The 72,089-nt window shown below is 35.4% G+C and overlaps 1 protein-coding gene across 1 annotated transcript; it reads left to right on the plus strand.

Moving 5' to 3' along the window:
* The first annotated feature begins 13,361 nt into the window (after positions 1–13,361).
* LOC145633069 (cytochrome P450 81Q32-like) lies at positions 13,362–57,211 on the plus strand. Its single transcript, XM_081685364.1, has 5 exons — positions 13,362–14,225; positions 16,039–16,653; positions 55,258–55,467; positions 56,489–56,798; positions 56,871–57,211. The coding sequence occupies exons 1-5, from the start codon at positions 13,362–13,364 to the stop codon at positions 57,209–57,211; spliced, it is 2,340 nt and encodes a 779-aa protein (XP_081541490.1).
* The last annotated feature ends 14,878 nt before the right edge of the window (positions 57,212–72,089 follow it).

The following is a 72,089-nucleotide window of genomic DNA, read 5'->3' on the forward strand; positions in this document are numbered from 1 at the left end:
AATTAATATAATACTTTAAACATGTTAAAACCCATAAATTTATAATCTTTTGTAATTTACACATAATATCAAAGCCTAATATCAAAACGAATAAAAATTGAAGCTTTAATTAAAAATAACAAGAATAAGAGAAGGAGAAATAAGGGGAAGGAGAAAGGGAGGAGTCGAACTGCTGGCTGCTGGCGGCGCGCGGTGGCTGCTGGGCGGCAGGGGCGATGGCTGCTGGGCGGCAGCGGTTAGCAGGTTTGTTTTTTTTTTTTTTTTTTTTTTCCTTCTCTTCGTGAAAACAGTAGGAAAGGAGGAGAAAAAAAAATATGAAAGCTTTTCTTTTTTTTTTTTACGTGAGAAGGAGGAGGAAAGTGAGGGTTTTTGAGGGTTTTATTTGGGCTTTGGGTTTCTTAATTAGATTAGGAGTAGTATTTGGGTTTTGGGCTATGTTAGAATTACTTGTAAATTAATAAAAATACACTAGTTTATTTTAAATCCTTTCATAAAAATAATTTATTTAATGAAATTGCCATAAATATAATTGTAAGAATAATATATAAATAAATTATAATTAAATTAAAATATGGGGGATTACAATCTACCCCTCTTAAAAGAAGTTTCGCCCTCGAAACTTAACCCAAAAACCATAATTTTCCAAAATCATTCAAACTTTTTGTGTTTTGTATTGCTGTAAATTGCTTGCTTCTCAACAAACATACTTAACAAATCGGACTTTGTACTCAATGAACTCATATTTGGCTTAAGTTTACATACTTTTATTATATGTAAACGCAATAATAACGCATAATGATAACCAAAAACATGCAAAAACGTGCAAAATCAAGCAATAAATGGTATAATTGAGGTAAAAGCGCGAAATTACATCGCATTCTTCTCCCCTCAAAAGAAAAGAGTTACGCCCTCGTAACTCACCTCGTCAAATAACTCGGGATACTTGTTCCTCATCTCTTCCTCGGCCTCCCAAGTAGCTTCTTCATATTCCTGATTAGACCAAAGGACCTTCACTATCTTCACATCCTTGTTTCTAGTACTACGCACTTTGTGATCTAGTATCTTTACTGGTCTTTCTATATAAGTTAGAGACTCATCTAATTGAATAGTCTCCGGTTGCAAAACATGGGTTTCACTAGGCACATACTTTTTCAGTTGGGAAATGTGGAATACATCATGCATTTTCTCGAACTCCATTGGCAAAGCCAATTTGTAAGCCACTTTCCCCACACGTTGGAGAATTTCATACGGACCTACATATTTTGCACTAAGTTTCCCTTTCTTGCCGAATCGCATCACACCTTTTGTTGGAGAAACCTTTAGGAATACTTTGTCCCCAACATTAAACTCATCATCTCTCCTTTTCAGGTCAGCATAACTCTTCTGTCTATCTTGTGCTGCCTTGATACGCGACTGGATTAGTCTCACCTTGCCCACCATATCCTCAATGAAATCTGTACCCAAAGTAACCCGTTCACTGTAATCACTCCAGCAAACTGGACTTCTGCACTTCCTTCCATACAATGCTTCAAAAGGTTCCATCTTGATGCTTGCATGGTAACTGTTGTTGTAGGAGAATTCGATCAAAGGTAGGTGATCCTCCCAATTTCCTTGGAAATCTAAAGCACAAGCTCGTAACATATCCTCCATGGTTTGGTTTGTTCTCTCAGTCTGACCATCTGTTGCAGGGTGAAAAGCAGTACTCATCTTCAATGTTGTCCCAAGGTTCTCTTGCACTTTTTGCCAAAACTTGGATAGAAACCTCGAGTCTCTATCTGACACTATGTCCTTGGGAACCCCATGCAACCGAACTATATTCTTCACATAAACACTTGCTAGTTGCTTCTTTTTCCAGGTCTCTTTGATAGGAATGAACATCGCTGACTTAGTAAGTCTGTCCACAATCACCCAAATCGTGTCATTCCCAGAACGAGTCTTGGGTAGGCCTGTCACAAAGTCCATGGATATAGAATCCCACTTCCATTCTGGTATCTCCAAGGGTTGTACTTTTCCCATGGGTCTCTTGTGATCTATCTTCACCTTCTGGCACGTTAGACACTTGGATACAAACTCAGCTACCTCTCTCTTCATATTCGGCCACCAATAGAACTCTTTCAAGTCCTTATACAACTTATCTCCCCCAAGGTGAACTGAATAAGGTGTATTATGGCACTCCTCCATGATTTTTCTTTTAACATCCTCACACTTTTGTGGTATACACCATCTCTCCTTATATCTCAAGCTCCCATCCTCATGAATCTTGAATTCAGTCTCCGCACCACTAGTCACACGATCCCTAATCTTCTGAAACGACTCATCCTCCAGTTGCCTTTCTCTAATCTCCTCAAATATTGTAGGTTGGATGGTTAAAGCACTCAGTAATCCCTCTAACTCTCCTTGATTGATAACCTCAAGGTTCAGTCTCCTCATATCTTCACACAACTCATTGGCCACATTTAAAGCATTGACATTATGACTCGACTTTCTGCTAAGGGCATCAACAACTACATTCGCCTTTCCCTCATGATACTGAATGTGGACATGGTAGTCTGTAAGATATTCCAACCATCGACGTTGCCGCATGTTCAAGTGATCTTGGGTAAAGATGTACTTTAGACTTTTATGGTCCGTGAAGATCTTACAAGAAACCCCGTACAGGTAGTGCCTCCAAATCTTCAAAGCGAATACAACAGCTGCAAGTTCCAAGTCATGGGTAGGGTAGTTGACTTCATGCTTCTTCAATTGTCTCGATGCGTATGCGATCACCCTTCCATTCTGCTGTAGGACACATCCAAGACCATGCTTCGAGGCATCACTATACACTTCGAATCCTTCTATCCCATCAGGTAATATCAGCACTGGTGCAGTGGTTAATCGCTCTTTGAGGGTTTGAAAAGCTGACTCACAACTCTCGTTCCACTCAAACTTGCTCTGCTTCTTCATAAGAGTAGTCATGGGTCTGGCTATCCTCGAAAAATCCTTGACAAACCTCCTATAATATCCAGCTAATCCCAAGAAACTACGAACATCAGTCACATTCTTAGGTGTAGGCCACTCACTCACCGCCTTGATCTTCGCAGGATCTACGGATACACCCTCCTTAGAAATGTAATGCCCCAAAAATGCAACCTTCTCCAACAAAAAATCACACTTAGAAAACTTAGCATACAACTTGTTCTTTCTAAGAGTTTCAAGGGTAGTTCTCAAGTGCTCAGCATGTTCTTCCTCATTCTTCGAATACACCAAAATGTCATCAATAAACACAACTACAAACTTATCCAAATACTCATGAAACACTCGGTTCATCAAATCCATAAATATGGCTGGTGCATTGGTTAACCCAAAAGGCATGACTGTAAACTCGTAATGTCCATACCGAGTTCTAAAGGCTGTTTTTGGAATGTCTTTATCTGCAACCTTCAACTGATGGTACCCCGACCTCAAGTCAATCTTCGAAAACACACTTGCCCCCTTTAGCTGGTCAAACAAGTCATCTATCCTAGGTCAAGGGTACTTATTCTTCACAGTCACATTATTCAACTCTCTGTAATCAATACACAGCCTTAAACTTCCATCCTTCTTTTTCACAAATAACACAGGTGCTCCCCAAGGTGATGCACTGGGCCTAATGAACCCCTTGTCTAACAACTCCTGCAATTGAGCCTTTAGTTCACTCATCTCAGCCGGTGCCATTCTATACGGTGCTTTGGAGATAGGTGCAGCTCCCGGAACTAAGTCAATGGTAAACTCAATTTCCCTCTTAGGTGGCATTCCCGAAATATCTTCTGGAAAGACATCTAAAAACTCATTCACAATGGGCACATCCTCCATCCGCCTATTCTCACTCATACTCAAATCTTGAACACAGCAAAAGTACAATGGACATCCCTTATTCACTAGCTTCTTCACCTTCATCGCAGAAATGATCCCAAAACCTTTAGGCTTCCCTAACCGTCTATAGGACACTTTCTTACCCAAAGGATCACTCAGTTGTACCCTCTGCATCTCACAGTCTATCTTAGCCTTGTATAAGCTCAGCCAATCCATCCCCAGAATTACATCCAAGTCCCCTAGGTTAAACTCAATAAGATCTGATAGAAAGATAGCTTCTCATATTTTCAAAGGCAAGCCTTTGAATATTTTATTACAATGAACAAGTTTGCCCGTAGGCAGACTGACTGACACATCAACATGACTCGATTCAGTTAAGTTTAACTTGCGCACAAGAGAAGTAGAAATGAAAGAATAAGCTGCTCCAGAGTCAAATAGAGTGTTGACAGAGATAGATTGGATAGAAAAAGTACCGGTAACCACATCGGAGGACCTCTCAGCTTCTCCCTTGCTCATCACAGACAAGCGGCCAGGAGTGTTATTTCTTGCCTGATACCCATTGTTGTTGTTGCCTGAGTTGTTGTTGTTGCCATTGCCAGACCTGTTGTTATTGTTGCTACCATTTCCAAACTTCCCATTTTGACCATTTCCCTTGTTCCCCTGGTTATTGTAATTGTTAGGCCTCTGCTGGGTGTTCCCGCCATTCCCACTGTTTCCCTGTTGTCTCTGTTTGGTGTAACACTCATACTCCCTGTGTCCCTTCTTGTTGCAGAACCTGCAGGTCACCAAATTTCCATCACAGTCTCTCCCAGGGTGGTTCCTTCTACACTTCTTACAGTGGTAGGTTCTCTCCCCATTGTTAGCATTGGAAGAACTACTAACATTCTGGTTACCCCTATCAAATGAGTGTCCATTCCTAGACCTCTTGAAACTACCCTGGTTCTCAGATTTCCCAAAATCCTTCCTTTTTTTCCCCAGCTCTAGCACTTGCACTAGCAGTCCTAGTATTCAGATGGTATAGATGGGAAGCTCTCTCATACACCTTGTCAAGGGTTTTGAAAACTTTTTCGGCTAGGTCTTTCTGTAACTCGTCAGTCAACCCCTGCTCAAACCTCTGAGCCTTCAGCTCTTCAGTTGGTACTACCTCGGGAGCAAACCTAGAAAGGGTCATAAACTTATTATAGTATTTAGAGATTGACATGTTTCCCATTGCCAGGCTTATGAACTCCTGAGCCTTCTGTTTCTTCAGGAATGGGGGGTAAAACTTGTCCCTCAAGGAGGTCTTAAACACTTCCCACCCAAAGTCAGGTTTGGCCCTAACGGTCACAGCATTGTCTCTCCACCATATATCAGCCTCGTCCTTAAGGTACATAGCAGCCTGATCCACTTTCATACCCTCAGGACAGTTGAGTGCCACGAACAACTTATCAAACTCCCGAATCCAGTTTTCTAGGAAAGTAGGGTCAGCACCTCCCCTAAAAACTGGTGGTCTAACCTGGGCCAGCTTTTTAAACATTTCAGCTTGGGGGTCGACTTGGTCTCCCCGGTTTTGGATCACATTTTCGGCCAACAAACGAATAGCATCAGCTAAGGCAGCGTTCTCAACCATTCTAGCTCTACGCCTGAAATAAAATAAATGTGCTTTCCATTTTAAATGAAATCCAAATTCTATTCACATATATTAATTGAATCACAATATCGTATTTATCACATAAATTGGTTCAAAAGGGTACCTTGAGATTGCACCCCCTTGTCCCAAGCAAAATATCACACAATATAAGCACGATTCATACGCAGGATTAAATGATAAAAAAAAAAAAAAAAAAATTCCCATCCCGCGATACTCTTATTAAGTTCGATTATAAACAAAGAGATTTTCCCAGAAAGTATATGATTACAAAAATTAAACTTGCTCTTGCTCCCAAATAAAAGTGAAATGAAGTTCTTGAAAATAAAATATCAACTTCTTATTATAACTTATATAAAGGTCTCAATCCCAAATAAAAACTATGTAGCACTAGCTACTTATTAAAATACCATCCAGATCAGATTATAATGAGGTTCTAATAACTATTATCAATGGCAAATGCCTTATTCATGCTAACTCCATCCTAACAAAAATAATCCTCAAGGTAACACATTACTGTTCTTATCTCTCTTCTCATTGTAATTATTAACATCAAAATCAAGGTCATTTTCGTCATCTGAGTCTTCAATAATAATTGACTTGTAGAGAGGATTTGGGTTTCTAGTAGCTCTCTTCCCAGCATTTGGATCGTCAGGTGGTGGTTGTAACCATTCTAGCTCATCCTCATCTGGAAATTCAATAAGAGTATAATCATGGAACATTCTTTGGTAGGTTTTAATTTTATGCTTCTTATTCTTTGCTGTTTTAAACTCATGTAAGTACTGGTAGTCTTCCTCATCTGGATTAGTTGGCGTCATAATCTTTTCAAACCTTTCTACAGTACCGTCACTTCGAGTATCACTCTCATCTTCAGACATAGCAATGGGGTTGTTCCTAATATCATTACTCACGCTTTCAGACGTGATCACTGAGTCGCTCATCCTTTTTCTACGTTAACCCAATGCAAAGAACATTCAAAAGCATAAAACAAGCACATCATAGAAGTAAATCAATTAGAACATAATTATAACATGCTAAATAAATAAGAAAATAATACTTCATGTGATAATTAAATGCAAAAGAGAGGAAAAAAAAATATGCGTATGATGTATGCATGCATTCCCTTCTTAAGTCTACCCAAAACTCACCAAGTAGAGAAAAAAAAAAAATTTCAAATTTGTTATAAATAAAATGGTTTAAAACATACTTAGTTTCAAATGGATAAAAAAAAAAAATTTGTCATTAAAATTTTAAATCATTGAATAGGCGCCTAAGTCATACTAAGCTAATTGGCTTTAGTGGTAATTAAATCTAACCTAAGCTCCCAGATACCACTTTGTAACACCCCAATAATTCTCTCTTAAAAACCTGTGAGAACCTGTATATAACCTGAACAATTTTCAAGAGAATTACTGGTGTGCTACCGCCACGTGTTCAAACGTTAAGGCTATCTCAGAAATTAGCAGCGGAAAACCAAAACAGTTTTAAATAAACCTCAAAACAAAGGAATTAAATCAAAATAAGTATTACAAGATGGAACCATTAAGGCCCTTATTCAAAACCCAATAAAAGTAGTAAGTGTTTAAATTCAGAGTCCTAATAACTTCAAACTCAAAAGAATTAGCGTCAACTAAAAACAAATTAAATTAAATTCAAACTTTGCAAAATAAATAATATGGAAACCACCAACTCTCTACTCAAGATCCCACAACCTTGATGAATGCTGCATGTGTGAGAACCTGTGGTTATTCTGCTCCCCAATATTACAAGTGTAAAAATTGGATTGTCACAGGGTCATTGAAAGGCGAAGGCCATGACCAAAGAAAGACACACACAAAAGCACGCAGTCAGCAAAGCTGAGTACATACAAGCTGCGAAAACGAATTGAGAAAATACCTAACATGCTACCAATATTCAAGCACAAGCATCATTAAATATAGACTCAATTCACGACTCTATTCACAAATTTATTAAGACCTCACTATTTAATATTAACTGACTCGTTTATTTATTTCATTGGATTTAGCAATAGACAAGGTTGTCCAACCCATGTCCCATTTGGAACATCAATAAAGAAAATCCCCATGCCTCATTTCGGAAACATCAATAAACATCCAATGACCACGGGCGCGACTCCGTGACCGTAGTTAGTATGAGATCTCACCTAACTCCTAGTTTTAGAAAAATAATATTTGAAAGAAGAGACTCGTAGATCAGACGGCCTCGAGAAAAGTACACGGCTAATACCCCATGTACCCCAACCCCTGATTGTCATTACTCCAGAAGTGCACCAATCTAGAGTTTTATTGCTCATCCATCTTGCACTTTACGTGATTTACAGGTTTAAACTTGGTGATGACTCATATGCATAACAATACAATTAATCCAATATCAATTCAATCAAGCAAAACAACTTTCCAATTTCAATTCTTGATTTATTAGTGGTAAGCAACATTTACTATTTATTCCATTACTACCTCGGTGTATAAACACCTTGAGTGCATAAGGCACCCCAAAACCTTAACCTCGTCTTACAAGACTTGCATTTCTCCTTTACTCATCCTGTTTACATAATCCTGAACGAGTAATTATTTGATCTTTACACCAATCACATACCTTTGCCTTTCAGCGCACCTTGCATAAATAAAGCACACATAATACTTGCATTATAAACTAGTGCACATCATTTGAAATTCACAATGTATAACCAGACAATTTAACCCAGTCAATCCTATACATGATACTAAGTTCTCGATCCGTCCTTAAACATGCACCTACAAGCAAGGTTTCGTATCTTGTACGTACCTTGTGTAAACAATCCGGTTGGCCACTTTAAAACTAGAAGTCGCCTTCTACAAAGTCCTCTCCTAAACCAAACAATTAGGAATAAATCAATACCAAAGCAATTAAAATCACAGCAATACTAAACTACTTTAAAACCTCTTAAATTACCAAAACAAAGTCTTTAGATTGTCCCCAAAAATCAAGGTTAGTAATATAACATCCCAATTTTAAGTTTACATGTTAGAATTATGAAAACATAGTGTTTTATATCAAATTACAGCAACTTTAAAGTAGGTAATTAAATCTGAAATTTTGTTTTAAATATATAAAATAACCCCATAAGCATAATTACTTGAAATAGTCATTATATAGCAAGTTAGTGTGTTAAAAACCCAAGAATATATCAATTCAATGCAATTAGAGGCTTCAAAATAAAAGGTATAAAATCTGAAAATTTTTATTAAGATTAGAATATAAAGTTCAAAGCTTTTTCAATCACAAAATACCCACAATAAATATTTTATAGGTTTAGAAGCATAAAAACATGAAATTAACACTACTAATCCATAAAAATTGAAACTTTATTAAATCTGAAAATTTATATACAACCAAAATAATCATATTTTGACATACTTTGAACATAGAATAATTAAGTAATTTGTTTAGTACGTTATTAAGCCTTAAAACATGAAAAATCAACACTTTAAACCCTAAATTTATACATACTCAAATCTAAAAATTAATATAATACTTTAAACATGTTAAAACCCATAAATTTATAATCTTTTGTAATTTACACATAATATCAAAGCCTAATATCAAAACGAATAAAAATTAAAGCTTTAATTAAAAATAACAAGAATAAGAGAAGGAGAAATAAGGGGAAGGAGAAAGGGAGGAGTCGAACTGCTGGCTGCTGGCGGCGCGCGGTGGCTGCTGGGCGGCAGGGGCGGTGGCTGCTGGGCGGCAGGGGCGGCAGCAGTTAGCAGGTTTGTTTTTTTTTTTTTCCTTCTCTTTGTGAAAACAGTAGGAAAGGAGGAGAAAAAAAATATGAAAGCTTTTCTTTTTTTTTTTTTACGTGAGAAGGAGGAGGAAAGTGAGGGTTTTTGAGGGTTTTATTTGGGCTTTGGGTTTCTTAATTAGATTAGGAGTAGTATTTGGGTTTTGGGCTATGTTAGAATTACTTGTAAATTAATAAAAATACACTAGTTTATTTTAAATCCTTTCATAAAAATAATTTATTTGATGAAATTGCCATAAATATAATTGTAAGAATAATATATAAATAAATTATAATTAAATTAAAATATGGGGGATTACAATTTTAACATTATTTTACGATTTTAACAATATTTTTTAGCTTATATGTGTGTAATAGGTATGTAGTACAAATAATTTAAGCAAAATCTAATCAATTGAGAAATTAATAAAGCGTGAAAACCCTAATTCATATAATCTGTATAAAATATACTGAGTAGGAGAAAAGGATAATGTTTGTAAGAAAATAAAATTGTCCGACCTTCCTTTAATTTCTCCAATGAAAATTGCATAATTAGTCAATTTAAATATAGAATCTGTTAAGAAAATGTATTTATAATTTACCATTTTCCATTTTTTTATGTTGAAAAAAATAATGATGTCATTATTAGTTTTGGTGGGAAATTTTTTTATAAAAGGTTGATATATGAAAAGTAATGATATCAACTGTAATTTCTTTAGTTATATTTATAGATAAATAGATTAACATTCATACATGAATTGTAACTTTTTATTAAGGATTCTAAAAGTTTTTAAGCGTTATATACAATTCCCTAGTTCAGTGTGAAACAAAAACTATTGCATCTCTCTTTTTTATCCCCGACTAACTTTATCATTTTTATTTTTTTTATTTAAATTTAAGATATTGATTCCAACATATGTAGTATTATTTAAACTCAGAATAAATTTTTCATTTTGTATTTAAACATAATTCGGACATTACCCGGTCCCCAAACTAGTTATATATTAAAACTCAAGGGACAACATGCTACCACCATGTGCCACCGTTCCTTCCATATGAGTTGTCACCACATGTCACGTGAGCCCAATGTGTCACGTGATGTCATCATTCATTACTGTAAAACTCTTCATATGTGTAACTTTTGTACTTACTATTTCCATAATATGTAACATCTAAATAATTGCACATTAAGACATTAATCACACACTAATGGTTCTTGATTTCTTGGATGCTAATTTTCTAGATTTAATACAAAGTAATCCATAATAATTACATAAGTTATTATAATATTTTTTTTACAAAAAGTTCTTATGAAATTATGTAAAGTAAAATGATTAAAACTAGCACTCATTAATCGTAAATGTTTTCCTTATATTTTTATTCACTTATAATATAGTTGAACACTAACCTTTTAAATTCAGTTTTTATCAAACTTACAACTTTATAGTGACCCGGGGCATCGTTTGGGTCAATAACTAGTTTCTAAGTAAAAATTTAACATGTTTACATCCTAGTGTACTGCAGGTGTCGTTTGATGAAGTGTGCCTATCTTAAAATGTGTGAATAATGCTTGAAAATTATTGAAAGTGGGAAATGAATGTTATACAATACGGACATATAAGTAGGGAGTCGTTGGCAAGTTTTTTAGGAACAAATTTGTAAAAAATAATCCGCGAGATAATTTTTAATCACGTGATGACATGTGTCATTTGATATTCGCCTTTAGTATAAATTTATTAATTTATTAATTATATAAAAAAATGAACTAAATGCAAACACCATTATCAACTTTTTCTTACTATTAACAATTTTTTCACCATATACCCTTGAGTTTTTTTTTTGTTTATTTACCATTTACCCATGAAGTTTTTCAAATTCATTATATACCCCTGAGTTGTTACAAAAATTCACCATGTACTTCTAATGATAACAAGATGAGTGGAATTTGATTAATTGTGCATCGAAACCTTAAATCTCTCCCTCCATCCCCAAAACCACATACTCCTCTCTTTTGTCCAATCCCTGAAACCACTCCAAATCTTTATGACCATATCCGTATGATCGATTTTGAGGATGAGAAAAAAGATATTTTGGGTGGTTTTAAGGGTGGGAAAAAGAAATGTGGGTGATTTCGGAGGTAAGGGAATGTATTTAGGGTGGTTTCGGGTCATAATTAATATAATATTAATGATTGACAAAGTTCACAATCATTAGTCTTTAAGGGTATATGGTGTATTTTTGTGAAAACTCGAGGGTATAGGATGAATTCAAAAAAGTTCATGGGTATATGGTGAATAAACAAAAAAACTCAGGGACCGATATATGGTGAAAACCCCGTAATATTAAGTATTAGTTTTTTATCATAGAAAATACTTGAAATTTTTTTCAGTTACAATCGGTAAAAGGGGTGAACATGGTCTGGTTTGGTGCGGTTTGAGTATAAACCAAACCAAACCGCAAAATACGGTTTGGTCAATTTTCCGAACCAAATCAAACCATATTAATATTGAAACCAAACCAAACCAAACCGTAATAATGCGGTTTGGTTTGCGGTTTATGATGAGACGACATTTTTTCCTAAAAATTGTCAAATATTAATAAATTTATAATAAAGTTCAAATAATTAGCCCAAAGGAATTAAATTACACTACAAAGTTTTAATAAAATAACAACCAACTAATCAAGTGCTAACACAAAAACACATAATAAAAATAATACATAACAAATTACAGTGGAAAAAACTTAATACATTTGTCCCAAAAAAAAAAAAATCATACTACATTATAGTTTTTAATAATTGGCAGCAACTTGACAACATCAGGGGCTACATTATGCGATATCAATGATTGCCGGAGCTAAACTGATCTTGGAGTATAGTATTATACTGAATTACTGACCGTCTTCTAATGATTTTTCATGTTTTTTATTTTTTTTTCTTTTTTAAAATATATAATAACTATTTTAATTTTTATAAATATTATATAAATATTAAAATGCGGTTTACTGGTTTACGGTTTGGTTTGTTTTATAATTTTTTAAAAACCAAACCAAACCGCAAACCGTATTTCCCAAAAAATCGAAACCAAACCGTATTTTTCCAAACCGTAAACCAAACCAAACCGCTAAACTCTGTACAGTTTGGTCTGGTTTGGTTACGTTCCAGACCAAACTCTGTACAACCCTAGATAAAAGTATCTATTTTACGAGTTACAACCATCAAAGTTAACTTTTGCAAATTACAACAAAAAAATCACCAAAAGTTTTAAATTACAACCAATTAAAATTCGATTTTCAACCACTTTCATGAAAATATAACGTCATTAATCATTTATTGATATAAAAATAACGCCTAACCAATAGTCAATACTAGTTTAATTCGGAATCATTTATTGATATAATCAAGTCATATTCTATTGAAAGTGGCCGAAAATTGAATTTTGGTTGTAGTTTAAAATGTCGGGTGACTTTTTTGTTGTCATTTGCAAAAATAAACTTTGATGGTTGTAAGTTTGTAACCTGCAAAATGTGTCTTTTACCGACTGTTATTGAAATTTTTTCATGAATACTTCCATTCAAAAAAATTAAATGTTTATCAATTAATGAAATTTAAGATTGTCAATTTTGTGTTTCCTTAATAAATATTTTCTACATGAAGAAAATAATCAAATTAGGATATAATCTCATTTTATCCTTTCTAAAAGTTTAAATAATATCTTCCATATATGTTAAGAATTTTTTTTGAAGGCTACATGTTGAAAATCTTTAATTTCCTAATAAATATAGATTTACTTTTATTTCCTTACATTTAAATATCTTTATTTTATGTTAAAAATCTTAAATTTCCTAATAAATATTATTTTATTTTTATTTCCTTACATTTAAATATCTTTATTTTATGTTAAAAATCTTAAATTTCCTAATAAATATTATTTTATTTTTATTTCCTTACATGCTACAAGCCACATGTCTCACATGCATTCTCATCATCTTTGACCACCACATAAGACCATGGAATCTTTTTATTTGACCTTTGGCCTTTTTGACTATATATACTCTCTTCCACTTTAAAATGTAACAATATCTTTATCACAAACACCTACATTCATAGAATAAAAAACCATGGAAATTGAGAAAATGTACTTGTTTCTATCTCTTTTTTCAATTATAATCTTCCTTTATAAAATCCTTCTACCATCTAAAGCAAAGAACAAGAACCTCCCACCTAGTCCACCATCAATTCCTATATGGGGTCACCTACACCTACTCAAGCCCCCATTTCCCAAAACACTGCAAACCCTTTCTGAGCGTTATGGCCCAATTTTCTCCCTTCGTTTAGGATGTCAGCCTCTTTTGGTTGTCTCTTCTCCATTGGCTGTCGAAGAATGTCTCAACCAAAACGACAATGTATTTGCTTATCGACCTAAGTCCATTGTTGGTGAGATTTTAGGATACAACTACTCGATCCTCATATGGTCCACATATGGAGACCTTTGGAGGAATCTCCGACGTGTTGGGGTCTTAACTATGTTTTCCTTTCGTAAGCTTAATGAAGGAAGCTCCACCCGAAAAGCTCAGATCCATAACATGATCTTAGAGCTTCAGACTGAGTCTGAGGGTGCGTCTGGAAAAGTGAACTTAAATAATATTTTGAAAAGGGTGGCGCATAACTTTGTGATGAGAACAATAAATGAGAAGCCATGGGAAAATATGGATTTGATACCCTCTAGTCCCATGACAATGTGTGACTTCTTTCCCATCTTGAGGTGGATACCCTTTGGAGGGATTGAGAAAAATTTGAAAAAGCTTTGGAAGAAAAGAGATGAATATTTACAAAATTTGCTTGATGAGAGTAGAGAAAGTGTTAAAAGAAGATCATCTTATAATGAGGAAGTTGTAACAAAAAATTTGATTGAAGAATTACTAGATTTGCAGGAAGTTGAACCTGATTGCTACACTGATGAATTCATCAAAAGTTTCATTTTGGTAAGATTACTCTCTTTGCCTCTAGAATTACGTGTTAATTCCATAAAAAGTAATTAATCATGACAATTTGACCTTAGTACATGTCAAATCAATGCATAAATTTGATTAATACTAAAATGAGTGCTGCCATTAATTATGTACTAGCTTAAATCACAAACTAATAAAATTATTTTGGAAAATATATTAGTTTAAATCACAAATTAATAATATTATTTTGGAAAAAATTTGTCACAAATTTTATGTGGCAAATGATGTGGATGATAGAGATGGCAATGGATCGGATTTGGATCGGATCGGGTGAAGTTTCGCCCATATCCATCCCTTATTCTAATCGCTTCATCCATATTCATCCACACCCATTTCACCCATCATCCATACCCGCCCGTCCGTCATCCAAGGATGCAACGGGTGGCTTGGATGCCTAATGGATGAATATTAAAAGTGAAAAAATTCACATAAACTCTATTCATGGTTATTTATACAATAATTTTTAGCTCTATTTTATTTATCAAAAGGACACAATATATTGCTTGTAAAAATTAATTTGCAACAAAAAAAGTAATTTTCTTGAATATTTTTATATTAAAATTCTTAGATATAATATTTAATATATGTTAAAACGGTAGGTGGATGGTTAACGGGTGGAATAAAGTACCATCCACATCCGTTTCATCATCCACTTCATCCATCACCTGCTTCTAATCTATTTAATTTGTGTTTTCGTCTATTTATTTAAAGCGGTGAGTCGGGTTAGCGAATATCCATTTAAGACTGACATCCTTAGCGGAGAATAGAAATAATAAAGTAGCAAAAAAGAAAATGGAAATAAATAGAATGATAATATTATTCTGTAGGTAAACTCCTTAACATACTAGAATTTTTGTAGGATAAAAAAAAAAGTAACAAAAGATTTTATCCTAGTTTGCCACAATTTCCCTACCTTATAAAAAGTTTAAGAAAGCTCTTATGAATAGTGCATGGGAATTTATATCCCTAAAAAATGTTCTTTTACATATTTGCTCCCATTGAATTCAAAAACCTTAAAATTGTCTTTTCAATTTGCTTAGTAGATGAATTATTTGTGTTTATTTCAATATTTAAAGCATCATTTAGTCTCTCCATTTTTTTTTTTTTGGAGTAAAAAATTGTATGATGACTTGGTTAATAGGGATATATATGCAAATAGATATAATAAAATTGTACAAATATTTATAAGACATAAAGACTATTTGTAAAAATTCTTCTCGAAGGGCTAGCAACTCCGTGCATCTCGCGCGTAAGTATCCCTAGTTTATGAAAGATGTAGTAAATGCAATATTTATTTGTAAGGACAATATTGACTATTGTTGTTGTTCGTTTTTAGTATCCCCTTGTCATTATAGCTTAAATTATGGTCATCAATCATCATCATCACAAGTAAGGATGACTAATGGTTCATAATAAGAAACTGACATGCATTAATGTAGCATCAATAATGTGAGGGGGAGTGTAATATTTGTTGAAGTATAGACTAAATAAACAACAAATATAAGTGCCCCACATATACAAGTTAGAAGGTACTTATTTTGCTGTCAGCCTGTCACATGGCTTTGTGATGAAACCTTTTTGAACCGGCAAAGTGAACTTTATTCTTTTGACAATGCAAATTTGTATCGCATATTGTACATGTAACGTTAAAATTAATAAATGTGGTAATGTTATACTAGGAAATAATAAAAATTAAGAATTGATAGAGTTTCCTTTTATTATAATAAATGGACCAGAGGGAGTGTTACATAATATATATTAATAAATGTGATTATCTATATGTCAGATGCAACTATTAGCAGGAACGGATACTACAATCTCAACAGTGGAGTGGGCAATGTCAAACCTCATAAATAACCTCGAAATAATCTCAAAAGCAAGGGAGGAGATTAATCTACTCGTTGGCAGAGGAAGACTCGTAGACGAATCCGATGTACCAAAATTGAGTTACATTCGTTGGATAGTCAATGAGACTTTAAGACTTTTCTCGCCAGCACCATTGCTATTCCCACATTTCTCGTCCAAAGACTGCACTATTGGAGGGTTCCATGTACAAAAAGGCACTATGCTCTATGTCAATGCTTGGGCAATACAAAGGGACCCTAGCCTATGGGACGAACCAAACATGTTTAAGCCGGAGAGGTTTGCAAATGAGACAGAAGGGTACAAATTTTTTCCATTTGGAATTGGGAGAAGGTCTTGCCCCGGAAGCGCCTTTGCCACTAGAAACATCACTTTGCTTTTGGCTACACTTATACAATGTTTTGATTGGGGAACACCTGAGGATGGAGTAGTAGACATCACAATGAAAAGTGGTGCCAATATTTGTCATGAGGGAAAGCCTTCAGAGGTAATTTGCCACCTTAGGTCTTCAATGGTAGATGTCCTTGCTCAACTCCAAGTTAATTAACTATGTTTATTATTAGCTGGCTTGTAATATTGAGGGGTTATGTTATTTTAAAATTTGGATGTATGATCTATTTATATGTTATCTTTTACTTTATATGACTTTATTTATAAGTTCTTGTGTACCGTTAATCAAATAACGAGCTAAGACCTTTTATATACTTACTTTATTTCACTTATTTCTAAGTATTTATTTGTTAAATAAATTATCATATAAACTAAGATACGAGTTAATAAGGTTGCGTTCTTTTCACCTTACAAAAAACAAGTTTCAGGTTAATAATTTCAAATTAGGAAAAGAATACTACTCGTATTAGTATTACTATTTTTATTGTGTGTGCCTCATAGCTAATAAGATAATTAATTTGCACAATTTAATATTGACTCAATGATCATAATTGACTAATAACTTTTTTTTTATCAACCCAAGCTTAGGCATGGAATCATGTACTAGTCAAGATTTTTATTAGTAGAGAAATTAGAGTAACAAACTATAGTTGTTAACTTGTTTTTAGTATCCCTCACATTAGTGCTTAATTTGTGGTTCATCATCATCACAAATAGAGCGGTCCAATGGATCAGTACAAGAAAAGACATGACTCTTATGAGACACGCATTAATGAATTGATATTGTGATGACCAATGAAAAATCAACTATTCAACTCTTTATATAATCTAAATATATATTTCTCTATATATATTTATATATTTCTCTATATATATTTATACACTTCTGAAAATCAATCGCTATGTTTATCTTTTAATTTGTTGTAAATTAAAATTTTCAATACAATGTAACATTATTTATACACTAATGTTGATTTCATATATAAATCTAATATATATATGTAGGGAATATTTCAAGCATTATCCCAAACTTGAACCCCATTGTGATCATACACTTAAGTACAGTGGCGTCTAAAGGGAAAGAAGATAGAGCAAAAGAGTCGCCAACAAGTTTTAGGAACTTGTAAACCGTTCACAGGGTGAAGGTTACACCCCTTAACGATCCAGGAGATCGTCAACTCGTATAGGTCTGGAACCATGACTTGTAGTTCGGGGATGAAGGTACAAATCCAACCTAAAAGAGATTGAACCTTCCCTAATAATAGGCCTCTACTTTATTCTGCTCGTATTCATGTGCGCTTTCTGACTAACATGCAATCAATAGGTTAACCCTAAACCTTTTTAATCTATGTTGGTTGAATATTAATGCACAAACAAATCTATTATTGGCGATCACTTGAATTATAATCAAATTAAACCTAAACAAGATTATTAATTATCTTATTAAGCGTGATTACAAGTACCAATACCCTTTAAACATGCATAAAAGGCGTGATCAAGCAATAACAATAAATATCAAGCAACATAATCATCATAATCATAATTGAAATAATCATGCTAAAGCATAATAATAATAGCAAGATCCTAGGCATGATACTAATAAGATTAATAACAAACCCTAGCATATCACTAAACATAAAGATCAAATATATAGCCCTAACATGATACTAACATGAATATTAGGAAAGAAAATAGGAAGCATCACAGGAATCACAATTGTCATATTTGATATTAGAAATTATAGTTGTTACCCTAAACATGATACTAGGAAGATCAAAACACCCTAACATGACACTAGGAATCATAATAACAACCTAAACATGATTTCTATATCAATAAATCAATTAAAGTACTTACTTGGATACCTCGTACCTCTTTCTAATAACAAAATACACACGTTAGTAACTTCAAGGAAAATATAAAATCAAACAATTAAATTAAATAACTGAAAGAGAGATTTGGGACCAAATCCTCTGAAATTAAAACCTTTCACGTCTAGGGCGAAGGCAACTTCGAACTTAGCTAGGTGTTTCTAGATCTTGTGAATGCGGAATTTTGTATGCAAAAGCTAGTTTAGAAAAGAGAGAGAGAGAGAGTAATCAAGAGATTCTTGATGAGAGTTGGTGAGAAGAATTGATGGAAATTGATGAAAATTAATGATTGAAAACAGAGGTTTTAGGAGGCTATTTATAGAGAAAATCAGCCGGATGTGATAAAAAACGAATCAGAGTTTCGAAAAGAATAAAATACGATTGCAGCGTCAAATACTCGCGTGGCGCCAAACGCCAGTCATTAGCGCCAGGCGCTAAGCATTAGCGCCAGACACCAGGTGTGGCGCCAGACGCTAATCCTGTCGTCAGGCGCTAGAAACAATTTTTGCGGATTTTGTTTTTATCATATCTTTTGATCCAAAAGTTAAAATAAGTCATATAATATGTCGTTGGAAAGCTCTTGAATTCTACTTTCCAACCCAATTTAAATAAGATTAAAATAATTTGTAGATAAAAAGATATGGCCGAAATAGTGGAAGGGTGTCAGTTTTGGATAGAGTTTCATATTCCATTCATATCTTTTTCGTTATAACTCGGATTTAATATTATAATATATCATTGGAAAGATAATTTCAAGATCGTATAAAATTTGGATAAAGATTATGAGGCACGAAAATAAAATTTGAATATATTCCACTTCGTACAAAACAAGGATTCTAAAAAGGAGTAGTTTTATTCAATTTCAAACTCTTTGAAACATAATTATCAATCCTAACTCCATTAGGATTTAAGAGAACCTTCTAGAGTATTCTAGAAGACTATCAATCCTAATAGATTTATGAATGATAATTAATAATAGGCCCTCCTCTAGATCATTGGGCCGCATATAAAAAGCAAATCGGGCCCAGTTTAGTATTTTGGCCATAACTTCCTCATTATTCATCGGAATTGGGCTTATAATATATCGTTGGAAAAGGTCTTTTCAAGCCCTATCCAACTACACCATTATTGGACCCTTATTATGGACCAAAATAAACTGGAATGCACGTTTTTCATAAATAAGGTAAGAAAAGAAATATTTTCAAAAATAGAAAGAAGAGATATTTTAATAAAAACATCCTCATCACTAGACTTTTCACACTTTCGCTTTGTTCGATAATCAAATGACATGAAAGGTATTCATCACTGGGTTTGGTTTTGGGGAGACACATTTGGGTGTCTACAATATACTACCTCCATTACATATTATTTGCAACGATTTGACATAAAGTAGAGAGGAAAATGTCTAATTGTTGCAAATAATATGTAACGGAGGTAGTATATAAGAAGAATTTTTTCCCGAGTTTTTACAGAGCCATACATAAGATTTAATTTTTTCAGCGCACCATGTAGGATAATAAATTTTAGTAGTAGCCAATTAAATACGAGTATATTAATTTCTTTTAAAATTAAATAACTTAAATGACACGTAAGCAAAATTGGTGAATGAGATTTTCTAGTTTAAATTAATTAAATATAAAATATTATCTTTTGATATCAGGAATTTTATCTAAATCTATAACAAATTTTAGCACATAAACATATATATATATATATAAATTATTTTAAAAAATTCAAATAAACCGTGCATCGCACAGGCTTAATCTAGTATACTAGTATATGTGTCGTTTGAATGTGTCTATCTTAACACGTGATAGGAAGTAGAAATTAACTAGTAAAGGGGGCAAAAAAATTAGGCAGCTGCTAACATATTTGCAAGGATCTTGTAAATCATTCATGGATTATTTAAGGCGACCACGAAAAGGCTAAGAGTTAAGATCATAAATGGTGTCCAACATTTTGGAAATTATTGTATTTGGGGTCTAACTATTTTTTCTTAGTGTTTGGGGTCTAGATTAGTTTTTCTAGTGAGATTTGATTAATTGTGTGAAAAAAAGGTAGACCCTTCTAGTTAGCCAATAAAAAAATCTTTCTTCTTTACCAAAAAAAAAAAAAAAAAAAAAAAAACCAATCAAAAAATTTGGACCTTTCAATTTTTTTTTTAATTTTTTTAATTTTTTTTATACAAAAATCTAGTGTTGTTTAGTTATAGTGATATCATTTCCTATATTGTACTTTTTATTATTAATTTAACTTTTTTTGCAGTGTAAACATAGTAAACTTTTAAAATACATATTTAGATAATTAGTCCATTAATAATAATAATTCAAGCTACATTTCAAAACTATGTAATTTAGAAGAAAATAAATAAGTTATGTTATATTTCACAATTTTTTAGAAATTTTTTCACTAATTGATATGAAAAGAAGAACAAAGATCTATTTTTGAGGAATTTTTGCGAGTTTTTGAGTGCAAGAAAAAATAAAGATATGATCTTGGATCAAGATCTAAGCTAAAATAATCAACACCAAGATTATCTAGCAAAATAACTTGATTCACTAGTCACATAGTCTAGAGAAACAAGGGTTTCAATCTAATCAACCACAAAGTTTGATAAAGATTGAGATTTTACCACAAAGGAGAGATCACAAAGAACTCAAAGAAGAGAAAAAACTCTCATAATTTCAATATTCAAAACAAGTCTCTCCTATTACATCATAAAGTAACTCCTTTTATAAGGAGGCACTAGTACATGATCGAAATAAAACCCTAAACCTCATTAAATCTAAACCATACAAAATAAAAGGCTAGGATTAATAACAAGATAGTAACTAAATAAATACAACCTAAGTCACATCCCACTTACGAGGAAAATCATCTAAATAATTCAAATCAAGCTCAAATATTTTCCGATCTTGATCAAGTCAACAATAGTCAATATGGCCCAAAAGTAGTGTCTATGCTCTCGCATCAAACTCCTCCTCTTAAAAAGGAATTGTCCTCAATTCCTGAAGGTAACATCAAGCTGACATATCAAACGAATGGAGATGTCATTTATTGAAAGCAAATAAACATCACTCGCAATCAAGAAGCATCATCAACGAACCTCCCGGATCAAACACCCAAACAACAAATCCAAGAGTGAAATGACAAGGAACCAAAGCGACTTTCACAAAGCTATATCCACCTTCGGCAACTCCAATCTTACTCTTAATCCTCCTACATAACTGTCCCTGACAAGAAACAAAGCACAACCAAGGAAAAGTACCAACACACATAATGATCCTATTATCTTATGAGCAATTTTGTCCCAATTTCCCAAACAATAATAGACAACATTGTTTACAAAACCTATCACAAAAACAAAATCATATCTCCTTTTAGCAACGCTTAATCCAATTGAATAATAAGGATCATCAACCGGAGGAATGTGAGACGGAGCGTATGATATCTCACCCTTATTTTAGTGAATTCGGATACAACTAACAAAATATAAAAAGTTATCTTGTAAATAATTACACTAGTAGAAAAAGTCAATTTGGCCTCGGTTCAAAAACCCCCCTAAGGCACCGGTTTTGAACCGTTGAGTATTTGAGGGATGCCAATTCATACAAAAAATGCCACCGGTTCAAAACCGGTGGCAAAATTTAATATTGGCACCGGTTAACTGATGTTATAATTGATTTTTGGCACCAGTTAACCGGTGGCAAAACTATTCTCGGGGTTTTTTTTTTTTTTGGATTTTTCTACATTATAACCCACTAACTTTTCATTTTCTATGGTGTGCCCCTTTTTTTTTTTTGAGAAATCTACATTGTAACCCCAAAATATATTTAGTTTCTATATGGTAACCTTGTCGTTGTCCTGCCATTAACAAATACCGTTTTCGAGAGCCACTCTCAACTTAATAATTATTTTTTATCGATTTGCGTGTTAAAAATTGTCCTGTTAAAGCTAAAATCATGTGTCTTCCTTAGCTCTTGTCAAAAAAAAAAAAATTATCATTTTGTATGATTTTAGCTTAATAAACAACCCGTCTTGTGTGTGGCTGGCCACACCATGTGGCCACTTGTAAAATAACAAAGTAGCCCCTATAATATTGACTGAGTAATCTCAATAATATTGATTGAGTAACCCCTTTAACACTGACCGAGTAACCCCTATAACAATGACCAAGTTACCCCCATAACACTGACGAAGTAACTCCCCCCATAACACTGACGAAGTAACTCCCATGGTGGCTGACCACACCGTGTGTCCAACCTCATATAAGAAATTGTGCTTAATAAAAGTGTTTTTTTGTCTCCTATAAAAAAAAGTGTTTTTTCAAATAAAATAAAGCATTTTTTTTTTAATAAAAAGCATATGAATTATTTAAAGTAATTTAGATAATTAAATTAATTTGGAAAAGTGGTTTATGTATTGACATTGTATTTGCTATTATTATTAATTGGTTGATTGGAATTTTTGTATGAAATTTATTAGCTATTTCTATAATGAAATGCATTAAGGGCCTAAATTTATTAGATTAGTGTAGGGAATAATTTCAAACCTTTAAAATCCCACTAGCTTGAACCCCACTGTGATCATACACTAAAGTACGGTGGCGTCCAAAAGGGAAGAAGATAGAGCAAAAGAGTCGCCAACAAGTTTTTAAGGAACTTGTAAACCGTTCACGAGGTGAAGGTTACACCCCTTAACGATCCAAGATATCGTCAACTCCATAAGGTCATGAACCAAATAAGGGTTCGGGGATGAAGGTACAAATCCAACCTAAAAGAGATTGAACCTGCCCTAATAATAGGCCTCTCTTTATTCTGATCGTATTCATGTGCGCTTTTTAATTAACATGCAATCAATAGGATTAACCCTAAACTTGTTTAATCTATGTTGGTTGAATTTAATGCACAAATAAACTATTATTGGCGATCACTTGAATTATAATAAAATTAACCCTAACAAGATTATTAATTAATTATCTTATTAAGCGTGATTACAAGTACAAATTCCCTTTAAACATGTATAAAAGTCGTGATCAAGCAATACCAATAAATGTCAAGCAACATAATAAATAATCAATCATGAATAATAATTATAATAATCATAATACCATCATAAATAAAATAATCAAAATAATAATATCATCATAAATCAAAACAATTATAATCATAATCATGTTCATGTTAATATTAAAGCATAATAATAATAGCAAGATCCTAGGCATGATACTAACAAGATTAATAACAAACCCTAGCATGTCACTAAGCAATAAAAATCAAATCTTTAACCCTAACATGATTCTAACAATCATAAATATTAGAACGAGAATTAAAGGCATCATAGCAATCATATTTAATATTAAAATTACCCTATACATGATACTAGGAATATCATGATAACAATTAAACATGATTTCTACATCATAATATCAATAAAATCAATTAAAGTACTTACTTTGATGCCTCGTACCTCTTTCTAATAACAAAATACACACGTTAGTAACTTCAAGAAAAATAATAATCAAAACAATTAAATTAAATAATTGAAAGAGAGATTTGGGACCAAACCCTAAGAAATTAAACCTTTCACGTCTAGGGCGAAGGCAACTTCGAATATGGCTAGGTGTTTCTAGATCTTGTGAATGCGGAATTTTGTATGAAAACAAAGTAAGAAAGAATTGAATGAAAGAATGCTAAAGAAAACTTGTGAATTGAATGAGGAGAATTGGTTGTAGGTGAATGTAGATGATGAATTTGTGATGAATGAAATCAATTGGTGAATGAAAACGGAGTTTTTGATACGATATTTATAGAGAAAATCAGCCAAAAAAGATAATTTAACAAAACAGAGTCTGACGCTCAGGAAAGAAGGTTGGCGCCAACCCTGGCTAGCTGGCGCCAGGCACCAGTGGCTAGCGCCAGGCGCCAATGGCTAGCGTCTGGCGCCAAGCCTGGTTCCAGGCGCCAAGGCCTGGGGTTGGACGCCAGTCTTGATTTTAACGCGTTTTCGAAAATCCGATAAGTTTACCGTACTAGAGGATAAAATAATATAATTTCTTCGAAAATGCTATTTGATTTTGATTAAAACTCTGAAAAAGTCAACAAAGTCAACTTATCAATGCTAATTGAATTAGGAATGAAAAGAACCTTCTAGAAGAATCTAGAAGACTAAAACCATTCCTAATTGCATTAGGAATGACAAATCATATTAGGCCCTCCCCTAGATCATTGGGCCGTACATAAAGCTCAAACCGGGCCCAATTTAGTAAATTGGCCATAACTTCCTCAATATTCATCGGAATTGGGCTTATAATATATCGTTGGAAAGGTCTTTGCAAGCCCCATCCAACTACACTACTATTGGACCCATATCATGGACCAACCAAACTGGATTGACTGTTTTCTTAAAATAAAGTTTTCAAAAACAGAAAGAAGAGAAAAGAAAAAAAAAACTTTGCGCAACACTAGACCTTTCCACACTTTCGTTTCATTCGATTATGATTCGACGTGAAAGGTACTCATCACTGGGTTTGGTTTTGGGGAGACACAAATGGGTGTCTACAGAAGCCCCCACTTTGACTGAGTTTGGAGAAACACAAGTTTCGAAAACAAAAGTCAAAGTATCGATAGGGACGGAGAATGATTCAGAACGTTCTGCGATCCTAAATCAATCTTGCGACGCCGATACCTGCAAAATTAGCGTTAGTTAAACAGATAAAAGAGTTAAGAAACGCGTATCTTGCACCGTCGAGCACACGTCTCTGAAAGTAACCGATTGTTTTGATGACCTCCTGCAAGCTAGAGAATGCCATCCCGCTTGAAAACCGCTACGCCTGTAACTGCTTCCAAATTAGAAGATTGCTTCGCCTGAAAATATCCTCTCCGCAATGATAATATTCCACATCGTAGGGAACATTTATCGAAGATTATTTCTCTTGAAACAATCCTCATCCGCATTGATAATATTCCACATCCTAGGGAATACCATCGAAGATTGCTTCTCTTGAAACAATCCTCAGATGTTTGTGACAACTCTCCGTAAGCTAGGGAATGCCACCTTGCTGCTTTGACGTTCTGAACAAAGAGCTTCTTTTTCCCGCTGTGATAGTCTTCGAAAAGATCACTGCTTTTTAATATTTGCTATGCCAGTACGTCGGTACTTTGCTGCTTGTGAACCAGTATGTCGGTGCTTTTGCTGTGATGACAATCCTCTTTTCTTTGGGAATAGTTGCCAACACAACTCTTGTATGATGTATGAAAATCCGATTTAGGGAAAGTTGTCAATGCAACAATCCATCCTTGGAAATATTGCCACGATGAAGCGACAATCCGTACTTTAGAAAATTTGCCAAAATCCAATCTTTGGAAAAGTTGCCAATGCTTCGTAACAATCTTTCATAAGAACTTTGCTACTATCAACAATCCACATCTTGGAATATAACTCTTGAAAGCAATCCACCTTGGAAATTTGCCAATGCTATGGGACAATCCTTTTGGGAAAATATTGCCACTATTGACAATCCGCGTCTTGGAACATTTGCAAAAAAGAGTCGACCGACAATCCACTTCGGGAAAATTTGCCACTTACTGAAATGAATGACAATCCACGTTGAGGAACTTTTGCCGAAATTTATGATGAGTAGAGACCTACGACAATCCTTTGGGAAATTTTTCCATAGGGAACTGGGTGTATGACAATCCAATCTCGGAAAACTTGCCAGGGATCTATGAATGTATGACAATCCGAACTTGGAAAAACTTGCCAAATAAAGAAGGAGCACGACAATCCACACTTGGAAACTTTGCCAGAGATGAAAATCCAATCTTGGAAAAATTGTCGTTGAAGAAGATGCACGACAATCCATTTTTGGAAATATTGTCAGTTGGGGGTGACAATCCAATTTTTGGAAAACTTTATCGTTTAATAAGAATGCGCGACAATCCATATTTGGAAATATTGTCGTTTAAGTGCTTGCTTTTGAACCGATTGTAATGAGCCAGTGTTTTAGGCGCTTAAGCTAAGTGAGACGATCTTTTGTCAGGTCAATCACTTACTACGATTGTAATCGAGTCGACTACTAATCATGTCAAATTGCTTATAGGGGCTAACTGGCGTACCAAGGAACCCGAAATTGCTGCATGAGGTCGAAATCACCTTTCTGAGAGGCTTCGAGCTCTGTCGTTGCTGAGATATCTCTGGCGCCAAGAATTGGAGTAGGGTCTAACCTATGCTACTGCACCTGTATTTATTTTGACTATAGAACTTTGCCAATCTTTTTAATCATCTTAGGGTTGACCTAAGGTTTAGCATTGCTTGACTCATTGACTTAACACGACTCAAGGCATAAACTTGACTCGATATGATTGACTGACTTGAGGTTGACTCGACTCAAAGCAAAATGACACGTGTGACTCGTGACCCGTGTGTGCATAGTGTTGACTCAATGTGACTCAAAAATGCAAAAAAAGCAAAAATTTTCGTCATTTTTGTGGAGGGTACCGACTTTCTCCCGAAAAAGAAAGACGCGAAAAAGGAATCGAAAGTTTTGAAGATGCATGTTGAATGAGCTCAGTCAAATGTCATTTGATACAATCTCTCAAGGTGCAAGGATTAATTCATCCTAGGTTATCTCAACTGTTGACTCCATGATGAAAGTATTTGGGTAACTTAGGCACGGAGGCTAAGCACTTCATACTTCGTGATGCAATGACAATTATGAGTGATTTTGACGAAGCATGCTTCAGCGTTAAGATTTCATGACAAAGGGTTCCTAAGGGAAATATATTTGGTCATGTATGCGTGATGTGTGTGATAGTGACACTAAAGTTAGGCCGCAAGAGCTAAGTGTGTGGAAAAATATATTATTGAAAAGAGTCAAATGGTGGTGACTCTTAGGCTAGGTAAGCTAATGATGTAGGGATCAAGCCCCCAAGTCTAGCTCTAAATGAATAGGGATGAGCACAGGGGATCCCTTGATATGATCATGGTGTAAGTGTGTGAATGTGAATATGAATGCATTTTTATTACGGCCGCACCTCGATGTGAGGTTGCCTACGTATCCGTTAGGAATCAGGCCAAACGTAGCTCTAGCCGAACCTCGCACAAGTGTGTATACCTCAAAAAGGGTATTTTTAAGGGTTGTAACGTGGTTAGGCTAAAGGTTTGAAGAAGAAGGGGATAAAGGTTCAAGACCCTAGATAAGCCCCCAAGGTGTGCAACCTCGCTTTTGAATCTTTATATTTTTATGCTTGAGTTTCTACTCTTTTTTAGCTCTCTTTTTTTTGCTTTATTTGTTTTATTTTCATAAGTGTGGGCAATCCCGATCATGCGGTCTATCACTCACTTGGAATTCATGTTTCTCAGGCACGGTACCGAGCACTCAATAAGAGACGCAATCTGAGACGTATTCTTATCAAAGACATTTTCATGTCAAAGACATTGGAACACTTGCCCTTTTGTACACTTTTATTTATTTTTTGCTATTGCTTATTTTTGCTATGTTAATTTTTTTGAATCACTCAAGCCCTTTTTTTAGAATTGCATAAGTTACACACCATCCCATCCCAAGGTTAGATAAATGTAGGTTGAAAAAAGAAAGGTCTATCGTTAGACAAGGCTCAAAGCGGTTTGTGAAGAAAGGATGTGTAAATTAGAAAGGCGAAAGGAGATATGATGTGGTTACAAGGGGTGCCTCAAATCATTGGTATACCTTGTGCTTAGCTCGACATGGATTTTTTTTTTTTTTTTTTTAATGCAATGCAATGAAATGATCATATATAAGGAAATAAATGCTCATTTTATTAAAAGAAAAAAGGAAAGCAAAAAAAATCCTACAAAATAAATCTAAGAAAAGGAAAAGGTGCCTATGCTAGACTTATTGGGGAAGGAAAAAAAATGAAAAAGAAATAGAAAAAGAGGTCACGAAATCTTGTCGTTGAAGCTCGCCTCTTGTCTTGTGTTGTTTGCGTCATCATCACCCAGTCTTCTCGTTAGCTAGAGGCAATGGGATCTTGTTTGCCTCTATGAGGTCTTGAATGAGATTTTGAAACCTGTAGCATTCATCAGTGGTATGACCGTTTCCTCGATGGTACTTGCAATAGGAATTTGGATTCCATCTTGAAGATCGATTTTCTGGTGTCGGATCCTCGGTAGGGCCAATAGGTTTGATTAATCCTCGATCATAGAGACGATCGAAAGCAGCATCGTAGGTCATTCCAATGGATGTGAACTCTCGCCTGGGTTTTCTTTTAGATCCTTGATTGTCCATGGCAAAGACATCATTATGGTCAAAGGTACTAACATTATTACTAGAGTGGGCGTTTTCGGAAGAAGAAGGATTGTCGCTCTTCTTTCCTTTCCAGCCACCGTAGTTGCTATTGTTAGTAGCTTTTTGCTTTGCGAGGTCATCTTCGATTTCAATACCTATGTCATAGACGGCTTTAAAGGTATTCAAGTTGTGTTGATATTTTAAGTGCTTTGAATACTTTTCTTGGAGATTCTTGACAAACATTCTCACAGACTCCTTTTCGGTGGGGACCTCAATCATCTTAGCGGAAGTTTCCCTCCATTTATTAAAGAAAGAAGTAAAGCCTTCATTCTCTTTTTGTCTTAGCATCTCAAGTTGTCTATGGTCGGTTTCAACTTGGATATTGCACTTGTACCTATCAACGAAAGCGTTCACTATAGATTCCCAGGTAGAGGTTTTCTCCTTGTCAAGGGAGAAGAACCATTGTTGGCAAACGGTTTCAAGAGATAGTGGGAACAGAGAGGGGAAAACCTTCTTATCGATACCCTTAATGCTCATTATAGTTTCAAAAGCTCTTAGATGGAAGTAAGGGTTATCTGTTGCCTTGAATTTAGGGATGTCAGTGGCGTTAAACTTATGCGGAAGAAGTTCCTTGTCCAGCGAGACCCCTTGTGAACTCATGCCCTGAAATTTATAGTCACTAGATAGCTTGCTTAGACTTTCTTGCATGAGACTCATTTGCTGTTGCTTCACGGGATCATCGACCCTAAGTGCGAGAAGATTCAGTGTCTCAGTCACAGTAGCCAATTGGTTCTTAAGATCATTGACTTCTTCTTGAGTTGCCATTATCTTCTTAGCCTTCCTCTTTTGACGAATTGGTTTATCAAAAAGTGAGACTTGAATAAAGAGGTTGTCCTTGATTAATCGCCCTTCTCTCCTCAACCAAGTACTGTGGAAAAGGAATTTGGGGATACTTATTATTAATTATTTGACTCAAACTTTATTCAACATGCAATGGATGGAGGAAGTGAAGAAAGATGGAAGAATGTGAAGAAGATTTAGGTGGAGGGATATGAAGAATTAGGAATAGAATGTACTCCCCCAACTCAAATGACGGAAAGACCGACTCATGCATGGACCTAAGACATGGCCATGGTGATGTACTCAACGTGTGTGCTAAGACTAGTGAGTGTAGATGGTGCGTTAAGACTCGTGTCATGACCACGTGGCTAGACTATGTGACCAAGACTCGATTAATGACTCGACAAGGTGTTATTGACAACGAAAATTAACCGAATTAATTAGCAAACTGGTTAATTAGACCTTAGGTGATGACTCGATCAATAATCCGAACAGTCGGCCTAGCGACAGGACTGGCGTCACACCGTGGAGCTTGGCACCAGACAACTTAGCTGTCGTCTGGCGCTACACACCATAGTGTGGCGCTACAGCTCAGACTTTGGCGCCAATAGTGGAGCTTCGGTCTGGGACTGTTTTCAGTATTATTAGCCAACTGGGGTTAGCCTAAAGTCGTACTAGGTCAGTTCCGATTGAAAAAATTAGACTTTATTGACTCAAATTAAATAATTAATTAATTAATTAATTAGGCAAAGTTCTTTAAGCCATTTATTTAATCTCAACACAAATAGCAAACGGTTAAGAGAAACATAGAATATATATGCATAACAAATAATGCACAATTAGTCAAGTAGGCACAATATGATGCAATGAGTTCGCAACCTAACCATGGCTCTAGTTCTCTAAAGTTCGGGATATGGTTTTGTCAATAGAGGGTCCATGGTTAATTGTCTGGAAGCACCGCGCGGAAGCCTAACCGTGAAGGGTTGGCGCGAGTGGATGTGACACCGCGAGTTTTAGAAAAACTCACTTTCATGGTTTGGTGAATTCAACATCTCGGATGTACCCTTTGTTGCACGGAGCGTTCAATCGGGTAGATGGAGCATGAATTCCCAGAGGGTTATGTCCATATGTAGAACACATATGGGTTTCAGAAAAGTGAGAAAAAATTCAATCAGGAAGTAGGATCGAGCAAACAATACGAAAAACCGGTCGAAATTAGAACGCATATTTCTGGCTCGGTATTGGGGGAAATTGGCGCCATCAATCAGAGACTGGCACCAGCTTTTAACTGTAGCGCCTGGCGCCAATACTGGCGTCTGGCGCAACGACTAAAATGCTGGCGCCAAGCTCTGGCCCCTGACGCTACTTCCCACATGCCTCAGCAGCTTTCTGTGCTCGATAAAATCTTCCAGTTTCGCGCGGTGTTATTTCAGTCCTAGTTGTGAAAGACATTCCTCAAATTTCCTACGTGTAAAATCCTATGTTTTTGACTCATTTCGGATGGTCTTTCCAATGAGATCCTTTTTATGCATATGACAATAATGTTAATCAAAATTACGCACATGAAATACTTAGAACTTTTCGAGTCTCATCCATTCATTCTAAATCATTGCCGAAACAAATTCAGGAATTAAAATAGAAATCCTCCCCAGTGGAGTCGCCAAAAAACTGTAGGGAATAATTTCAAGCCTTTAAAATCCCACTAGCTTGAACCCTACTGTGATCATACACTAAAGTACGGTGGCGTCCAAAAGGGAAGAAGATAGAGCAAAAGAGTCGCCAACAAGTTTTTAAGGAACTTGTAAACCGTTCACGAGGTGAAGGTTACACCCCTTAACGATCCAAGAGATTGTCAACTCCATAAGGTCATGAACCAAATAAGGGTTCGGGGATGAAGGTACAAGTCCAACCTAAAAGAGATTGAACCTGCCCTAATAATAGGCCTCTACTTTATTCTGATCATATTCATGTGCGCTTTTTAATTAACATGCAATCAATAGGATTAACCCTAAACCTGTTTAATCTATGTTGGTTGAATTTAATGCACAAATAAACTATTATTGGCGATCACTTGAATTATAATAAAATTAACCCTAACAAGATTATTAATTAATTATCTTATTAAGCGTGATTACAAGTACAAATTCCCTTTAAACATGTATAAAAGTCGTGATCAAGCAATAACAATAAATGTCAAGCAACATAATAAATAATCAATCATGAATAATAATTATAATACCATCATAAATAAAATAATCAAAATAATAATATCATCATAAATCAAAACATTTATAATCATAATCATGTTCATGTTAATATTAAAGCATAATAATAATAGCAAGATCCTAGGCATGATACTAACAAGATTAATAACAAACCCTAGCATGTCACTAAGCAATAAAAATCAAATCTTTAACCCTAACATGATACCAACAATCATAAATATTAGGAAGAGAATAAAAGGCATCATAGCAATCATATTTAATATTAAAATTACCCTAGACATGATACTAGGAATATCATGATAACAATTAAACATGATTTCTACATCATAATATCAATAAAATCAATTAAAGTACTTACTTTGATGCCTCGTACCTCTTTCTAATAACAAAATACACACGTTAGTAACTTCAAGGAAAATAATAATCAAAACAATTAAATTAAATAATTGAAAGAGAGATTTGGGACCAAACCCTCAGAAATTAAACTTTTCACGTCTAGGGCGAAGACAACTTCGAATATGGCTAGGTGTTTCTAGATCTTGTGAATGCGAAATTTTGTATGAAAACAAAGTAAGAAAGAATTGAATGAAAGAATGCTAAAGAAAACTTGTGAATGAGGAGAATTGGTTGTAGGTGAATGTAGATGATGAATTTGTGATGAATGAAATCAATTGGTGAATGAAAACGGAGTTTTTGATACGATATTTATAGAGAAAATCAGCCAAAAAAGATAATTTAACAAAACAGAGTCTGACGCTCAGGAAAGAAGGTTGGCGCCAACCCTGGCTAGCTGGCGCCAGGCACCAGTGGCTAGCGCCAGGCGCCAATGGCTAGCGTCTGGCGCCAAGCCTGGTTCCAGGCGCCAAGGCCTGGGGTTGGTCGCCAGTCTTGATTTTAACGCGTTTTCGAAAATCCGATAAGTTTACCGTACTGGAGGATAAAATAATATAATTTCTTCGAAAATGCTATTTGATTTTGATTAAAACTCTGAAAAAGTCAACAAAGTCAACTTATCAATGCTAATTGAATTAGGAATGAAAAGAACCTTCTAGAAGAATCTAGAAGACTAAAACCATTCCTAATTGCATTAGGAATGACAAATCATATTAGGCCCTCCCCTAGATCATTGGGCCGTACATAAAGCTCAAACCGGGCTCAGTTTATTAAATTGGCCATAACTTCCTCAATATTCATCGGAATTGGGCTTATAATATATCGTTGGAAAGGTCTTTGCAAGCCCCATACAACTATACTACTATTGGACCCATATCATGGACCAACTAAACTGGATTGGCTGTTTTCTTAAAATAAAGTTTTCAAAAACAGAAAGAAGAGAAAAAAAAAAACCTTTCCGCAACACTAGACCTTTCCACACTTTCGTTTCATTCGATTATGATTCGACGTGAAAGGTACTCATCACTGGCTTTGGTTTTGGGGAGACACAAATGGGTGTCTACAATTAGGGGTCTAACTTTTTTACAAGGGTTTAACTTTTTTTTTTATATATATATATATATATCTAATGGAGGTTAACAATGAGTTAAACTAAGGTTAACTCACTAGAACTTCTAACCTAGACCCTAAACACAAAGTAAAAAAAAAAAAAAGTTGGACCCCAAACACAATATTAATAAAAAATTTACACCCTATTTGTTATCTTAATTTAAAAGGCTAGGGACAAACTAAAGGTAATAAAGATTCCATTCATGAAGGTTATAACTTGGCCATTTATTATTCATAATTACTAACTCCATAATGGTCCAGAACTACGGCTGGATATTTTGGTTGAAGATATGAAAAATCGGGTTAAGGTTTATGATGGATTTGGGGCCAGGAAAAGTGTTTAGGTTATTGAAATGGTTGAAATGGCTTAGTAAAAGATATATATAATCGATTGTTTGTACACTTAGATGCATCATGTGCACGACACACCTGGATCAAAGCAGAATGAACATTACTTATAGTTGTAAAGGACATACATCATAATAATTTTAAAAAGCCAAAAGTCTTAGATAATCACTTATTGACGGTTACCTTGCATTTTATAATGTCAAATCATTTATAAATATTCAGTTTTCCAAAAAATTTCCCAAAAGTAATTCAAGTTTTCATTTTTGAATTTTAAAAATTCTAAATTTAAAATTGTAGTTTCTAAAATATGTTATTACATTACTTTTCTTTTTAAAATTATATAAAATAATCAATCATATTTTTCGTCAAATTTATTTATTTTTAATATCTTGCTATGATATTCATATAAATATAATGATGGTCACACGTATATATTGAAATATTCTTTGTATAACTCTATGATGTTCTTTATTAAAAAAATGATGTACTATATTTTTTTTTTGTAATGTATAATTAATTAATAACAATATGTACCTTTCATATGTCCAGACCATTTTTTGTATAATGATATTTATTATATCTTTAAATAAACTATTTTAAACGTTAATGCTCTTTGATTGAAAACATAATGTACCCTTATCATCATATAATTTTATTTTCATTGCTTTTTATGAAATGTTCTTTAAGTTTTGTCTTTGGATCAGGCTAGGAAAATATAAATAATGTTTATTACTACATAAAATCATGTTTTTCATTGATATTACGAATTTTCTTTAGCTTAGTAATTAAGGAGTTTTCAAAAGAAAATAGTCATCAACCTTCATGATCTTGATACCTGAAAAAAAAATACACAATTAGATAATAATTAATATTAAAAAAATATAGAATTAATCAATGATAGTCAATTAAAGGTCAAATCCAAAGAACATAAGAGATAAAATATAAAAAATTTAAACACATACAAGCTTAATAATAAAAAAGAACAAGAACCTTCCAAAATATAAGAGATAATATAAAAGAACATAAAGGTTGAAACCAACGGCGTGAACAAGAACGTAGAAGAACAAAATTTCAAATAAAAAGAGCATATAATTTGAATCATTGAAACCAAAATAACATTTTTAATCTACATACCTTAAATAACATAATTTGTAATTTAACAAAGAGCGTATAATTCAGACTTAAGAATACATGACCAGACTCAAAGAACATATTTCATTCCAAAGAAAAATATAAATATCTATTAAAGAAATGATAAAAGAACCTTCATTATAATTTGATGAATATCTTCTTCAACCTCATAAAATAACAGAAAAACAAAAGAAAATAGATATATTTTTTTAAAAAAAAAAACTAAAAAAAACACCTTTTCTCTCAACAACTAGTTTTTCAACTACATCCTTATATTAAAAGATCCATCAGAATGGTAATATGATCCACAATTGCGTGTTGAAACACTTAGAAATTCAAATTTTACCATTTTTTATTTCTCTATGTAAAATTAATTTTCCTTTTTATACCAAAAAAATTAAAATCATGTTCACCAAAAATATTCTATCAATATAGAATGTAAATAATAACTCAATTCATTAAATCAAGGAATATAAATAACAAGTCAATCCCTTAATTTAAATCAAGGAGAGAATCTGTTTTTTTTTTTTTTTTTTTTTGTTGTCTACTTTATTTTCGTATACAATGTTCTTTTCGTGTTTTTTTTTTTTAATGAAGTAGTTAAAACCTTTATTTCACAACACAAGGAAAACCAATATAAACTCTGTCTCACATTACAAGGATAATCAATATTCTCCATCTCACGACACGAGGAGAACCAAAATATCTAGTCTCACGACACAAGAGAGCCAAAAAAATCTTTTTTTTGTTGGTATGATTCCACGAGAGTAGGCTTGATCGTGATAAGGGAAGTCATTGATAACTCGAGAGAAACCTTATTAGGTATTATTTAAGGATTACTTTTCCTTGAGAACATATAATTGATTGATTGGAGTAGGTATTTGTCTTGTATTGATTTTGCTAGTGGTGATACTTAATTCAAGATGTTTTCATTATTAATTAATTCGTAATTGATATTTCAGTTTACATAGTTATTAGTCCATCATTCTTCAATAAATGAATAAATAAATAAATAAATAAAATCCATCATTCTATCTCTTATTTAGTTTTGTCATTGGACATTGGTAAAAGTTGATTGTTAAACAACCTTTTCTATGTGGAATCGACCCTAATTCACCCTATGTATTATATATTTATATGCATAGTACACCTGGATGTATGATAGATGAAATATTCATTGATATAAAGAGTTTGCAATAAATAAATGAAATAAACAAACACCTACAAAATACTCGTATATTAAGAACATTATGAAACGGGAGTTGTAAATAATCCAGATTTGATACTTCCTTCTACATACACTATCTATTGAGATATGATGAAATATTATTTGATTTGGTAGAATATTATCTCATGTATATTTTAGTTAACTTTATATTCTCTTAGAATTATCTTTTATTCTAGGGTTAGAGGTTGTAAATCTATAAATTTTCATGAACGATTAATGAGAAGGCAAGCCACACAATTATATTTTCTCTCTAATTTGACGTGGTATCAAGAGCAGGTTAAATTTTTTTTTTTTTAATTTCCTATGGCCGGTGATGATCAAACACTACCGGGTCATAATATTTCGACTTTTCTCCTCGGTTCGGCACAATGGAAGGAGACTGAAAATCGACTCCATGGTAAATTTGATAATTCGGGTGGGATTATTGACACCGGAGCAACCCATCATGTTACCGGTAATAGTTCTTGGATGTTTGCCACACACATCATCGAATGTTCGGTTGGCTTACCGAACGGTGAACGTGTATTTGCTACCTTGGAGGGTTCCGTTCGCTTGTCCGATAAAATCACAATCACTGGAGTTCTTTTTGTGCCTAATCTTCATTGCAACTTAATCTCTGTTACTCAACTTAGTGTGGGGAATAATTTCAAGCGTTAATCCCCTTGCTTGAACCCCACTGTGATCATACACTTAAGTACGGTGGCGTCCAAAAGGGAAAAATATAGAGCAAAAGAGTCGCCAACAAGTTTTAGGAACTTGTAAACCGTTCACAGGGTGAAGGTTACACCCCTTAACAATCCAAGAGATCGTAAACTCCATAAGGTCTTGAACCAAATAAGGGTTCGGGGATGAAGGTACAAATCCAACCTAAAAGAGATTGAACCTGCCCTAATAATAGGCCTCTACTCTATTCAGATCGTATTCATGTGCGCTTTTTGACTAACATACAATCAATAGGATTAACCCTAAACCTGTTTATCTATGTTGGTTGAATTTAATGCACAAATAAATCTATTATTGGCGATCACTTGAAATTATAATCATAATTAACCCTAAACAAGATTATTAATTATCTTATTAAGCGTGATTACAAGTACCAATTCCCTTTAAACATGCATAAAAGGCGTGATCAAGCAATAAAAATAAAAATAAAGCAACTTAATAATCATAAATAACAATTATGATCATCAAAATAAAATTATAACAATGATCATCATAATAATAATAATCATCATAAAATTATAAAAATAAATTATAATTAAAATAATCATGATAGTAATCATTATAATAATCATAATTGTAATAATCATGTTAAAGCATAATAAAAATAGCAAGATCCTAGGCATGATACTAACAAGATTAATAACAAATCGATCCTAGCATGTCACTAAGCAATAAAAATCAAATCTTTAGCCCTAACATGATACTAACAATCATGAATATTAGGAAGAAAATAGAAGGCATCGTAACAATCATATTTGATATTAAAATTACCCTAGACATGATACTAGGAATATCATAATAACAATTTAAACATGATTTCTACATCATAACATCAATTAAAACCATTAAAGCACTTACTTTGATGCCTCGTACCTCTTTATAATAACAAAATACACACGTTAGTAACTTCAAGGAAAATTATAAAACAAAACAATTAAATTAAATAATTGAAAGAGAGATTTGGGACCAAACCCTCAGAAATTAAACCTTTCACGTCTAGGGCGAAGACAACTTCGAATATGGCTAGGTGTTTCTAGATCTTGAGAATGCGGAATTTTGTATGTAAAAAGCTAGTTTAGAAAAAGAGAGAATGAAAGATGGTGAATGATTAAAGAGAATGAGAGAATTGAAAACTGGTTGTAGGTGTATGAAAACGGAGTTTTTACGACGTTATTTATCGAGAAAATCAGCCAAAAAAATAAAATTATTAAAACAGAGCATTGGCGCACAGAAAACCGAACCAGCGCGAACGCTAGCGCCAGGCGCTACAACTGGCGTTTGGCGCTGATTTCAGAAATTCACGCGTTTTCTAAAATCAGATAAAAATTACCGTACAGGAGGATAAAATCGTATTTTTCCTCAAAATACTCTTTCATTTTAATTAAAACTCTGAAAAGTCAACAAAAGTCAATTTATCAATGCTAATTGAATTAGGAATGAAAAGAATAAACTAGAAGAATCTAGAAGACTAAAACCATTCCTAATTGAATTAGGAATGATAAATCATATTAGGCCCTCCCCAAGATCATTGGACCGCATATAAGGCTCAAACCGGACCCAGTTTAGTAAATTGGCCATAACTTCCTCAATATTCATCGGAATTGGGCTTATAATATATCGTTGGAAAGCTCTTGTCAAGCCCCATCCAACTACACTACTATTGGACCCATATCATGGACCAACCAAACTGGTTTGGCTGTTTTCTTAAAATAAGTTTTCAAAAACAGAGAGAAGAGAAAAGAAATTAAAACTATCCGCAACACTAAACTTTCCACACTTTCACTTCATTCGATTATGATTCGACGCGAAAGGTACTCATCACTGGGTTTGGTTTTGGGGAGACACAAATGAGTGTCTACAGAAGCCCCCACTTTGACTGAGTTTGGAGAAACGTGAGTTTCGAAAATAAAAGTCAAAGTATCGATAGGGACGGAGAATGATTCAGAACGTTCTGCGATCCTAAATCACTCTTGCAACGCCGATACCTGCAAAACTAGCGTTAGTTAAACAGATAAAAGAGTTAAGAAACGCGTATCTTGCACCGTCGAGCACACGTCTCTGAAAGTAACCGATTGTTTTGATGACCTCCTGCAAGCTAGAGAATGCCATCCCGCTTGAAAACCGCTACGCCTGTAACTGCTTCCAAATTAGAAGATTGCTTCGCCTGAAACTATCCTCCTCCGCTTTGATAATATTCCACGTCCAAGGGAATAACATCGAAGATTTCTTCTCTTGAAACAATCCTCTTCCGCTATGATAATACTCCACGTCTAAGGGAATACTATCGAAGATTGCTTCTCTCGAAACAATCTTCATCCGCATTGATAATATTCCACTTCCAAGGGAATACTATCGAAGATTATTTCTCTTGAAACAATCTTTATCTGCATTGATAATATTCCACGTCCAAGAGAATACTATCGAAGATTTCTTCGCTTGAGACAATCTTCAGTTATTTGTGACTACTCTCCACAAGCTAGGGAATGCCGTCGAAGATATCCTCGCTTGAAGCGATCCTCATTCTTTGCGATAATTTTCCAAAAAGAATTATCGAAGACCTCCGCTGGTCGATCTTTAAAAGCCCGCCTGAACTTTGCTCCCGCTATGTCTGTACGTCGGCGCTTTCGTTGCTTTGAACCTGTACGTCGGTGCCCTTTTTGCGAATAAACCAGCATGCCGGTGCCTTTCGCGAATAAACCACTATGTCGGTGCCTTTTGTCAATGAGCCAATTCTTAGGCGCTTTAAGCTAAGTGAGACGATCTTTCATCAGGTCGATCACTTGGTGCAATCAAGCCGATTACTAAAAATTGTGTCAAATTGCTTAGAGGGGCTAACTGGCGTACCAAGGAACCTAAAATATATTGCAAAAAGGTAGAACAACCTCACCGAGTGGGAAGCTGAGTGTTCTGGCGCCGCGAGGTTGTTGAGCATGTCAGAGGGAGCTGGTCCCCCCTTGGCGATCTTGCATGATCCCTGGGCGATGCTATGCAGAGGAGCTATTGCCGTTGTTAGCTCCAGTTCCTGTACCGGTTGAGGATGTGGCGGTACGATTTTTCAGCTCTTATCTCTCGTTAAGTAGCCCCCAAGTAATGCTTCACTGACTTGGTTTTTCTTTATCAGGACGATGCTGCTGAGTTCGTGCCACCCCGTATGTCTATCCATTACCAGGGGACGTACGGGCCGATTGAGGAGATGATTCTTTCGGCCGCGCTTCGTAGAACGGTCGATTCCTCGCCACCAGACTCGAGTAAGCTTATTTATTTGCAACTTTTGTCCACATATATTATGCATGTTTACTGACTTATTTCTTTGACAGCTCTCGCGCGAGGTGGTTTGTACCTGTGCTTTTTATTATTTTTTTGACTTTGTATAGAACTTTGCCTTTAAGTTAAAACTCATTTTTTAGACATATTTTGTACATACATACTATTATGAGTGCATGTTTGTGTGTGCAAGAAAAAGTGTGACAAACAATTTTGCGCAAAAATTCCGTCATTTTTATTATTGATGGAGGGTATCCGACTCTCTCCCCCAAAAAGAAAAATGAAAAAAGGAAAAAACAAATAAAATGTTGGGTTTATAAAAACTTGGAAATTAACCTAAATAAAATCCAAAAAAGAATAATATAATTAATATAATAATTATATTAATTAAAAAAGAATAAAAAGATGTTTAAGAAAAAAGATAAAGAAGCCGTAAAGTCATTAGCAGACTCAGATTAAGGTAAAAACGCGGTATTAGAAAGCGCGGATGACGTGGCAGATTGGCGCCAGCTGGCGCCACGCAATTGGGTGTAGCACCAGGCGCTACACTTGGCGTGTGGCGCCAATCGCGGCGTGTGACGCCAATTAGCGCTTTCTCCGTATTTTACCCCGATTAAAACTGCTCGTAAATCGTGCATAAATAGCCCCCTACCCAGCCAATTCTTTTCATAATTTCAGCAAATAAAATAATTCTTGGCCTTAGAAAAATAATATCATGTCTCTAGTCACCAAAACTTTCACCCAATACACCCATGAATGGTGTCGGTCTCTTAATGCTAGAGAAAGAAAATAATTAGATTTGTTTCACTTGGGGGGAATTTATGGCATCAAAGGGGTAGATCTTGACTTAGATTTCATTCATACCGCTTTAGAATATTGGAATATTGATACTCATTGCTTTAGAATAGGGTATGATGAGATTAACCCTTTGCCAAAAGAATTTGGTGCTATTTTAGGTTTCCCTGCAATAGACCTCATAGTAATCCCTAGAGTAGATGCATATTATTACAAGGATTTTGAGCGCTTCTTCAATTTAAAAGAAAGGGATTTATCAAAAATAGTAGATGGAAACATAGTTAATTAGAAAGAATTTGCACGCCATTATTTTGATAAACCTCTTTTTGAATCTTTTCATATTTATAGAAGAAGGGCTTTCTTATTTTGCATGCTTAATCAATTTTTTTTAGTAGTGGTAAATATAATGAAGGCCAATCAATTATAACCACCGTACTAGAACAAATTGAATCAGGGAGAAATCCAATGCCATTGATAGTTAGAGAGACTATAATTAGTCTTGATGAATTGAAAAGGAACCCAAAAGCACCTTTTCGCGGCTCTCCAATTTTATTACAGGTAGAAAAATAATATTTTTAATTACAGAAATCAAATAATATATTTTTGTATTGTAATAATAATTTAATTGCATTGCAATTTTTTTACAGATGTGGCTAATGGAAAGGCTAGAATTAATTAGCCCTCCGCACAATATTGAGAAGTACACTCCAAATTGCTTCGTGAGGAGGAAGAAACGCTTCTCTAAAATGGGGCGCCACGAGTGGAGAAGGGTCTTCGAATCTCGCAATTTTGCTATCAAGTGGGTCGTCCCATGGTGGAAAATAGAAAGGATGGTTGGTGTCAACAAGCAACCTTTCTGCCGTCTTTCAAGTTTGTCTCGTATGACTTATTATTATCCCTGCAGGGTAAAAAGACAATACGACTTGCTTCAGAATATTCCTTCTGGGGATCTTCGTCCTCCCTATGAGTACCCTGTTTCCCAGGAAGTAGACAGATTTGATGCTTATTGGAGTGCTAGACCTTTATGGGAAGTAGTTACCCAAAAGGTTCCTCCTTCCTTGCCCAATGATGTGAAGAAGTGGTTGCTGAAGAAACCTTCGAAGGATTCGAAGAAAGATCAGGGTAAAACTGATGTGAAGAGTCGTCTAGGTGACAGGGTGATTCCTGCCAAGGAACGCTTAGGTGAAAGAGTTGAATTCAAAACACCTGCAATGCCTAGGAAGAAAAGTACTACAAAAGATAAGGGAAAAAGGAAAGCTGACACCACTGATAAAAAAGTCTGGGTAGAAAAGAAGCATGGAGTCCTAGCCGAAGGGGAAACTATCTACTCTTAGATTGAATGTAGGTCCTCTAAAGGATGCCTACTAGCTAAGGTTATGGATGAGGAGGAGGAAGCAGAAAAAAATTGGAAAAGAGCTAGGAAAGAACAGAAAGATTAGGAGCATTGCTTAATTTCAAATTATTAGACTTAGTTTATATTTTTATTTAAAGTTAATTTATTTCAGCTTTATTAAAATTCCATCAATAATGTAATTTTATTTTATTAATGAAATTTCAGCTTTTAATTAAATTATTTACTTTAAATTTATTTTATTAAAGCAATGAAAACTGAAAAAATTAATTTTCCAGAAATTCTTCGAGTACGGAAGTCGAAAATTTTCCGAAAAACACAGAAATTTGCCCAGAATTTGTCTGTGAATTGGCGCCGCTTATTTACGACTGGCGCCTGCCACAACAGTCTAGCGCCAGGAGCCAGTGCCGTTGGCTGGCGCTGATGGTCTCTGTTTGGCGCCAGAGTTTTCTCTGCGACGCCGATATTTCGCCGATCTTCTGTCGAATTTTTAATTAATTCTGGGATGCAAGATTTTCGAAAAATAAAGTGGCCGCACCCGTAAAGGGTTGCCTACGTATCCTTTCTTAAGGAATCAGGCCAAACGTAGCTCTCTTGAGTATCCTACTCAAGTAATTATGGGTAGTACTTCTTAAGTTAGTCAAGATTTGTCATGTCGAGAACTCATTGCAATCCATATCAATTACTTTTGTTGCACCCCCTAACAGGATTGTTTTGACAATGTAGGGTCCAGACCAATTAGGTCTAAATTTTTCCCTTGGATCTAAAACATTTTTCCTTAGTGCTTTTAACACCAAGTCTCCTACTTTGATATTTCTTGTCTTGACCTTCTTATTAAAATGCCTAGCCATGCGAGTTTGATAACACTGAGTGTGATGCAGAGCTTCTATCTTGCCCTAGTCCATTCAACTTCATCGAGTTTACTCTCTAATGCAATGCGTAGAGATGGTATTTCTAGTTCGACAGGTTGTACGACATCCATTCCATATACCAAGGAAAATGACGTATTTCCTGTTGATGTGCGAATTGACTTGCGGTAACCCCACAATGCGAAGTGAAGTTTGTCAGGCCAATCCTTATAATTTTCCGTCATTTTCTTGATGATAGACTTGAGATTTTTATTAGCTGCCTCGACTGCTCCATTCGCTTGAGGCCTGCAAGGGGAAGAATGATGATGTTGAATGCTGTATTTTTGTAGCAATTCTTCACATTCGACTTGAAAGTGAGTTCCATTGTCACTTATCATTTCATGTGGGACTCCGTATCGACAAATAATATTTCTCTCAATAAAGAGTGCTACATGTTTTGCAGTGAGTTTAGCGTATGATTGCGCTTCGACCCACTTTGTGAAGTAATCAATCGCTACTAAGATATATTCGTGGCCTCCTGTTCCTGGGGGAGTGATTTTGCCGATGATGTCGATTCCCCATGTAGAGAATGGCCATGGCGATGTGTAGGTGTAGAGCAAGGATGGAGGGACATGTTGTAAATTGGCATAGATTTGGCACTTAGGGCATCTTTTTACATATTGATGGCAATCCCTATTCATTGTAGTCCAATAATATCCTTCTCGCATTATTTTTTGGACTAACATTTTGCCGTTTATATGAGTGCCACAGATTCCTTCGTGGACTATCCTCATTGCTCTTTGTGCATCCTTCTTTCCTACACATAAGAGAGCTCGACCCTTAGGTACCCTTTTATGTAGCTCGTTGTATATGAGTACATATTGGGAAGCCAAAAGTCGTAACGCTCGTTTTGCTCTTTTGTCAGCATGGGGAGGGTATTCTCCTTTGGTGACATAATTGAGTATATCCGTGTACCACGTTTCTTCTTCTTCTTCTTCGTCTTGGACTACTTGGTCGTCTTCTATAGCCTGGATGTATGCTGGTTTGTGCCTTTTTTCTATAGTTAGAGGCATTTGCTCGATTTCCGTGGGAATCCTAACCATTGAGGCTAGTCTTGCCAAGGCGTCAGCAAATTGATTTTCTTCCCTAGGTAGATATGTGTATTCTACCTTCTCTAACTAATAGGTAAGAGTTTCTAGATAGGTTTGGTAAGGGGCTAGGCTTTTGCTCCTTACTTTCCACCTTTTAGATATCTGATTGATAATCAAAGAAGAGTCTCCGAATATCCTTAACTTTTTTACTCCCAATGCCAAAGCTGTTTCAAGGCCTACCACGCATGCTTCATATTCAGCAGCATTGTTGGTAACGTCGAAATCAAGCTTTATGGAGATTTGAAAATGCTCTTCTTTAGGTGATACTAGTAATACTCCAACGCCACATCCCTTTTGGTTCGAGACTCCGTCGAAGTATAAGGTCCAAGTATCATCTTCAGTGACCATTAAGTCTTCATCAGGAAATTCATTGTCTTGTATTGGCGTCGAGTCTTCTATTGGGAAGTCTGCTAGAAAGTCTGACACCACGAATCCTTTGATAGCTTTTTGTGGCATGAACCTTACATCAAACTGGGCTAGATTGACTATCCATCTCGATATGCGTCCATTGAGTGTAGATTTCTCAAATAGATACTTGAGTGGATCTAGTCGGGAGACTACGAAGACGGTATGCACTAGCATATAATGTCTTAACTTGGTTGTGGCCCACACCAAGGCGAGGCACAACTTCTCGAGTGGCGTATAGCGTGCTTCGTATTCGAGCATCTTCTTGCTTAGATAGTAGATTGCATTCTCTTTGCCTTCTACTTCTTGTGCTAGCATAGCTCCCATTGTCTCTTTAGTAACCGTCAAATATAACCTAAGTGGTATTCCGGGAAGTGCTGGTGCTAATACGGGAGGATTTGCGAGATAGGCTTTGATCTTTTCAAAGGCTTTTTGACACTCTTCATCCCATATTACTGGTACATTCTTCTTGAGCTTTTTGAAGATTGGTTCACATATTGTCGTCAATTTTGATATGAACCTACTTATGTATTGCAACCGGCCAATGAATCCTCGAATCTGTTTCTTGGTTTTGGGCGGTGGCATTGACATGATTGCTTTGATTTTAATTGGGTCTATCTCTATTCCTCTAGAGCTTATGACATAACCCAAAAGCTTGCCTGAGGTGACTCCAAAAGCGCACTTAGATGGATTCAACCTCATATTATATTTTCTTAGCCTTTCGAAAAATTTTCTTAAGGCTACTTGATGGCCTGGACGGTCTTTTGATTTTACAATCATGTCATCGACATATACATCGACTTCTTTGTGCATCATGTCATGGAGTAAGGCAGTTGTTGCGCGTTGGTAAGTAGCACCCGCGTTTTTCAACCCGAATGGCATTACCGTGTAGCAGTAAGTGCCCCATGGTGTTATAAAAGTTGTTTTCTCCATGTCTTCTTCTGCCATGAGAATGTGGTTGTAACCTGCGTACCCATCCATGAATGAGAGAAGCGCGTGATTTTCGTGTTATCCACCAGAATATCGATGTGTGGCAAAGGGAAGTCGTCCTTTGGACTTGCCTTATTTAGATCTCGATAGTCGACACACATTCTTACCCTTCCGTCTTTCTTCGGAACTGGGATGACGTTGGGGACCCATTCGGGGTATTTGGATACCTTGATGAAACTTGCAGTTATTTGTTTTTGAACTTCTTCTTTTATTTTAAGAGCTACGTCGGGTTTCATTCGACGTAACTTTTGTTTTACGGGTTTCATTCCTGGAATTAGTGGTATAGCGTGTTGAGCTATTTCTCTATTAATGTCTGGCATATCTTCGTATGACCAAGCAAATACATCGATAAATTCTTTAGGTAAGTTAATTAAATCGGTTCTTTCTTGTTTATTCAGTGTTAATCCGATTTTAACTTCTCTTTTATGGGTTGAATCATTTGAGATATCAACCGTTTCAGTTTCTTCAATTACCGGTGTTTTCTTTTCGATTGTTTCCATTGCTTTAATAATTTCTTTGTCTTTTTCATCGTTAGTTTAACAATGCTCGTCATCTTTGGTTAGAGAAGAACACAAGAAATAAGGAGAAGGAGAAATATTATTATACTCTGAGATCCTTACATCAAAGAGTGATATGTCCTCAGGGACTTGATCACTAACTATTCTAGGAGAAGAAATAGGAGGGGAAGATACTACTACTAAAGACCTAGATGACTCTCTAGGAAGAGACTCCGACTCTGACTCTGACGACTCTTCAAACATTGGTCCTTGCCCTGTTGTGATGGATATCTTCCTTCCACTTGGAGTAGTCACCTTGATCGTCTTGCGCCACCCTTGTAGTGATCCTTCAGCTGGAGTGATTAGCTTCGAGGGATCGATGCTTTCTCTTTGTAGGACTGTTTGAATGAGCGAGGAGTTATCCTCTTTATAAGTTGGCTCATTCTTTTCTCTCCCAAACAGTAATCCCATGACGTTAAAGTCAAAGCATGGGGGTGCTTTCTCCTTGTGGACAGGAGTTGGGATTTCATCAGTGAAGTAGCAATCCAAGAAAATCTCAAATCTCGGTTGTCTTATGCCGTTTACAACAAATGGCTCGGGAAATTCATGGCATGGATAGTCCTCTCCTTATTTTATAAATTGACCATTAAGTGTAAGAGGGTACTGATCCATTGGGATTGCTTTCTTTTGAATGCAAGCGTCCCTACATGCCTTTGACTTTTCCTGGGCTCGCTTGAGATCTTTCCGAGTCGGTTCGAAACCAAGTCCGAAAGTGTCTAACTTAGGGAGGCCAGGTGACTCCAGCGGTTTTGCCGTTCCTTTCTTCTTTCCTAGGGTCATCCCAGGAAAATGTCCTTGTTTCTTCAGCATAGCATTTACAATCATGTTGGAATGGGGGTCATGGCAAAGAGGGGTCCTTTCATCCTTCTGGATTAAGGAGACTTCTTCGTTAAAGCCCCATAAATCTTCATCATCCTCGTCATGCTCCACATTAATGATTGGATTTTCTATAGACTTGATCCTCATAGGCGAAGCATCGATGGTAATAGGAATTCCCCCAACTATAGCTTTTACTTGTTGGTGGAGAGATGAGGGGACGACCTTTAGGTCATGAAGCCAAGGGCGTCCCAACAACAAATTGAACGAAGCTTTAATGTCTACTACTTGGAAAGTAGTAGCATGTTCTATTGCTCCCGCCGTTACATTCAGGGTAATTTTACCAAGAGCTTGACGACGAGTGTTGTCATAGGCCCTTATTCCTTGTGTAGACGGAGTTAAATCTTCATCCCTTATGCCTAGCATCCTCGCAGTTCTAAGTGGACAGACGTTGATGGCCGATCCGTTGTCTACAAGAGTCATAGGGACATTCATTCTCTTGCAAACTACTGTGAGGTTTAATGCCTTGTAGTGTTTGTCACCTTGTGGAGGTAAATCCTTGTCAGAAAAGGTGATCAAATTAATTGGACTAGGAAGATCGCTTGTGAGGAAGTTTGCTAATCCCTCAGGGGTAGTGTCAGAATCTATCCCTATTTTGTCCAAGGCATTCATTTCAGCCAACCTATGTTCTCGAGATGTTGCCAAAAGTTTCCATACGTTCATCTCTACTTTTGTCTTCTTAAAGTGTTTAACAATATCATTGTCTTCAATGATAGGTTTGGGAACTTGTTGTGTAGTCGGCATAGGTTGTGTTGAAACGGGAGGTTGCATTCTCCCAGATCTTGTGAGAACGTCTATCGATGAGTCTTCTTCAGCCCAAAAGTCATCCGTGGTGTATGACACAGAAGGTGGAGATCCTATTATGTCTTTTGAGTAAACATCTTCTTCATCACTGACCAAACTCCATTAATGGTTGCATCATCTTCTTGTGGAACTTGGACTAATTTCTTTTCATCAATCATTTTCTGAACTAAATCCTTGAATTTAAAACAGTTTTCGATAGTGTGACCCCCTGATTGATGATACTGACAGTAATACCTATCTGTCCTTTTCAATGATTCGAATGGTCTTGGTTCGAGAGTTTTGATTTCGCCACTCTCGGAGAGCATTTTGAACATTTGTGCATATGGGATCCCAATTGGAGTGTAAATTCTATTACTCCTCTTGGGTTTTTCAGTGACTTGTAAAGGAAAACGCTTTGCCTCATAAGTCGTTTTCACGGGTGTGAATTCTCTCTTAGGTTTATCTTTCGAAAGTGGAACCTCGTCATATTTCTTTTAGGGTTCCCTTATAGCTTTGAGAGCTTCACGTAGTAAATGCCATACCTCCATCATAGACAATATGAGCAATTGTATATCTTCCTTACTTGTCGGTTCTGGAAGGTTATCCCTAACATCAAAAAAGGTTTCCTCCTCTTTTTTTGTGGCATAGATTTCTTTGACAGGTCTAATGAGAGACGAGGGGTCAACCTCGTTTTCCTCATCAGAGATAGCCAAGGCATGAGCGAGAGGTGTATTATCAATGCTTGGCTTCTTACTGGCAGGGGGTAGTGGCAGCTTGTTGTTGTCGATTAAGTCTTGGATAGCTTCCTTAAGCTTCCAACAGTTTTCGGTGAGATTGCCCCTACCTTGGTGATACTTACAGTGTGCATTGGGGTTCCAATTAGCCGACCTCTTTTCGACTGGTGGGTCCCCAAATGGTCCAATAGGAGTTATAAGACCTTTTTCATTTAATCGATCAAATGCGGTGTCATAACTCATGCCTATAGGAGTAAAGTTCCTCCTAAATGGTTTCTTTTGTCCTTGATTGTTCATAGCAAGGAATTCTCCTAAATTAAAAGTGCTAACGTTGTTTGAGTGGGTGTTTTTGGAAGAAGAAGGATTGTCGTTCTTCTTTCCTTTCCAGCCACTGTTGGAGTTATTGTTGGCAGCTTTTAACTTAGCCAGGTCGTCTTCAATATTGATCCCAATGTCATAGACGACCTTGAAGGTATGGAGATTATTTTGATACTTGAGATGCTTGGAATATTTTTCTTGAAGGTTCTTGATGAACAACCTTACAGACTCTTTTTCACTTGGCACCTCAATCATCTTAGTCGAGGTTTCTCTCCATTTGTTAAAGAAAGAGGTGAAGCCTTCATTCTGTTTCTGTTTGAGGATTTCAAGTTCCCTAGGTCAGTCTCAACTTGAATGTTGCACTTGTACCTATCAACAAAAGCGTTTGCTATGGACTCCCAGGTAGAGATCTTTTATTTCTCGAGAGAAAAGAACCATTGTTGGCAAACGGTCTCGAGAGATAGTGAGAACAGAGAGGGGAAAACCTTCTTATCGATACCCTTAATACTCATTATTGTTTCGAATGCTCTTAAATGAAAATAAGGGTTATCAGTTGCTCTAAATTTTGGGATGTCGTTAGCATTGAACTTCTGCGGAAGAAGATCTTTGTCCACAGAGACCCCTTGTGATGTAAGCCCTTGAAACTTGTAGTCACTAGATAGCTTGCTTAGACTCTCTTGCATGAGGTCCATCTGTTGTTGGTTCACGGGATCATCGATATTGAGTGTGAGGAGCTTCAGTGTCTCAGTCCCGGTAACCAGTTGGTTCCTAAGCTCGTTGACTTCTTCTTGTGTTGCCATTATAGTCTTAGCTTTCCTCTTACGAGTTATGGGTTTGCCGAAAAGTTGGACTTGTACGAAAAGTTTGTCTTTGATTAACCGTCCTTCCTTCCTCGACCACGCGCTGTAATTTAAACCATTTTGCGTTTTAATTACTTGACTCGAATCAACTTGACTTTACAGTTTATTTTAAGGAGGAAAAAATAAAAAATGGGTGCATATTTTTGGCAAAAATAATGTACATATTTTTAGGGAACTAAGTATAGTTTTTGAATTGGAGGATTAATATCCGACTTACCCACCTAAAAAAATAACGGAAAAAACGCGCACGCAAGACTCTCTTAAACATGGTCAAAGTATGTGTATTGGTGTGTGCGTTGAGTGTAAGTGACATGCTTGGAATCTTGTGTAAGACCATGGGACTTAGTGCCGAAACTCGATTGATGACTCAACCAAGTACTATTGACAGCGAAAATCAACCGAATTAATTAGCAAACTGGTTAATTAGACACTAGGTGATGACTCGACCAATAATCCGAACTGTCGGCAAAACGACAAAATTGGTGTCACAATGTGTAGCTTGGCGCCAGACGACAGAGCTGTGGCCAGGCGCCACACTCCACAGGGTGGCTCTACAGTCCAGATTTTGGCACCAATGGTGGAGCTTCAATCTAAGACTGTTTTCGGTGTTATTAATCAACTGGGGTATGCCTAAAGTCGTACTAGGTCAATTCTGATTAAAAAATTAGACTTTATTTACTCAAATTAATTAATTAGGCAAAGTTCTTTAAGTCATTAATTTATTTAATCTCAACACAAGTCAAACAAACGGTTAAGAAAACATAGAATATATGCACAACCAATAATGCACAATTAGTCAAGTAGGCAAAATATGATGCAATGAGTTCGCAACCTAACCATGGCTCTAGTTCTCTAAAGTTCGGGATATGGTTTAGTTAATAGAGGTTCCATTGTCCGGATGCACCGCGCGGAAGCCTAACCGTGAAGGGTTGGCGCGAGTGGATGGGACATCGCGAGCTTTAGAAAAAACTCGCTTCCATGGTTTGGTGAATTCAACATTCTCGGATGTACCCTTTGTTGCACAGAGCGTTCAATCAGGTAGATGGAGCATGAATTTCCAGAGGGTTATGTCCATATGTAGAACACATATGGGTTTCAGAAAAGTGAGAAAAAATTCAATCAGGAAGTAGGATCGAGCAAACAATACGAAAATCCGGTCGAAATTAGAACGCATATTTCTGGCTCGGTATTGGGGGAAGTTGGCGCCAGCAAATAGAGACTGGCGCCAGATTTTAGTTGTAGCACCTGGCGCCAATGATGGCGTCTGGTGCTACAGTTAAAATCATGGCGCCAATGCTCTGGCCCTTGGCGCTACTTCCCACATGCCTCAGCAACTTTTTGTGCTCGATAAAATTTTCCAGTTTCGAGCAGTGTTATTTCGGTCCTAGTTGTGAAAGATATTTCTCAAATTTCCTACGTGTAAAATCCTATGTTTTTAACTCATTATGGATGGTCTTTCCAATGAGATCTTTTTTATGCATATGACAATAATGTTAATCAAAATTACACACATGAAATACTTAGAACGTTTCGAGTCTCATCCACTCATTCTAAATCATTGCCGAAACAAATTCAGGAATTAAAATAGAAATCCTCCCCAGTGGAGTCGTCAAAAAACTGTGGGGAATAAATTCAAGCGTTAATCCCCTTGCTTGAACCCCACTGTTATCATACACTTAAGTACGGTGGCGTCTAAAAGGGAAGAAGATAGAGCAAAAGAGTCGCCAACAAGTTTTAGGAACTTGTAAACCGTTCATAGGGTGAAGGTTACACCCCTTAACGATCCAAGAGATCGTCAACTCCATAAGGTCTTGAACCAAATAAGGGTTCGGGGATGAAGGTACAAATCCAACCTAAAAGAGATTGAACCTGCCCTAATAATAGGCCTCTACTTTATTCAGATCGTATTCATGTGCGCTTTTTGACTAACATACAATCAATAGGATTAACCCTAAACCTGTTTATCTATGTTGGTTGAATTTAATGCACAAATAAACTATTATTGGCGATCACTTGAATTATAATCACAATTAACCCTAAACAAGATTATTAATTATCTTATTAAGAGTGATTACAAGTACCAATTCCCTTTAAACATGCATAAAAGGCGTGATCAAGCAATAAAAATAAAAATAAAGCAACATAATAATCATAAATAACAATTATGATCATCAAAATAAAATTATAACAATGATCATCATAATAATAATAATCATCATAAAATTATAAAAATAAATTATAATTAAAATAATCATGATAGTAATCATTATAATAATCATAATTGTAATAATCATGTTAAAGCATAATAAAAATAGCAAGATCCTAGGAATGATACTAACAAGATTAATAACAAATCGATCCTAGCATGTCACTAAGCAATAAAAATCAAATCTTTAGCCCTAACATGATACTAACAATCGTGAATATTAGGAAGAAAATAGAAGGCATCGTAACAATCATATTTGATATTAAAATTACCCTATACATGATACTAGGAATATCATAATAACAATTTAAACATGATTTCTACATCATAACATCAATTAAAACCATTAAAGCACTTACTTTGTTGCCTTGTACCTCTTTCTAATAACAAAATACACACATTAGTAACTTCAAGGAAAATAATTAAACAAAACAATTAAATTAAATAATTGAAAGAGAGATTTGGGACCAAACCCTCAGAAATTAAACCTTTCACGTCTAGGGCGAAGGCAACTTCGAATATGGCTAGGTGTTTCTAGATCTTGAGAATGCGGAATTTTGTATGTAAAAAGCTAGTTTAGAAAAAGAGAGAAAGAAAGATGGTGAATGATTAAAGAGAATGAGAGAATTGAAAACTGGTTGTAGGTGTATGAAAACGGAGTTTTTACGAAGTTATTTATAGAGAAAATCAGCCAAAAAGATAAAATTATTAAAACAGAGCATTGACGCACAGAAAACTAAACTAGCGCCAACGCTGGCTGTTGGCGCTAGGCGCCAACGCTAGCGCCAGGCGCTACAGCTGGCGTTTGGCGCTGATTTCAGAAATTCATGCGTTTTCTAAAATCAGATAAAAATTACCGTACAGGAGGATTGTAGACACCTAAAAATGTCTCCCCAAAACCAAACCCGATGATGAACAACCTTTCACCGCCATTATTGGTCGGGTTGAGTATTTAATCTTGGAATGCTTAAATCCATATTTCCATTTCATAAAAACAAACCAATTCCTAGCCCATTTCCCCAAACCATAACTTATTTTCTTCTTTTCGTGCCTTTAAACCCAAAATATTTCATTTCATTCGTATCCTTTAAAATAATTCATTTCGTGTCCTTTTTATAAAAACGTTTAATCCAATTTATTTTGGTCCATAATCTGGGTCCAATGATTAAATAGTTGGATGGGGCTTTAAAAGAGCTTTCCAATGATATATTATATGCCCAAATCCGAGTTATAACAAATAAGTTATGGCCAAAATATTAAACTGAGCCCAAACCGAAACTAAGCCCACCTTACCTACGACCCAATGATCATGTGGAGGGTCCAAAAGATTTAATCCAATTCCTAAACCAATTAGGATTAATTAGAAGCTTTTACAAGTTTCTAAAAGATCTTAATTATCCGTTTTGAAAAGATAAGATTAAAGAGTTTGAAATTGAATAAAACTTTTCCTTTTGAAAGTCCTAATTCAATCCGAATTGAAAGACGTTCAAAGATAGACAGATATGAATTTTGTGCCTCATATTTTTTATCTGAATTTTATATGGTTGGATAGCCCTTGAAGTTATATTTCCAATGATACATTATAATATCAATTCCGAGCTATAACGGAAAAGATATGAATTAAATAAAAAACTCTATCCAAAACTGACACCGTCCCACTATTTCGGCCATATCTTTTGTTATACAAAATATTTTAATCTTATTCTAATTGGGTTAGAAAGTAGACTTCAAGAGATTTCCAACTATATCTTATTCATCTTATTCCAATTTCTGGATCAAAAGATATGATAAAAACAAAAACCGCAAAAACTGCTGTCTCTCGCAAGAGTTTTATCCGATTCGAATTCTTATCTTTTCTTGATTCTTCGACCTTCTTTTTTCTCTATAAATAGAGATCATATCACCCCTATTTGAATCATCAACAAGCTTTATCATAAAATAATTCTCTTCTCCCTCTTTAGCCTAAACACTAGCCTCCCTATTCTTCCATAATATATACTTCCCCTAAGCACTCCAAGGAGTCCATACAATACCTAAAGTTCTATACTTTAACCAAGGCGTGAAAGGTATAATTAACTGAGGGTTTGGACCAAATCAACTCTACATTTATTTAATTTAATTTTCATTTGATTTATATTTTTTATTGAAGTTACTAACAATTTATTCATGATGTAGCAATTTAAAGGAACGTGCGGAATGTGAGTAATTATTAATTAATTTAATTACTCTTATTTTATTTTCTTATTGCTAGTATCATGATTAGGGTTATTTTATATTTGATTTGACTAATAATTTATTGTTGAATTGATTTCAATATTAATGTTTATTCTATTATTTTATGATCACCATATTGCATGTTTAAAGGGAATATGTAATTGAAAATCACGCCTAATAAGATAATTTGGACAACCGGTTTAGGATCCTTTTAATCTTGTTATTAAACCAAGTGATCACAATATTTTAGAATTATATGTTGCATTAATATTCAACCAATTTAGCTTAATAATAGTTGGAGCAAATTGAATATTTTGTTTGTATGCCTTTGAGATCGCAGGAATCACTTTTCACTATAAGAATCGAGTAGATGCCAATACGGGCGAATGTGACTCCATGACTCACTTCGTACCATCATCCCCGATCCTCCTTTCGTGGTTCCGAACCATATGGAGTTAGTAATCTCATGGATTATGAATGGGGTGTAACCTTCACGGGTCAATCTTTGTTGCCTATCGTGGTTGCCTTTTATGATCCGTGAACGGTTTACAAATTCCTTAAAAACTTGTTGGCGGCTCCCTACTTTCCTTGTCCCTATCGTATTATGTCAATTCCCACTTCTTATGAGTGCCAAGCATATTCACAACATGCTTTAACGTAGGCGCACTTCGAGCGACGCCTACAATTTAATTAATACTCAAAAAGTCAAAAATACTCTTTGATTTTAATTAAAACTCTGAAAAGTCAACAAAAGTCAATTTATCAATGCTAATTGAATTAGGAATGAAAAGAACCTTCTAGAAGAATCTAGAAGACTAAAACCATTCCTAATTGCATTAGGAATGATAAATCATATTAGGCCATCCCCAAGATCATTGGACCGCATATAAGGCTCAAACCGGGCCCAGTTTAGTAAATTGGTCATAACTTCCTCAATATTCATCGGAATTGGGCTTATAATATATCGTTGGAAAGCTCTTGTCAAGCCCCATCCAACTACACTACTATTGGACCCATATCATGGACCAACCAAACTGGTTTGGCTATTTTCTTAAAATAAGTTTTCAAAAACAGAGAGAAGAGAAAAGAAATTAAAACTATCCGCAACACTAAAATTTCCACACTTTCACTTCATTCGATTATGATTCGACGCGAAAGATACTCATCAGTGGGTTTGGTTTTGGGGAGACACAAATGGGTGTCTACACTTAGGGATCAATTAAATGTTGTTGTTCAATTTAACTCATATATGTGTGCTATACAGGACCGACTAAAGCAGCTGATTGGAACGGGACTTCGGCGAGACGGACTATATTATTTTAGAAAACTGGATGATATGCAACGTGTGTCTGTGGTTGAAGCTACATCAGAATTGGAGCTCTGGCACAGAATAATGGGGCATCCTTCGGAGAAAGTAGTTAAGTTGCTTCCTCATATTAGCAATAATAAAAGCGGTTTATTTAAAGGGTGTGAAGTATGTTTTCGTGCTCAAAAACCTAGAGACAAATTCCCTCTAAGTGAAAATAATTCTACTAGAATTTTTGAAAAAATACATTGTGATTTGTGGGGTCCATATCGACATGTCTCATCGTGTGGTGCTTGTTATTTTTTTACCATTGTTGATGATTATTCCCGGGCTGTTTGGATTTATTTGATGCTTGATAATACATAAGTTTTTCAAATGTTTATGGCGTTTTTTGCTATGGTCGATAGATAATTTAATCAAACAATTAAAATTGTGCAAAGTGATAATGGAACAGAATTTAATTGTTTGAGAGATTATTTTGTTGCAACTGGTATTTTGTTTCAGACCTCGTGTGTAAGGACTCCTCTACAAAATGGGAGAGTTGAGCGAAAACACAAACACATTCTGAATGTCGGTAGAGCCTTAAGATTCCAAGCCAAACTACCTATTTATTTTTGGGGTGAGTGCGTTTTAGCCGCAGCTCACTTGATTAATCGAACTCCTAGCTACTCCTATCCTACAAAATAAAACTCCTTTCGAAATACTCTTTAATAAACCTCCTTCTTTTGGTGCTATTTGTACTTTTGGTTGTTTGTGTTTCGCACACAATCAAAAGACGAGGGGGATAAGTTTGCTAGTAGGAGTCGTAAATGTGTTTTTGTGGGGTTATCCATTCGGGAAAAAGGGATGGAAGCTATTTGATCTTGAAACAAAGGAATTTTTTGTCTCTCGTGATGTGAAATTTGTTGAAGATATTTTTCCTTTTGGTAGTCCGAATGATGTGAATATTGATGCAAATTTTAGTGGTTCGGAGGATATGATTCATGTGGACTTTGCTGATTATGGTTTGAATTATGATGACATTGGTGAAAATGAATATGACACATTTCATAACATTGCTGACCAACGTGAACATGGAGAATTAAGGGAAACAGATTACTCCGCAGCCACCTCGCGACACGATGGTGCTGACCGCAGGGGGGGTGTGGAGTCCCCTGCCAACACCTCTGCTTCACACTGTAATGAGTAGCAACATCTCCACGTTAAACAGCAGCAGCTCCACGTTGAACAGCAGCAACAACACATCGAGCAACAGCCACATGAGGCTGCCACTGCCCAGCAACAAGGTCACGGACAGCAGCCACCTGAGGCTGCCACTGTCTCGCATTGGCAGTCCGAGCAGGTGCCCACTTCACAGCAACCTGACCCCACGGAACTACCAGTAGAAAGTGATTTGGGTCGAGGTTTTAGAGAAAAATACCCCTCGGTTTTGCTTCGCGATTTTGTTACACACACAGTTGTTGCTAAAAGTCCGTCTCTGCCATCCAATCAGCCTTCAGGTACTCCGTATCCCCTAGCACACTATATACATTGTGATAATTTTTATGTGAATTATCGAAAATTTATTTCAGCAGTTGTTCAAAGTAAAGATCCCAAAACCTTCAGAGAGGCGATGAAATTTGACGGATGGCGCAAGTCTATGCAAGAAGAAATTCGAACTTTGGAAGACAATGGTACTTGGACATTGGAACATCTTCTACCAGGAAAAAGAGCTCTAGGCAGTCAATGGGTCTACAAGACCAAGTTTTTGTCAAATAGAGACGTAGAGCGTCTCAAATCTCGTTTGGTAGTGTTTGGCAACCATCAGAAAGCAGGGGTAGATTATGAAGAAACCTTTGCTCCGGTTGCAAAAATGACAACGGTCCGAACGGTAGTAGCTATTGCGGCTGCAAAAAATTGGGAGCTACACTAAATGGATGTCCACAATGCCTTCTTACATGGTGATCTCGGTGAGAAAGTATACATGAAATTGCCACCGGGTTTTGAAAGCTCGGATCCTTCTTTGGTTTGCAGACTTCAAAAATCTCTCTATGGCTTGAAACAGGCTCCTCGATGTTGGTTTGAAAAGCTTACCTTGGCTTTAAAACAGTATGGTTTCAAACATTCTTACTCTGATTACTCTTTGTTCACATATACTATAGGAAAAGTTCAAATTACTGTCTTAGTTTATGTTAACGATTTAACTATTTCTGGGAATGATTTCGATGCATTAACTGTTTTGAGGCTTATCTTAGTGATTGCTTCAAGATGGACCTTGGCCTTTGAAATATTTTTTAGGCATTGAGGTGTCTTGTAGCTCTGCAGTTTTGTTTTTATGTCAACGGAAATATACGTTGGATATTATTTCTGAAGCAGGTCTTTTGGGTGAAAAGCCTAGTGAGTTTCCCATGGAACAGAATCACAAGTTGGGTCTAGCTACTGGTGGATTTCTCTCCGATCCAAAGACGTACCGACGACTCGTTGGCCGTTTGATTTATTTGGCCGTTACTCGACCTGATTTGGCATACTCAATACATGTGATGTCCCTGTTTATGCAAAGCCTCGTCGTCGTGAGCATTGGGATGCTGCGTTGAGGGTGGTTCGTTATTTGAAGGGCACTCCAGGACAAGGTATTTTATTGAGCTCTGATTGTGACTTGACTTTACAGGGTTGGTGTGATTCAGACTGGGCCGCATGTCCTCTTACTCGTCGTTCTTTATCTGGTTGGTTGGTGTTTCTTGGAAAGTCACCCATCTCGTGGAAAACCAAGAAGCAACCCACTGTTTCTACATCTTCTTCAGAAGCCGAGTACAGGTCCATGTACAACGCTACTTGTGAGCTAAAGTGGCTCAAAGCATTGATATTAAGTCTTGGTGTTCAACAACCAAAGGCAATTAACTTATTTTGTGACAATCAGTCAGCTCTCCATCTTGCTAAAAATCCGGTGTTCCATGAAAGAACGAAGCACATTGAGGTTGATTGCCACTTTGTTCGTAATGCAATTACTGAAGGGTTGATTTCTCCTTCCTATGTTTCAACGTCTTATCAACTTGCGGATATTTTCACAAAGGCACTTGGCAAAGCACAGTTTGAGTTTCTTCATTCCAAGTTGGGCATTCATGATCCGCATGCTCCAACTTGAGGGGGGTATTGAGATATGATGAAATATTATTTGATTTGGTAGAATATTATCTCATGTATATTTTAGTTAACTTTATATTCTCCTAGAATTATCTTTTATTCTAGGGTTAGAGGTTGTAACTCTGTATATTTTCATGAACAATGAATGAGAAGACAAGCCACATAATTATATTTTCCCTCTAATTTGACACTATCCCCAAAGTTGGAAGTGACATGTATTATAAATTTCCAAATTAGTAAGTATGCTGATCTAAATTGAAAATAGCTTATTAAAGCTGGCTAATCAAACTAATAATGAGTAAGGAACTAATTAAGGACTGTGTGTTGGGTCTGAAGTAGTGAAAAGAAGATTCAGATTTGGGTATTTTTATTTGTTTTTCACGTGATTAAATCACATGCTTAAACATAGTTTAATAATTTTGGATTGGAACAAAGTCAGATAACACATTTCATCAATTCAGCATCACATGATGATAACCAATAATTATAAAGATTTCAAAACTTGATTAACAATTAAGCATACTGCATTTTCCTTCTATTCTTCCGATTGATTCTTAACTTTTACTTCATTCATATATCACAGAAAGTACAGAGTATACTATAACAAATTTGTAACTAACCTAAATATAAAGAAGATGGGGGGTGATTCGAATGCCGTAAGATGCTCTTTGTTAAGCCACTACAATCAATTCAATAAGATCGAATAATAAAAGGCTCACTCTCATTATATAAGGATCCCGCTTATGTAACATTGATTTATCGTACCCCTTAATCTGCCAATCTATGTAGATCGTGATAAATTTTAACTCACGTTTAGAGTAGAATCTAGCTACATACATACATAATATTAGAATTTAACATAAGACAGCTAGTCACAACATACATGTGAGAGTTATTTTCGTAATAGCTAGTAATAATATGGTATTTGTATAACTTATCATCTCACCCAACAAATAAAATCCAATATTTGATATCTAAAATTATGTAAAATTAGCTATAGTTTGACACTTAAATGTTATATTGTGTATTTAATTTGAGACAAGATAAGGAATTTTGTTTAGCCAACCACAACAATACTCCTATACCAATAGCATAGGGAATACTAAAAATAAAATTACATTTGTATACTAAAATTTTGCACTAAATAATTAAATATCTTCCTTATATATGGTTGTTAAGCTACTCTTATATTATAAGATTCTCATAGTATATAGTCCAATAAACTTACATTACATTGGTCAAAAGGATCACACTATTTTCAATTTCCAAGTGAGCTTTAGTCTTTAGACATCTAGTCTAACATAACATTATTAACAACCCACACAATTATTGTATCTTTAAGCAGATTTTTTTTATATTTAATTTAATTTTATTTACTTACTTTTTTTTTTTTTTTTTCAAATTTTATAAAACTTTGTAACTTGTTGCAGACCACATGCACAACACATGCACCCACACCACCCTACAAAAAAAAGTATATATAAAGCCAATTTCCCTACACTCTCATTTTAATCATTCATCAAACTTTAAATTTCATCACATCTACCTTATTAACTTTCCTAATTACCTACTAAATCTCATCATTTTCTTATGATCTAATTATCATCTCATCAAATAATGAAGATCCTACGTTGGAAATCTACCTTAACTTTGTTAACCTTGATCTTAATTCTCATGCTTTCATTCAATTCCTCCTTGTGCATTACATACCAACAAGTTACTTTCCGGTCAAGAAAGTTGTCAGCCGCGGCACCAAGGGGTAAAACCGCAACATTAGATTTACGTGACGTGAAAAATGGTGGCGGAGCCATGAAAGAGCCCAAGAAAGCTGTGGATTCAAGCTTGAGAAAACGCCCACCGAGTAGGGCGAATCCTACTCAAAACAAGTAACTTTAGTCTTGGGTAAATTGTTAGACACAGTTTGATCAGCTAAGCTAGCTAACATCTACGCGTTAATAGATAAGTAATTGTACCTCTCACTAGAAGTCTTATTTTTTTCCATATTAGTTCATTTTATGTTTTTTATGTTCAAAATTTTGTTTAAGCCTTTTTTCACTTAAGCTAGTTGAGTTTCATTAGAGATCAGGAAAGTAGCTAGAGAAAGCTACCTTATGTATATACATAAACTATGTAGATTTAGAATAATGTAACATATTTTGCAGTTTTGCTTAAATAGTACGGATTATTTAAACTTTGTTCTTAAGACATCTTATATTTATTTGATTATATTATACTTATTGTATGTACTTTGTTATTCTTGGTCACATTTGCTGTTATTATGAATGTTCTGAATATAATGTACATATATTCATGCTAATAAGGGCAAATACAAGTTTATCTGCCAGATAAATAATCTGATGGCATTTATGTAAATATATTGAAAAAGGGTGGTCATTTATTCAGTACTTTTGGTGAGCTGTCCTATTACTGTTTGCAACTTGCATTTACTGTTTGGTGAGAAAATTACACATGTACCCCTCAACTAGAACATGAAAATGCGCATTTACCCCTACATTGGTACTTGAAAAGACGATTATACCCCCAGATAAATATTTTTTGTTTATCTGGGGAATTAACTGAGCACAGATCGTATTTTAATTAATGCAGTAGATGACTAATAAATTTCCTTCATGTTTTGATAAATTTATCCACTGAGTGAATAAAGATATAAGTGAATGCCAACTAAATTAGCTGGTTAAATTTTTTTGATTAATATCTAAAATCTAGGATTCAATCTCTTCTACATCATTGTCCTTGTAGTTGTCTTCACACACATTATTGGAACCCAATGTATCTCATTTGTGAATGTCCCACATTGGAGAAAGATGAGGTGGTTCAATTTTATAAGGTGGAGAAGTAACTCCTACTATTGCCAATTGGTTTTAGTATGGAAGCTCCAAAGCCTTTTTTGTGGACCTAACTCTCCTCCTTCTTGTTCGATCGGGTTGTCCAAGTCCATTTTATATTGTTTCGAAATTTAATACACATACAAAAATCAAATACCCAACATACTCGTAAGAGTATCAACTCATTCATAAACGAATAATTATTAGATAAATCTATATTTACTTATTCCTACATAGCATAACGATAATGGTAAAGTTCTTGGGTTAACTATCATAACGATAATTGTATTAAGTATTTAATGATATTCCCACATAAATATTTTATGTATAATTGTATGGTTCTTGGTTCGTTGTACATGTTAGTAAACTATTGATTGGGATCAGTATAATATACTCCCTTGTAAGATGTTTTAGTCCACTAATGTTTATTATATTCACACCTTGATATTAAAATTTAAAAAGAGTAATTAAATTATTTAAAATTCAATTCTAATCAACCATTGATAATGAGTCATGAGATGCATAGCTTTATTATATATAGGATCGAAAGTACTTCGTAATTCATACTAGTTGGATGTAACTTGATACAGTCATACCGACTACATAGTATATGTCTTATGATTAGCTAGTGAAGTTGATATGCTTGCTTTAAATAAGCATTATGATTAATTTTTTTATTTTAACGTGAGGTTAAAACTCTCGGACCCAAAATAAACCCAATTGTGTGAATAATGAAACGGGTCATATGGCGTAGGTTTGTTTGGCCTCAGCTCTCATGTACTAGTATGAAATTATTAAGGAAATAGACAATGTAACTTTGAGAACCAAGGTTGGCATATTGGTAAGAGGCCCTCCTTTATGTGAGAAGGGTTCAATTATCACTCCAAGCAAGTGCAATTCCGATTTTTCCCCTAGTTACAAGGGATTTTCACCTTACAATGCAAAAATAGAAAGTGTAACACTACATGTAACAAATTTACAATGATACCAACCTCCACAATACTTGATTGAATTAATATTACAATATTACCCTTGGTATCCTCACCGGATCCACCATATGGCTCGAGGAAAAACCTGAAACTCAATTCAAACCGGTGTGACCTCAAGTAGAAGTACATATCACTAGGCCCAATCATACCAGATTGATCATAATAAATTAATACGAAGAGGTGGGATTATTGTTTTCAATTTTTACTTACATAAAAATGTTTATTCAACATATTGAAGATAAAAATTAAACATAATAATTATTAAAAAAAATCCAATTTTTAGGGGTTTGGATCAAACCAGAGACCAAAAAAATTAAATATCTTGATCCAAAGATGACAACCAAATTGGTTCTCTTCTATGCAGTCCGAGGTCTTTACATTTTAGGATTTGGATTAATTTATTTTTTGAACACCTCTAGTGGAAGTATTAGCTAACAATAGTCTCATAATTCAATCATTGGATGATTGTGTGATCATGTTCTATCTATGCTCATAGGATGTCATAAAAGATACTAGATTTGCACCTAGATGTTGAATGTAACCATTAAAAGAAATTAAAAATTATCAAACTAGTTATATAAAATCTACTTTCGGCAAATACCTTGTCCATAATGTCATGCTTAAGCAAATCATAACATTAAAAATACTAATGAAATTAAACAAAGTACTCTCTAATAGGGCAGCCACTAAATGTATTCTTCGGCGCTAAAATGTTCATATAACTCCAAACAAGAACAAGTCAAAAAAAATATATATATAGTGAAATAATTGAGACATGCTAGTAGTTGGCTACTTGCTAAGGATGCTAATCTTAGGGCCTGTTCTAATAGACTAAAAAAACAGATGATCTGAACTGAACTGAGTTGAGCTAAACTGAACTAAACTAAACTGAACTAAACTGAAATGAATATTTTATAAGAGAAGGAAATTAGGAGCTGAACTGAACTGAGCTGAACTGAAAATAAACGTATGAGAACAACCCTTAGGCTTAGAATTCTGGTCAAAAGAAGAGATAAGTTGGAACACAATCAACAAATTGTGGGCATTGCCAAGTTTTCACACCTTTTCTCTTCACTTTTAGGCGCAATTCTTTTGTCGTAGCACCAAGTACAATAAAATCTGATTTTCTATTACTTCCGAACTGCCATTTTCTATTACAAAACGCGGTATTGTGTACGTCATTAGATATGATTCTCTAACATAGCCGCACACTTAATAATACATCAAATTAAGTACATGTTCGTGAAGGTAGGCATCAAAAAAGGGCTCTTTCTCAGCATCTAACGCTAAATTATTGAAGGTGATGATATTTTGTCATTTGCTTTACAAGGAAGATTGAAGAGTTTGTGACGAACGATGTTATTGTTGATTTATCAGTTTTGAAAAAAAAAATATAAGAGAATGACTAACATAAAAGATTGGTGGGCACAAACGATATTATTGTTGATTTATCAGTTTTGAAAAAAAAAAAAATAAGAGAATAACTAACATAAAAGGTTGGTGGGCTAGTTTATTTATCATGAATTTGTTTTGTGATTGATATTTTTGCTCTTGTTGGCTTATATGTGATCAGACTTTCTTTTGTCGAGGGCTTATGCTTGGCACAATTAAGTTTATCGTGGTATTACAGCAGACACTTTTAGGGCCGGTTCACATTTACTGAACTAATTGGAGCTGAACTGGACTGGACTGAATATAGCTAAAATGAATATTTTATGAGAGAAGGAAATTAAAAGCTGCACTGAATTGAAGTGAAGTGAACTGATTGGAGCTTAACTGAACTGAAATAAATTGAAATTAATGTGAAGTGAACAGGCTCTTAGTCCATTATCATAGTATAAAAGGAGTTGAAGATTTTGTTTGAAGCAAGTAACCCAACAAAACTTTGATAGCCCTATGTAAGGGCCATTTTACAACACTCTCATTTGGCATGGACTTGTGCTTGACCCAATAAAGTTTAGGAAATTTTCATTTTTACCACCTTCAAATAACGACTTTGTCGAATTTACCACCTCAAAAAAAAAAACATTTACTTTACCACCTCATAAAAAAATTAAACATCAATTTTACCTCCTCATCTGAGCTCAGGTGACGGAAAACGCTTGTGGGGCCCAGCATAACGGCTAGTTTTTTATTTTTTCCCCAAAATTCTCTCGATTTCCCTTTTATTTAAACCTATTTCTTCATTTGTACACCAAATTCTTGAAGATTGGAGATTAATTTTTGCGATTTTCTTCAGAAATCAGTATTTTGGGAAACCTTAACAATCCCAAACCCTCAAATTATCAAACATTTAGTTGAACTCCTCGACAACAAACATCAAAAAGGTAAGCAATTATCGTTAATTCTCTAGCAATTTTCGTGATTTCTGTTGTAATTTTTTACAATTCGTTGCGTGATTATGTGGCATTTTCTAAGAGTAATTGAAATTGGGCGTTTTGTGAGGTCAATTAAACCCCAATTTCAATTAAAATACTTAGGGTTCATGTAAGATTAAATTAGATTGGGGGTTTTTGTTATGTGACTTGGCTACTGAAATTAGGGTTATATTATGGTGATTGTGTTCAAATACAATTAATTTCATTCCTATTCTTACTGAATTTCAGAAGGGAATGTCTTCAGTTAGCATGTCACCCTCAAAGGAGAAAAAATGCCAATGTGGAGTTCCAATGTCTAGGCTGACTGCTTGGAGTAGGGAGAACCCTGGACACAAGTTTAGGACCTGCAAATTCTATGATCCTGTGACTGAGTCAAGGGGGTGTAAAGCTTTTGAGTGGGTGGATCAACCAGATGGAACACCTTGGCAAACAGAGGTGATTAACAACTTGCTGCTGGACAAGAAACTAATGAAGGGAGAGCTGAATGACATGAAAAGGGAAGTTGATGATGTTAGTGGACAAAGGAGGTGCTTGCTCAATGAGATTGACAGCTTGAAGATGAAATGCAAAGCTCTTAGCTCAGACAGGAAGAAGATGAGCAAGTAGGTGCATGGCAGCAATGCAACAACAAAGAAAATGCTCACTATACATGCTATTGTTGTGTTTTGTTGTTTTGGTTTGGTACTGGCTATGTATTTTAGATCTTAGGTTCATTTTGGAATGCTTAGAAACAAAAAAATCCCCAACTTATGTTGTCTATTGTTGAATTATTATGTGTGGATGTTGGGATGACATTTCTTGTACTACTTTTGACTAAATCAATGAGAAATGGAACTTTTTGGTAGAATCATATCACATTTCATATTAGTACTTGCAACATAATGTTGTTAATTGTTTTACAATGGCTGAGACAAAAGTTAAGGCACCTTTGTGCAAAATCATTGTTCAACTACCAAATATACTACCTACTATACACATGAGTAGTTAAGAAACTAGGTTGTCTATTACAAAATACTGATGAGTAGACAAAAGTTCATAGTTGATTGAGATCCTTGTCCTTCTTGCTTCTCATTACATGAAGCTTGGACATGGTCTGTATTTTGACTTTGGGATGGGTAGTTGCTGGCACTCTTGTGGGCTGACTCAGGCTCTTCTTGCTCCTGGTAACAGGCTGAGTTGGCAAAGGCTCTGTTCTTGTTGCAGGCTGGCTTGACACAGCAGTTGCAGGTGCAACATTACTTGATCCAGCCTCTGCTGTTGTTGGAGGCTGATATTGTGGCAACTTCAGTGCAGCCTGCAATCACAGTATGACAAGAGTTAGAAACAAAGCAACAAAATACACTCAAGTCACAAAATACACAAAATACCTGTCTTGCTGCTTTCTCTTCACTTTTCTTCCTCTGTTCCTTAAGCCAAGGAGTCTGCATCTGTGGCCTACCACCCTTTGGATTTGTTGCAGGTGGGTTAGGCTGTTCTGGTGCTGCTTCAGCCTTGCATGTTTTGGCAAAGTGGCAAAAACCACCACAGTTCTTGCATAGTTTCTTCACCTTTGGCTTCTTGCGCTCAGGTGCTGTAGAAGTGCCCTCCCCTGGTTCAAGCTTTCTCTTTTTTTCCTTAGGTCTTCCCGGCTGCACTTTCAGCACTGGTGGCAAAGGCTGTCTGAGCTTGACCTTTTCCCAATGCTTAGGGCCAGGTATTGGCTGGATTGGGTTCTCATATGCAGCCAAGTATGTCACCCTATAGTAATGTGGGTGCACATACAACTCAGGATCATCCCTTTTGTCCATTATGCAGGAAAATGCATGGACACAAGGTATTCCTATCAACTCCCATCTAAAACAAGTGCATTTTCTCTCTTGTAGATCCACAATGCACTGATCATCCTTGTATTTCACCTCATAAATTTCATCCCTTGAAGCTGTAACCTCACATGTCCTGGAATACTTCTCCAACCCATCAAAGACCTTGTTGACAAATGGGGTTAGTAAACCTTCCCAAGACTTTGCTGCCTCCCATTTGTCATTACTCCTCTTCATCATATATCTTCTAAGCCATTCCATTTGAGTTAAAATAGGCTTGTCTCTGGCATCTCTAATCACTGCATTAAATGTCTCACACATGTTGTTTAACAACATGTTAGACTTGCAGTTTGTAGAGAAAGCATGCCTTGACCAGTGAACTCATGCCCTGAAATTTGTAGTCATTAGATAGCTTTCTCAGACTCTCTTGCATGAGGTTCATCGGTTGTTGCTTCACGGGGTCATCGATCCTAAGTGCGAGAAGTTTCAGTGTCTCAGTCACAGTAGCCAGTTGGTTCTTAAGATCATTGACTTCTTCTTGAGTTGCCATTATCTTCTTAGCCTTCCTCTTTTGACGAATCGATTTATCAAAAAGTGAGACTTGAATAAAGAGGTTGTCCTTGATTAATCGCCCTTCTCTCCTCGACCAAGTACTGTGGAAAAGGAATTTGGGGATACTTATTGTTAATTATCGGACTCAAACTTTATTCAACATGCAATGGATGGAGGAAGTGAAGAAAGATTGGAAGAATGTGAAGAAGATTTAGGTGGAGGGATAGAATGTACCCTCCAACTCAAATGACGGAAAAGACTGACTCATGCATGAATCTAAGACATGGTCATGGTGACATATACTCAAAGTGTGTGCTAAGACTAGTGAGTGTAGGTGACATGTTGAGACTCGTGTCATGACCATGTGGCTAGACTATGTGACTAAGACTCGATTAATGACTCGACAAGGTGTTATTGACAGCGAAAACTAACCGAATTAATTAGCAAACTGGTTAATTAGACCCTAGGTGATGACTCGACCAATAATCCGAACTTTCGGCCAAGCGACAGGACTGGCGTCACACTGTGGAGCTTGGCGCCAGACAACATAGCTGTCGTCAGGCGCTACACTCCATAATGTGGCGCTATAGCTCAGACCTTGGCGCCAATATTGGAGCGTCGGTCTGGGACTGTTTTCGGTGTTATTAATCAAGTAGGGTATGCCTAAAGTCGTACTAGGTCAATTCCGATTAAAATATTATACTTTATTGACTCAAATTACTTAATTAATTAATTAATTAATTAGGCAAAGTTCTTTAAGTCATTAATTTATTTAGTCTCAACACAAGTAAACAAACGGTTAAGAGAAACATAGAATATATATGCACAAAAAATGATGCACAATTAGTCAAGTAGGCACAATATGATGCAATGCGTTCGCCACCTAACCATGGCTCTAGTTCTCTAAAGTTCAAGATATGTTTTAGTCAAAGAGGGTCCATGGTTAATTGTCCGGGTGCACCGCGCGGAAGCCTAACCGTGAAGGGTTGGCGCGAGTGGATGGGACACCGCGAGTTTTAGAACAAACTCGCATCCATGGTTTGGTGAATTCAACATCTCGGATGTACCCTTTGTTGCACGGAGCGTTCAATCGGGTAGATGGAGCATGAATTCCCAGAGGGTTATGTCCATATGTAGAACACATATGGGTTTCAGAAAAGTGAGAAAAAATTCAATCAGGAAGTAAGATCGAGCAAACAATACGAAAAACTGGTCAAAATTAGAACGCATATTTCTGGCTCGGTATTGGGGGAAATTGGCGCCAGCAATCAGAGACTGGCGCCAGGTTTTAACTGTAGCGCCTGGCGCCAATGCTGGCGTCTGGCGCTACGGCTAAAAGTCTGGCGCCAAGCTCTGGCCCCTGACGCTACTTCCCACATGCCTCAGCAGCTTTCTGTGCTCGATAAAATTTTCCAGTTTCGCGCGGTGTTATTTCAGTCGTAGTTGTGAAAGACGTTTCTCAAATTTCCTACGTGTAAAATCCTATGTTTTTAACTCATTACGGATGGTCTTTCCAATGAGATCTTTTTTATGCATATGACAATAATGTTAATCAAAATTACGCACATGAAATACTTAGAACTTTTCGAGTCTCATCCACTCATTCTAAATCATTGCCGAAACAAATTCAGGAATTAAAATAGAAATCCTCCCCAGTGGAGTCGCCAAAAACTGTAGGGAATAAATTCAAGCTTTAGTCCCACTAGCTTGAACCCCACCGTGATCATACACTAAAGTACGGTGGCATCCAAAAGGGAAGAAGATAGAGCAAAAGAGTCGCCAACAAGTTTTAGGAACTTGTAAACCGTTCACGAGGTGAAGGTTACACCCCTTAACGATCCAAGAGATCGTCAACTCCATAAGGTCTTGAACCAAATAAAGGTTCGGGGATGAAGGTACAAATCCAACCTAAAAGAGATTGAACCTGCCCTAATAATAGGTCTCTACTTTATTCTGATCGTATTCATGTGCGCTTTCTAATTAACATGCAATCATTAGGATTAACCCTAAACCTGTTTAATCTATGTTGGTTGAATTTAATGCACAAATAAACTATTATTGGCGATCACTTGAATTATAATCACAATTAACCCTAACAAGATTATTAATTATCTTATTAAGCGTGATTACAAGTACCAATTCCCTTTAAACATGCATAAAAGGTGTGATCAAGCAATAACAATAAATAATCAAGCAACAATAATAATAATCATGAATAATAATTATAATCACAATAATAAAATAAACATCAAAATAATAATATTCATAATCATCATAAATTATAACAATTACAATAATCATCATGTTCATGTTAACATTAAAGCATAAATAACATAGCAAGATCCTAGGCATGATACTAACAAGATTAATAACAAACCCTAGCATGTCACTAAGCAATAAAAATCAAATATTTAACCCTAACATGATACTAACAATCATAAATATTAGGAAGAATATAGGAAGCATCGCAGGAATCATAATAAGCATATTTGATATTATAACCTTTTCCCTAAACATGATACTAGGAATATCATAATAACAATTTAAACATGATTTCTACATCATAATATCAATTAAAACCATTAAAGCACTTACTTTGATGTCTCGTACCTCTTTCTAATAACAAAATACACACGTTAGTAATTTCAAGGAAAATAATAATCAAAACAATTAAATTAAATAATTGAAATAGAGATTTGGGACCAAACCCTCATAAATTAAACCTTTCACGTCTAGGGCGAAGGCAACTTCGAATTATGCTAGGTGTTTCTAGATCTTGCGAATGCAGAATTTTGTATGTAAAAAGCTAGGTTTAGAAAAAGAGAAAGAAAGAAAGAGAGAATGATTAAAAAGAAGACAATTAGAGAATTAATGATTGCGAATGAAAACTGGTTGTAGGTGAATATAGATGAATGTTGATTATTGGTGAATGAAAACGGAGTTTTTAATACGTTATTTATAGAGAAAATCAGCCAAAAAGATAAAATTAACAAAACAGAGTCTGGCGCACGCAAAACGAGATTGGCGCCAGCCATTAGCCATTGGCGCCAGGCGCCAACACTAGCGCCAGGCGCCATGCCTAGCTCCAGGCGCCAATGCCTGGAGTCAGGCGCCAAGCCGGTTTTTGACGCGTTTTCGAAAATCAGATAAGTTTGCCGTACTGGAGGATAAAATCGTATCTTTTCCTCGAAAATGCTATTTGATCTTTACTAAAACTCTGAAAAGTCAACAAAAGTCAATTTATCAATGCTAATTGAATTAGGAATGAAAAGAACCTTCTAGAAGAATCTAGAAGACTAAAACCATTCCTAATTGCATTAGGAATGATAAGTCATATTAGGCCCTCCTCTAGATCATTGGGCCGCATATAAGGCTCAAATCGGGCCCTGTTTAGTAAATTGGCCATAACTTCCTCAATATTCATCGGAATTGGGCTTATAATATATCGTTTTTAAAGGTCTTGTCGAGCCCCATCCAACTACCAATTAGTCTAAGGTGCACCCTTGTGCACCTTAAATAGGTGTAACAACGTAGCCCAAAAGCCTAATTACACACACACAATTAAAAAAAGCCTTGAAACTAAAAAACACGGAAACTGCAATACACCCACCCACACCCAATACACCCACCCACACCCAATAAATGTAACGTCATTTCCAAACTCAAAAATCTTCTTCTTCTATATGATTTTCTCTCTCCTCTTTTTCACTTTCTCTCTCCTCTATTTCATTCTTTCACTAAAAAACTACAAAAACTTCAATGAACATTAGGAAAGAGATGCAAAATCAAAAGGATCCTCCCCAAAAAGGCTATTTTATGTAAATTTCACTTAATTTTGTTTGAATTTATATGATTATCACTTAATTTTGTTTGAATATTGTTCGAAATTTATTATTGGAATTGTCAAAAAAATTAGTGAAATCCAACAGATATTTTATGTTCACATTTCGAAATGCATATGTTTATATTTTGAATTCTTATGTTCATATTGAATCCGTTTGTAAACTTTCTGAAATGCTTATATTCACTTTCTAAATTCATATGTTCATATTTTTTTATGTATATGTTCATTTTCTGAAATGCTTAATTATGTTCATACGCATTAAAAAATTAACCAATGCAGATGTTCATATTTTGAATTCATATGTTCATATTGTTAATACTTATGAATTATGATGCATATGTTTCATAATCATATTATTTTTATTTCTTCAAATTTTTATGTTCATAATAAAATGCCTTATATTCATAATAATATTTTATATGTTCATAATGTAAATATTCATAGTAAATATTTGTTGTTCTCATTAAGTCTGTTTATGCATATCTTCTCTCTCTTAAATGCATATGATCATATTTTTTTTACGCATATGTTCACCTTTTAAATGGTTATATTCACTTTAAGGAAACCAATGCTTACGTTCATATTTTGAATTGTTATGTTTACTTTCTGAAATGTATATGTTCATATGTTTTATGCTTATGCTCACTTTCTAAAAAGCTAATGTTCACATTTAAGGGAACCTATGCATATGTTCATATTTTGCATGATTATGTTCATTGATAAAAAAATGCAGAAAATCAAATGAAATTCCTACACAAATGAAATTGATCGAAGCTAAAAAAAATAAAAAATCAATTCATATGAATTCAAAAAATCAAATAAACAACCAATTCCATATTGTAAGTAACATATTCAATCGTTAAATCGAAAAAACAAGAAAAATAGAAAAAAAAAAACAGAGGAAAAAGGAATTAAAGAAGGAAGGAGAAAAATAGAGTATAATTTGTGAATTCAAAGATTCATATAAACCTTAATCAATTGAAATTAAAGCACAAAATGAAATTCACACAAAAATTCATACTTAATAACTACTTTCATGTTGTAAGAAACAAATTCAATCAAAAAAGTGTAAAGAAGGGGGGAAATTAAAAAAACAAAGGAGAGAGAAAATAAAAAATGAAGGAGAAAAATAAAGGAGAAGAAACCTAATGTTCACTTTCTGAAAAGCTAATGTTCATATTGTGTTGTTGTTACACCTAATTCTAGGTGCATGAGTGTGCACCTAAGAATATGCGATCCAACTACACTACTATTGGTCCCAT

This window comes from Chenopodium album, chromosome 5 (genome assembly GCF_948465745.1).
Source record: "Chenopodium album chromosome 5, dcCheAlbu1.1, whole genome shotgun sequence".
Lineage (NCBI taxonomy): Eukaryota > Viridiplantae > Streptophyta > Magnoliopsida > Caryophyllales > Amaranthaceae > Chenopodium > Chenopodium album.

What these genes read in the sequence shown, in the direction of transcription:
- LOC145633069 (XM_081685364.1), top strand. Translation starts at nt 13,362, where the DNA reads ATGGAAATTGAGAAAATGTACTTGTTTCTATCTCTTTTTTCAATTATA. An exon ending in GTTTATTTAAAGGGTGTGAA is followed by an intron (nt 55,468 to 56,488) that starts GTATGTTTTCGT and finishes TGTAATGAGTAG; the next exon opens with CAACATCTCCACGTTAAACA. An exon ending in GCCATCCAATCAGCCTTCAG is followed by an intron (nt 56,799 to 56,870) that starts GTACTCCGTATC and finishes AATTTATTTCAG; the next exon opens with CAGTTGTTCAAAGTAAAGAT.